The sequence below is a fragment of the Panthera tigris genome, chromosome X, assembly GCF_018350195.1.
Source record: "Panthera tigris isolate Pti1 chromosome X, P.tigris_Pti1_mat1.1, whole genome shotgun sequence".
Lineage (NCBI taxonomy): Eukaryota > Metazoa > Chordata > Mammalia > Carnivora > Felidae > Panthera > Panthera tigris.
In genome coordinates, this window is record NC_056677.1 from 48,317,637 (window position 1) to 48,389,725 (window position 72,089).

Genomic DNA, 72,089 nt, shown 5'->3' on the forward strand with positions numbered 1-72,089 from the left:
ACAACCATCCTCTGTATCAGGCTTCCATTCACTTCCCATTTTTACGCTGTCTGTGACCAAGCCATCAGGCTGCCAGGGGGCAACTCCCTCCTGAGTTTTATCTCAGATGCGGCTGTTTTTCCCAACCCATCACTTGTGAGGTACTGTGGCTTTGACCAATTCTTACCCCCTGGGTGAGGGTCTCACTGGGCAACAGCCAGGTGCGTGCCTGCCCCCAGAAGGTTCGTGGGACCATGCTGCTGCTGATGCCCAGAGACTGTGGCTGGGTGCCAGCCTGCCCCCAGAAAAAGTTCACGTGTAACAGCAGATTTTCCGAGATTATGGAAAAATCACAACACACATCTAACACCAGGTTTCACCCCCAATGACCTTGTTCCAGCACCAGTGAATGTGGTGTTCTCTGGAGTCAGCTGGGACCTTTGCCTGTGGGGTGGTCGCACATCCTCTACCAAATGTCCTCCCAGAAGGGGAACAGCCTCTACCTGTGTGGCCCAAGGTCCTCCCAGATCTCGCTCTGCTCCTGAGGATTTGCCCTTCCCATCAGAGCACCACCAGGTGTCAAGCTGTAGAGTTTCAGACTCTAGCTCCCCCTGTTTATAAAGTCTTAAAGGAATTTAAATACTGTCCTTTCTACCTTTTCCCTTTTTAGTTCAGTCCCTGCAGCTGTTTCCACTTTTCCATTTTCTCTCCAGCTGCTTTTTTGCGGGGAGCTTTTCCTGTACTCTCACCCCCCATTTCCATCCTCTCTCTGCAAACAAAAACATCTCCCTGCCTTCCACAACTTCTTTCTTCCCCAGTTCACTTCTCTGTGCCACATACCTGCTGAGTTCTGTGGTTCAGGTTGTTCAGATTGTTGTGTTAATCCTCAAATAAATTATCTAGGTGTGCAGGGCAATTTATTGTTGATCACTCTGTATTTCATGGATGCAAGACAGAAAAAAATCTTCCATGCTGTTCCACCATCTTGGCCCCTACCTTTATCATGCATATTTTCTGACCACAACAATATAAAACTAGAAACCAATTACAAGAAAAGAAACCTGGAAAAACACAAATGTGTGTGATGAACATGATATGAAACAACCAATGCCTCAATGATGAAATAAAAAAAATAAAAAATACATGAAGACAAATAAAATGAAAACACAAGAGTCTGAAATCTTTGAGACCATTCAAGATCAGTTATAAGAGGGAAATTTATAATGTTACAGGTCTACTTCAAGAAACAATAATCTTCTCAAATAAGCAATCTAATGTTACACCCAAAGGAACTAGAAAATATAAACAATACTCAGAGTTAGTAGAGGGCAGAAAATAGTAAAGAACAGAGCAAAAATGCATGCAATAGAAACTAAACAAAAACAAATAATAGATCAATGAAAGGTTGAGCTGATTCTTTGAAATCAGAAACAAAATTGATAAACTTCTAGCCGAACTCATCAAGAAAAATAAGAGATGACCCAAGTAAATGAAATAAAAAGTGAAAGAGGAGAATAACTGACACCACAGAAATACAAAGGACTATAAAAGACTACTGGAAAGAATTATTTGCTAATGGAACTAAGTCAGTGGTGTAGTAGAAAAGCCCTAGGCTTGCTTAGTCAGAAACAGCTGGATGACTATCAAATCATTCTGAATACTCAAGAAATTGACCTGAGAACTGATAGAACATACTGCATAACTAGAGGGAGAGAAGAGGCCACTTAGAGGAAAGTAAGAAGTGTGGAGAAATGGTTTGAGGGAGAAACAGATCATGGGTGCTGTGGAGGAGAGGAAGCCCTGATCATGGAGAAAAGCAAAAGACAGTGAAGCATACAGAGATATGCACAAAGGGAACGCTTGTCCCAAAGCCATTAGCTTGGAGAATGATGGTCTGAATTTCCTGAGTTTTTACAACCAGTGGGACACAAAGACTGGAATTTTAGAGGTACTGGACTTGGCTGGGATGGAGTCCTAAGGATGCTGTCCTGCTCCTGGAGTGGAGATAGGGAAACGACCCTGGAACATACTCAGTGATCTAAAGATTGCCTAAGAGGCATGAAGTGAGATGGTTTGTACTTTTTGGAGCACATCTGTGAGAGGTGACATTGCCTCTCTGGGGACAAAAGAACTGGCATGTGCCATTTCTCTCCCATGTCCTTCAGCATAGGCACAGAGACACCTGCTGAGGATGGCTAACAAGGACACTGGCTGTTTATCTTTCTTGTTCTAAATCCCATGCCCCTGCACTCTGGGAAAACTGCAATTTTGCTATATATTTTCATTAGTCCCAACATGATGGGACTGTTTCCTAGAGGAGCAGTGTAGATCTCTGCAACATCAGGATCCTGAGGTTTAGAAATTTAAAAGTCAGTAGGCCTGGCTAATGTACAGCCCATGGTGTGCAGTACTGCTCCAGGAATTCAAACAACCCACAGATAGATGGTTTGAAATCAGATATCTAAAAAATCCCTGTGATGCATGAGGGTATAGTATTTGCTCATTTAAAAGTGTTTCTCCAAGAGCAGCAAGCACATATTCCCCTCTCCAGGGGCAAATGAGTGGGATGCTGCAATTTCCTCCCCCCACCCCTCAGCATACACCAACTTCAATAAACAGCACAGTACCAACACTGGTTGCCTAAAGTGTTGTGCCTCTGCACATAGCTGGGAGTGCATTTTTCTGGCGAGTGTTCATAAGGAAAAGCACAACAAACTCCTCCCCCAGAACCAGCAGAAAACCCAGCACGCATCATGAATACTGACCATAAAGTTTGGTACAGCTTTAGTTCTAAAGGAAATAGCATCAGAGCCATTTTAGCAAACAGACCAGAGCACACCAAACAAACAAACAAACAAACATACAAACAAACAAAAAACTCACTACACTCTGGCCAAGGTCAAAACTCTCCCCAACGCAACTAAGGAGAAACTATGTAGATGACTGAACTGAAAGATAGAGGGGCAAAAAATAGCAAAGTGTATGCACTACACACAAGAGACATTACTTGAAGTGCCAGATTCAAGATCGTATATGACCTCTTTTTCAAAACGCCATTGCACTTAGGAGCAAGAAACATAACAGGCTTTCCAAACAAAGACAAGACAGGGACATAGACAAAATGAGAAGACAGAGAAATGCATCCCAAAAGAAAGAACAAGTAAAGGTCATGGCCCAGGACCTAATTGAAACTGATAAAAAGAGATATGCCTGATCCAGAATTTAAAGCAACATTAGGATACTAGCTTAATTTGAGAAAAGCATGGAAGATATCAGGGAGATACTAACCACAGACATTTTAAAAAGCTAAAAACCAATCAAGTCAAAGTAAAAAAATACAATAACTGAAATTTAAAACTGACTGGCTTTAATCATAAAGACTGAAGAAGTAGAGGAAGGAATAAGTGATATACAAGATAGAATAAGGGAAAATACGAAAGCTGAAAAGACAGACAGAAAAATATTGGATCACAAATGTAGATATACAGAACTCAGGGAATCCATAGAGTAATAACATTGCTATCATAGGATTCCAAGAAGAAGAGAAGGAAAAAGGGGCAGAAGGTTTATTTGAGGAAATTATAGCTGAAAACTTCCTAATCTGGGGAAGGAAACAGACATCCAAATCCAGGAGTCACAGAGAACTGTCATAAAAATCAATGAAAATATGCCACACCAAGACATTCTGTAGTTAAATTTGCAAAATATTGGTATAACGAAAAAAATCCTAAAAGCAGCAAGACAAAAGAAGTTCCTACTATATATGGGAAGATTAATTAAGTTAGCAGCAGATATCTATACAGAAACTTGGCAAGCCACAAGACAGTGGCATGATATATTCAACGTGCTGAATGGGAAAAATATTCAGGCAAGAATACACTATCCACCAAGGCTATCATTCAGAATAGGAGAGATAAAGAGTTTCTCTTACAGCCAACAAACTTAAGGAGTTTGTGATCGATAAACAGGCTATGAAACAATTATTAAAGGGGACTCTTTGAGTGGGAAGGAAGCAGCAAAAGTGACAAAGACCAGAAAGGAACAGAGAAGGTCTCCAAAAACAATGACAAAACAAGTAATAAAATGGCACTGAATATATATCTATCAACAATTACTCTGGTTGTATAAACAGACTAAACTGTGCAATCACAGGACATAGGGTGCCAGAATAAGTAAAAAAACCGAGACCATATATATGCTGCCTACAAGAGATGCATTTTAGACCTAAAGACACCTGAAGATTGAAAGCGAGGGGATGGAAATATATTTATCATGCAAATGGACGTCAAAAGAAAACCAGAGTACCACTACCAATATCAGACAAATTAGATTTTAAACAAAAGGCTGTAGCAAGAGATGAAGATATATTTTGATTTATATCAAAATAAAGGGGTCTATTCAATGAAAGGATCTCACATTTGTATTTATGCCCCAACATGAGAGTGCCCAAATATATTAAACATTTAATAACTAACATAAAGTAACTCCATGATAATAATACAATAATAGTAGGGAATTTTAACACCCACTTACATCAATAGACAGATCATCTAAGCAGAAAATCAACAAAGAAACAGTGGTTTTAAATGACACACTGGAACAAATGGACTTAACAGATATATTCAGACTATTTTATCCTAAAGCAGAAGAATACACATTCTTTTCAAGTACACATGAGACACTCTCTAGAATAGATCATATGCTGGATAACAAATCAGGTTTCAACTAGTGCAAAAGGACTGAGATCATACCATATATATTTCCTGACCACAACACTATGAAACATGAAGTAAAACAGAAGAAAAAATTGGAATGACCACAAATACATGGAGTATAAAGAACACTATACTAAAGAAAGAATGAATCAATCAGGAAATTAAAAAAAAATAAGTAAAAAATACATAAAACACAAATGAAAAATGAAAACCAGATGGTTCAAAAGCAGTCAGGATACAGAATACAGCAAAAGCAGTCATAACAGGGAAATTTAAACAACAGAGGCCTACATCAAGAAGCAAGAAAAAATCTTAAATAAACAACCTAAATTTACACTTAAAGGAGGTAGAAAAGAACAACAAATGAAGCCTAAAGACAACAGAAAAAAGGAAATAAGGGGGCACCTGGGTGGCTCAGTCAGCTGAGTGTCCGACTTCGGCTCAGGTCATGATCTCGTGGTCTGTGAGTTCGAGCCCCGCATCGGGCTCTGTGCTGGCAGCTCAGAGCCTGGAGCCTGCTTTCGATTCTGTGTCTCCCTCTCTCTCTGCCCCTCCCCTGCTCATGCTCTATCTCTCTCTCTCTGTCAAAAATAAATAAACATTAAAAAAAAAGGAAATAAGGACTAGAGCAGAAATAAATGATATAGAAACAACAACAAAAACAAAGCAAAACCCAGTAGAACAGATCAATGAAACCAAGAGCTGGTTCTTTGAAAAAATTAATAAAATTGATGAACTTCTAGCAAGATTTATCAAAAAGAAGAGAGAAATGACCCAAAGAATTAAAATCACAAGTGAGAGAAGAGAGACCACAAACAACATCATAGAAATACAAACAATTGTAGGAATATTATGAAAAATTATATTCCCTCGAATTAATCAGGAAGAAATGAATAAATTCCTAGAAACATACATATTGCCAAAACTGAAATAAGAAAAAAACAGGAGACTTGAACAGCCAATATCCAAAACAGAAACTGAATGAGTAATAAAAAATCCCCCCAAAAAGTCCAAGGACAGATGTCTTCACAGGGGAAATCTACCAAACATTTAAAGAAGAGTTAATACCTGTTATTCTCAAAGTATTTCAAACAATAGAAATGGCATGAAAACCTCAAAACTCATTCTATGAGGCCCGCATTACGCAGCATTTGTCAAAAACTGGACAAAGACCCTACAAAAATACAGAACCACAGGCCAAATATCCCTGATGAACATGGATGAAAAAATTCGCAACAATATATAAGCAAATAAAATCCAAAAGTATATTAAAAAGATAATTCACTACAATCAGTTGGAATTTATTCCTTGGATGTAAGTGTAGTTCAATATTCACAAATCAATCAACGTGATATACCATATTAATAAAAGAAATGATAAAAACCATATGATCCTCTCAATAGATGCAGAAAAAGTATTTGATAAAGTACAACATCCATTCATTTAAAAAAACCTTGAAAAAAGAGATAGAGGGCACATACATCAAAATAATAAAAGCCATATATGAAAAACAAACAGCTAATATCCTCAATAGGAAAAACTGGTATATTTTCCTATATGGGCAAGGAACAAGAAAGGGATGTCTACTTTCATCACTGTTACCTAACATAGTACTGGAAGTCCTACTCTCAGCAATCAGAAAATAAAAGGAAATAAACAGCATCCAAATCAGCAAGGAAGAAGTCAAACTTTGGTATTTGCAGATGACATGACATTCTATGTATAAAACCCAAAATATGACACCAAAACATTGCTAGAACTGACACATGAGTTCAGTAAAGTCGCAGGATACAGAATCAGCATACAGAAAATTTGTTGCATTTTTATACACCAATAATGAAGCAGCAAGAAGAGAAATCAAAAATTGATCCCATTTATAATTGTACCAAAAACCGTAAGATAGATACCTAGCTATAATGCTAACCAAAGGTATAAAAGATTTGCACTCAGAAACTATAGAACACTTAAGAAAAAAATTGAAAATGACACAAAGGAATGGAAAAACATTCCATTATCATGGATTGGAAGAACAAATGTTAAAATGTCTATTCTACCCAAAGAAATCTACACATTTAATGCAATTCCTAGCCAAGAATCACCAGCATTTCTCACAGAGATAGAACAAACAATCTTAAAATTGGTATGACACTACAAAAGACCTCTAATAGCCAAAGCAATCTTGATAAAGTAAAGCAAAGGTGGAGGCATCACCATTCCGGACTTCAAGTTCTATTACAAAGCTGTAGTGATCAAAGCAGTATGACACAAAACAGGCACAAAAACAGACACGCAGATCAGTGGAATACAATAGAAACCCCACAAATGAACCCATGACTGTATTGTCAACTAATCTTTGACAATTGCAGAAAAGAATACCCAATGGAAAAAAAGACAATCTCTTCAACAAATGGTGTTGGGGAAACTGGACAGCAACATGCAAAAGAGTGAATATGGATCACTTTCTTATACCATATACAAAAATAAATTCAATATGGATGTGAGACCAGAAACCATCAAAATTCTAGGGACCATAGGCAGTAACATCTTTGACATCTGCCATAGCAACTTCTTACTAGATATGTCTGTGTCCTGAGGCAAGTGAAAGAAAAGCAAAAATGAACTATTGGGACTACATCAAGATATAATGTTTCTGCACAGCAAAGGACACAATTAACAAAACTAAAAGTCAACATTATGAATGGGAGAAGATATTAGCAAATGACATATCTGATAAAGGATAAGTATCCAAAATCAATAAAAAAACTGATACAACTCAACACCCAAAACCAAATAATACAGTAAAGAAATTGGCTGAACACATGAATGCTTTTGCAAAGAAGACATACAGATGGCTAACAGACACAAGAAAAGATGTTCAGCATCACCTAACATCAGGGAAATATAAATCAAAACTACAATGAGATATCATTTCACTCCAGCAAGAATAGCTTAAATTAACAACACAAGAGGCAACAGGTGTTGGTGAGGATGCGGAGAAAGGAGAACTCTCTTACAATGTTGCTGGTCATGGAAACTGGTACAGCCACTGGGGAAAACAGTATGGAGGTTCTTCAAAAAGTTCAAAATAGAAATATCCTACGATACAGCAATTGCACTACTCGTTATGCAAAGGAAACACAAATACCGATTCAAAGGGATACATCTCCCCCATATGTATAGCAGCATTATGCATAATAGCCAAATTATAAAAGGAGCCCAAATATCCATCATCTGAATGTATAAAGAAGTATATTATTCAGTCATAAAAAATAATATTACTCAGTAATTAAAAAATGAATTCTTGCTATTGGTAATGATGTGTATAGAACTATACTGTATTATACTAACCAAAATAAGGCAGTCAGAGAAAAACAAATACCATATGACTTCAATCATAGGTAGAATTTAAGAAACAAAACAGGTGAACATAAGGGAAAGAAGAAAAAAGGGCAAACCAGAAAACAGACTCTTAACTATAGAGAACAAAGTTAGGGTTACTTGAAGGGAGGTGGGCAAAGGGATAGGTTAAATGTGTGATGGGTATTAAGGATGGCACTTGATGTGATGAGCACTGAGTGCTGTATGTAACTGATGAATCACTAAATTCTGCACTTGAAACTAATATTACACTGTATTTTAACTAACTGGGACTTAAATAAAACTTAAAAAAATGCTACTAAAGTGAAGCACTTAGCATCAGTGGATAAATTTCTACAAACATACAGTCTTCTAAAACTGAATCAGGAAGGAATAGAAAATCCCAACAGAACAACTACTAGAACAAAATTCAATGGGTAATTACAATTTTCCAAGAACAAAATGTTCAGGGCCAGAAGGAATCACAGGTGAAATCTATCAAACATTTAAAGAAGAATTAATACCTATTATCTTTAAACTATTCCAAAAATGTTAAAGAGGAATGAAAGGTTTCAAATACCTTTACAGGTGTAGAATTACCCTGATTCCACAACAAAACAAGGACACAATGAAAAAGAAAATTACGGGCTGTTCCTGATCAACAAGTATACAGAAATCTTCAACAAAACATTAACAAATTGCATGCCATACTTAAGCAATAAACAGCATTGAAGTGGATTATTCACCATGATCAAGTTTGATTCATTTATTCTGGGATGCAAGAGTTGAACAACCAGATATCAAAAACTTGATACACCACATTAACAAGAGAAATAATAAAAATTATATAATCATTTCAATACATGAAGATAAATTATTTAACAAAATTAAACACCCATTTATGATAAAAATCCTCAGTATACTCTGTTTAAGGTAACATACCTCTGTATAATGAAGGAAATATACGAAAAACTTACAGCTAGCATCGTACTCAATGGTGAAAAACAGAGAACACTTACTCTAAGATTAAAACCAAAACAACGATGCCCACCTCTCCCACTTTTCAACACAGTAATGGAAGTACCAGTCATACCAATAAAACAAGAAAAGAAATAGAGAGTATCCATATTGGCAAGAAGTATAATTGCCACTGTTTTCAGATAACATGATAATATATGCAAAGAACTCTAAAATGTACTCAAAAACACTACTAGAAATAATAAATGAATCAACAAGTTTGTAGCATATGAAATTAATATACACATTCTATTGCATATCTATACACTAATCACAAATTATCAGAAAATTAAGACAGCAATTCTATTTTTAATTGCCCCTCAAAGAATAAAATACCTAGGAATGAACTTAAGCAAGGAAGTAAAAGACATATACTCTGAAAAGCATAAAAGATTTATGAAAAAAATGGAACACAACAAATACAAACTTATTCCACCCTCATTGATTAGAAAAATTAATATTGTCAAAATGTTCATACTACTCAAAGAAATCTACAGATTCAGTGTAATCCTTATTGATATACCAATAATGTTTATCACAGAACAAGAAGAAATATCCCTAAAATATTTATGGAACCATGAAAGACCCTGAATAGCCAATGCAAACTTGAGAAAGAAGAACGAAGATGGGGGTATCACAATTTCAGGTATCAATATATAATATAAGCTATAATGATTAAACAGTATAATATGGGCATAACAGAATACAGATCCTCAAAATAAATCCACACTTAGTCCACTAATTTATGAGAAAAATACAGGAATGTAAAGAGGAGTAGATAGCCTCCTACATAAATGGTACTGGCAAACCCGGACACCTACATGCAAAAGAATGAAGTTGGAATACTTTCTTTTTTAATTTATTTAAGTTTATTTATTTTGAGAGAGACAGAGAAAGCGAGTGGGGGAGGGGCAGAGAGAGAGGGAGGTAACGAATCTCAAGCAGGCTCCACAATCAGCGTGGAGCCTAATGTGGCAATTGATCTCGTGAAGTGTGAGATCATGACCTGAGCCAAAACCAAGAGTCGGATGCTTAAATGAATGAGTCACCCAGGCACCCTACGTTGAAACACTTTCTTTCAAAATACACAAAAGTAAACTCAAAATGGATGAGCGTCCTAAATGTGAAACATAAAACCATGAAACTTCAAGAAGAAACATAGGCTGTAATCACCTTGACATTGCCCTCAGCAATATTCTTCTATGTTTGTCTCTTCAGGCATCAAAATCAAAAGCAAATATAAACTGTTAGGACTACATCAAAATAAAAATCTTTGGCACAGATAAGTAAACCATCAACAAATCTAAAAGGTAAACTACTTAATTGGAAAATATATCTGAAAATGATATATCTGATAAGGGGTTAATATCCAAATTATATAAAAAATTATACCTCTCAGTTTGTTCTCAGTTTTTAAGAACAAAATGAGTGGTATAGATGGGTATTGAGGAGGGCAACTATTGAGATGAGCACTAGGTGTTGTATGGAAACCAATTAGACAATAAATTTCATATTAACAACTTAAAAAAAGAAATGCATTTTATACAAGGACCCAAGGAAAAAAAATATACCACTCAACACCAAAAAAAAATTATCTGATTAAAAAAAATGGGCAGAGGACCTGAACACATATTTTTTCCAAATACCTACAGAGACTCAACAGACACATGAAAAGATGTTCAACATCATTAATCATCACGGAATATAAATCAAAACCAAAATGGACTATCACCTTACATCTGTTAGAATGGCTACAATCAAAAAGACCAGAAATAACAAGTGTTGGGGAGGTTGTGGAAAAAAAAGGAACCCTGCTACACTATTGGTAGGAGTGTAAATTGATGCACCCACTGTGGAAAAAAACACTCTGGAGGTTCCTGAATTCAAAAACTTTTAAATGCAGAAGATATGACCCAGTAATTCCACTATTTCTTATGTACTCAAAGAAAACAGAAAATTGTAATTTAAAAAGATACATGTTATTTGGAGCATTATATGCAGTAGTCAGAATTTGGAGCAAACCCAAGTGTCCAATAATAGATGAATGGGTAGAGAGGTGGTGGTACACACACACACACACACACACACACACACACACACACGAATAGCAGTCATAAAAAGGGAAGAGATTCTACCATTTGTGACAACATGGATAGGCTTACAAGATATTATAGTGAGTGAGATGCACCAAAGATAAATACCATTTTGTTTCACTATATGTGCAATCTTAAAAAAATACAAATAAAAACCACAAATAGACCCATAAATACATAGAACAAACTGATGGTTACTAGAGGATAGGAGGGGGAGTGGGTGGGAAAAACGTGTCAAGGGGATTGGAAAGTATAGGCATTTAGTTATGTAATGAATAAATCATGGGAATGAAAGGTAGAATATAGGGTATAGAGTAAATCATATTTTTACAGTGTTGTATGGTAACATACAGTAGCTACACTTGTGTTGAGTATACCATAACAAAATTGCCCCATTAGTATTGTATATCTGAAGCTGATGTAACATTGTATGTCAAACATACTTCAACAAAAATATATTTATCTTTCTCTGACTCATTTCAATTAACATTATATGATCTAGATTCATTCATGTTGTTGAAAATGGGAAGAAATCATTCTTTTTTATGGCTGAGTAATATTACATTCTATGTACATACACTACATCTTCTTTATCCATTAATCTGTTGATGGACACTTGGGTTGCATACATATCTTTGCTATTATAAATAATGGTGCAATGAACATAGGAATACATATATCTTTTTGAATTATGTTTTTGATTTCCCACCAACAGTGCGTGAGGATTACTTTATCTCCATATTCATATCAACACTTGCTGTTTCTTGTCTTTTTATTTCATACATTGTGACAGGTGTGAGGTCATATCTCACTGTGGTTTTTATTTGAACTTTACTGATGGTTAGTGTTGAGCATCTTTTCATATGAAGGGATTACAAGTACACTTATCATCAATGAGGGCAAGATGGCAGTGGAGTAGAGGACCATTGGCTGGCCCCATCCTATAAATACAACAAGATATCTATTAAATTATCCTAAATATCCCAGAAATTGACCTGAATACAAGCAGAATAAACGTCACATGTAAAGGTAGAGGAGAGGAGAGGAGCCAAGATGGCAGAACAGCATGGAAGTTTTTCTTGTGTCTCGCATCCATGAAATACAGCCAGATCACCACTAAACCATCCTGCACACCTAGAAAACTGATTTGAGGATTAACACAATCTGCACAACCTGAACCACAGAAATAAGCAGGTAGATGGTGCAGAGAGGTGAACTGGTGGAGAGAGAAGCCACAGAGGGCAGGGAGCTGTTTTTGCTTACAAAGAGAGGATGAAGACGGGGGTAGAGTTTGGGAAAAGCACTCCCCCAAAAGAACTGGAGAGAAAGTGGAAAAGTGGAAACAGCCACAGGGACTGAACTAAAAAAGGAGAAAAGAGAAAGGAGAGGGTTTAAATTCCATTAAGACACTATAAACAGGGGGAACGCAGAGTCTGAAACTCTGCAGCTCAATACCTACCAGTGCTCTGGTGGGAAGGGCAAATCCTCAGGAGCAGCGTGGGTTCTGGGAGGTCACAGGTCACACAGGGAGAAGTGATTCCACTGCCAGAAGGACATTTGGTAGAGGCTGTGTAGCCACACAGACCCAGAAGACCTCAGAGAACAACCACATTCACTGATGCTGGAACAAGGTCATTGGGGGTGAAGCCTGGTGCCAGATGTGTGTTGTGATTTTCAATAATCCCTAAAACTCTGCTGCTACACAATCACATGAACTTTTTATGGAGCAGGCTGGCACCCAGCCACAGTCTGTGGGCATCAGCAGCAGCATGGTCCCATGAACATTCCTGGGTGTGGCTGGCACCTGGCCATTGCTCAATGAGACCCAGAGGATCTGAGTGGGTCACAGCCAAAGTCCCTCAGAAGTGAGTGGTCAGGAAATAGCCACATTTGAGATAAAACTCAGGAGGGAGATGCTGCCTGGCAACCTGATGACTTGGTCATGGACAGTGTAAAAGCCAGGAGTGAACCAAAGTGGGAGTCAAAGGACAGGTGCACGATTGCTGGTTGGGGAGAGCAAAGAGTTCCAATAATAGAGACTGGGTAGCTTGATGACACTATTTTCACCCCTCCCGTGGATGCGCATTCACACCTACAAGCACCACAACAATCCACCCCAGTAAGCTAAGCCACACCATCTAGTGGAGAACAGGGCCATTACACTAAGCATTGCCCAACTGGGCCAACCTCGCTCATCAGAAACACCACAAATCTTTCCACCTGCTTAGTTTATGGCATATAAAGTACGTTATAGTTTGACCTCTAGGGGAAACGGATATAATTTCAACCATATTTCAGTCTGTTCACTGGTCCATCTGTTCAATTTTCCTTTTTATTCTTTTTCATTTCTTTTTCCTGAATACAGAAAGATAAAAAATTTATTTTTATTTTCAATTTTATTAAAAATATTTTTTCTTTATTTTTTTTCTACTATATTTTTTACTTTCTGTAAAATTTTTAAATTCTATTTTAATTCATCTTTTCATTTTATTCTATTTCATTGTATGTATTTTCTCAAATTTTCAAACGTTTTCCTTTTTACCCCCTTTTTTTCTAATCTATCAAGCTCCTTTCAATAACCAGACCAAAACACACTTAGAATCTACTATCATTTATTTGATTTTTTATGTGTGTGCTTTTAATTTTTTAATTTTGATTTCTTTTTAGTTTAACAATTCCTTTTTTCTCCTCAAATTGATGAAATGAAGGAATTCACCCCAAAAGAAAGAGCAGAAAGTAACGACAGCCAGGGACTCAATCAACACAGACATAAGCAAGATGCCTGAACCAGCATTTAGAATCATGATAATAAGAGTACTAGCTGGGGTCGAATATAGATTAGAATAACTCCATGCAGATAATAGAAATAAGAACTAGTCAGGATGAAATAAAAAATGCTATACCTGAGCTGCAATCTTGAATGGATGCTACAGTGGCAAAGGACGGTTGAGGCAGAAGAGCAAATCAGTGATATAGAGGACAAACTTATGGAGAATAAAGAAGCAGAAAAAAAGAAGGATACTAAGGCAAAAGAGTGTGATTTAAGAATTAGAGAAAGCAGTGACTGATTAAAAAGGAACAACATCAGAATCATAGGGGTCCAAAAAGATGAACAGAGAAAAGGGGGAAAAAGAGTATGTGAGCAAATCATAGCAGAAAACTTTCCTAACCTGGAAAAAGACACAGACATCGAAATCCAGGAAGCACAGAGGACTCCCATTAGTTTCAACAAAAACCGACCATCAAAAAGGCATATAATAGTCAAATTGACAATACTCAGGAAAGGAAAGAATGATAAAACAGCAAGGGAGACAAAGCCCTTACCTACAAAGGAAGACAGATCAGGTTTGCAGTAGACCTATCCACAGACACTTGGCAGGCCAGAAAGGAGTGGCAGGATATATTTAATGGGCTGAATCAGAAAAATATGCAACCAAGAATTCTTTATCCAGAAAGGCTGTCATTCACAGTAGAAGGAGAGATAAAACGTTTCCCAGACAAAAATTAAAGGAGGTCGTGACCCCTGAGCAAGCCCTTCAAGAAATTTTAAGAAGTACTCTCTGGAAGAGTATGAAGATGGCGGCATAGGAGGGCACTGAGCTCACATCGTTCTGCTGATCACTTAGATTCCACCCACACCCGCCTAAATAACCCAGAAAACTCCCAGAAGACTAGCAGAATGGACTCTCTGGAGCAAAGCATAGACAAGAGACACACAGAAGAAAGTAGGAAGGGCGGACAGGTGGTGCACACTACACGGACTGACAGGAGGAAGCCAAGGAGGTGGAGGGACAGCCTGTCTGGCAAGGCAGAGCCACTGAAGTATGGCTTGCAAAAGCAGAGGGGGTCAGACTGGGTGAGTTCTGACATCCAGCAGGACTTAACATCTGAAATGTTAAAGGTCAACAGTTCTGCACAGAGAGCAGGAGGGTGAGAGGACACCGGGAGGGAGTTATTGAGCCCTGGAAGACAGAGCTCAGGTCCGCTGGGAACAAAGGTGCTGGCCAGTGCCATCTCCCTCTCTCAGCCCCCAGCCATAATCCCAAAGGGAACCAGTTCCCATCACAGAACTTGCTTGCACCATGGAAACACACAATGCTGTGCTTTTGTGGATCCATCTGTCTGACGGGTCGGCCTCCATCCTGGTGTTGTAGGGCCCCTCCATAAGGGACCACCGACTGCAAAGTGAGCTAAGCCTACCCCTCCTGCCCCTGTGCAGCTTGTGGATCCATCCTGGTTAATATGCCAGATCCTATCAAAGCAGCACCACAAGCTTGGCAGTGTGAAAGTAGCCCAGACAGGGGTCACACGACTCCACAGTGAGTCCTGTCCCTGGGAGAGGGGAAGATAAGGTACACACCACTCTGACTGTGGCCCCAGAGGTGGGCTGAGGGCAGACATCAGATCTGACTGGGGCCCCGACCACCAACACAAGTTACTCCAGACAGCACGGGGAAATATTCTGCAGTTCCACGCCACCACAGCGACTACCCAAAATGATGACACAGAAGAAATCTCCTCAAAAGAAACTCCAGGAAGTAGCAACAGCTAATGAATTGGTCAAAAACGATTTAAGCAATATAATTGAACAATAATTTAGAATAATGGTCATAAAATTAATGGCTGGGCTTGAAAAAAGTATAGAGGACAGCAGAGAATCTATTGCTACAGAGATCAAGGGACTAAGAAACAGTCGGGGGGGGGGACATAAAAAATGGTACAAATGAGCTGCAAAATAAAATGGAGGCGACCACAGCTCAGATTGAAGAGGCAGAGGAGAGAATAGGTGAATTAGAAGATAAAATTATGGAAAAAGAGGAAGCTGAGAAAAGGAGAGATAAAACAATCCAGGAGTATGAGGGGACAATTACAGAACTAAGTGGTACAATAAAACATAATAACATACGCATAATTGGGATTCCAGAGAAGGAAGAGAGAGAGAAAGAGGCTGAAGGGGTACTTTAACAAATCATAGCTGAGAACTTCCCTGAACTGTGGAATGAAAAGGCCTTGAAATCCAAGAGGCACAGAGAACTCCCTTCAGACGTAACTTGAATTGTTCTTCTGCACGACATATCATAGTGAAACTGGCAAAATACAAGAATAAAGAGAAAACTCTGAAAGCAGCTACAGGTAAACACGTTCTAAATTATAAATGGAGACCCATAAGACTGGTGGCAGATCTATCTACTGAAACTTGGCAGGCCAGAAAGGAATGGCCGGAAATCTTCAATGTGACAAACAGAAAAAAAAATATGCAGCCAAGAATCCTTTATACAGCAAGTCTGTCTTTCAGAATAGAAAGAGATAAATGTCTTCCCAAACAAGCAAAAACTGAAGGAATTCATCATCACTAAGCCACCCTTATGAGAGATCCTAAGGGGGATTCTGTGAGTGAAATGTTTCAGGACCAAAAAGTACCAGACACATCACTACAAGCATGAAACCTACAGACATCACAAAGACTCGAAAAACATATCTTTATATAATAACACTGAATGTAAATGGACTGAATGAAGCAAACAAAGACACAGGGTAACAGAACAGATAAAGAAAAAAAACAAGACCCATCTATTTGCTGTCTACAAGAGATTCATGTTAGACCTGAGGACACCTTCAGATTGAACTTAAAGGGATGGAGAACTATCTATTATGCTACTGGAAGTAAAAAGAAACCTGGAGTAGCCATACTTATATCAGACAAACTAGACTTTAAATTAAAGGATGTGACAAGAGATGAAGACGGGCATTATATAATCATTACAGGGTCTATCCATAGAGAATTATTAACAATTATACATGTCCATGCACCGAATATGGGACCACGAATATATAAAAGAATTAATCACAAACATAACCAAACTATTGATAAGAATGTGGTCATTGCAGGGTACTTTAATACTCCACTTACAACAATGGATAGATCATCTAGACACAGGATCAATAAAGAAACAAGGGCCCTGAATGATACATTGGATCAGATGGACTTGACAGATAGATTTAGAACTCTGCATCCCAAAGCAACAGAGTATACTTTCTTCTCGAGTGCACGTGGAACATTCTCCAAGATAGATCACATACTGGGTCACAAAACAGCTCTTCATAAGTATACAAGAATTGAAATCATACCATGCATACTTTGAGACCACAATGCTATGAAGCTTGAAATCAACCACAGGAAAAAGTCTGGAAAACCTCCAAAAGCATGGAGGTTAAGGAATACCCTACTAAAGAATCAATGGATCAACCAGGCAATTGGAGAAGAAATTAAGAAATATATAGAAACAAATGAAAATGAAAAGACAACAATCTGAATGCTTTGTGGTGCAGCGAAGGCAGTCCTGAGAGGAAAATGCATTGCAATCCAGTACTATCTCAAGAAACAAGAAAAATCCCAAATACAAAATCTAACAGCACACCTAAAGGAAATAGAAGCAGAACAGCAAAGACATATCAAATCTAGCAGAAGAGAAATAATAAAGATCAGAGCAGAAATAAACAATATAGAATCTAACAAAACTGTAGAGCAGATCAATGAAACCAAAAGTTGGTCTTTTGAAAAAATAAACAAAATTGACAGACCTCTAGCCAGGCTTCTCAAAAGAAAAGGGAGATGACCCAAATAGATAAAATCATGAATGAAAATGGAATGATTACAACCAATCCCTCAGAGATACAAACAATTATCAGGGAATACTATGAAAAATTATATGCCAACAAATTGGACAACCTGGAAGAAATGGACAAATTCCTAAACACCCACACTCTTCCAAAACTCAATCAGGAGGAAATAGAAAGCTTGAACAGACCCAGAACCAGCGAAGAAATTGAATTGGTTATCAAAAATCTCCCAACAAATAAGAGTCCAGGACCAAATGGCTTCCCAGGGGAGTTCTACCAGACATTTAAAGCAGAGATAATACCTATCCTTCTCAAGCTATTCCAAGAAATAGAAAGGGAAGGAAAACTTCCAGACTCATTCTATGAAGCCAGTATTACTTTGATTCCTAAACCAGACAGATACCCAGTAAGAAAAGAGAACTACAGGCCAATATCCCTGATGAATATGGATGCAAAAATTCTCAATAAGATACTAGCAAATCGAATTCAACGGCATATAAAAAGAATTATTCACCATGATCAAGTGGGATTCATTCCTGGGATGCAGGGCTGGTTCAACATTCACAAATCAATCAACGTGATACATCACATTAATTAAAAAAAAAAGGGAAGAACCATATGATCCCGTCAATCGATGCAGAAAAGGCCTTTGACAAAATCCAGCACCCTTTCTTAATAAAAACCCTTGAGAAAGTCGGGATAGAAGGAACATACTTACACATCATAAAAGCCATTTATGAAAAGCCCACAGCTAACATCATCCTCAATGGGGAAAAACTGAGAGCTTTTTCCCTGAGATCAGGAACACGACAGGGATGCCCACTCTCACTGCTGTTGTTTAACATAGTGCTGGAAGTTCTAGCATCAGCAATCAGACAACAAAAGGAAATCAAAGGCATCAAAATTGGCAAAAATGAAGTCAAGCTTTCGCTTTTTGCAGATGACATGATATTATACATGGAAAATCCTATAGACTCCACCAAAAGTCTGCTAGAACTGATACATGAATTCAGCAAAGTTGCAGGATACAAAATCAATGTACAGAAATCAGTTGCATTCTTATACACGAACAATGAAGCAACAGAAAGACAAATAAAGAAACTGATCCCTTTTCTTCTTTCTTAATACTCAAAGTGTCCCCTCTAATATTTCTTGTAAGACTGGTTTAAATCTCATGAACCACTTTAGTTTTTGTTTGTCTGGGAAACTCTTTGTCTCTCCTTCTATTCTGAAGTATAGCTTCCTGGAGAAAGTATTCTTGGCTGCATATTTTTTCCATTCAGCTCGTGGAATATATCATCTCACTCCCTTTGGTCTTGCCACATTTCTCTGAAGAGATCTGCTGATAACATTATTTGTGTTCCCTTTTAAGTTAAGGATTTGTTCTGTATTGCTACTTTTAATATTCTTTTCTTAACTACTGTATTTTCCCAGTTTATTTTATTTTATTTTTTTCTAAATTTTTTTTAACGTTTATTTATTTTTGGGACAGAGAGAGACAGAGCATGAACTGGGGAGGGGCAGAGAGAGAGGGAGACACAGAATCGGAAGCAGGCTCCAAACTCTGAGCCATCAGCCCAGAGCCTGATGCAGGGCTCGAACTCATGGACCGTGAGATCGTGACCTGAGCTGAAGTCGGACGCTTAACCGACTGAGCCACCCAGGCGCCCCAGGCAGGCATCCCAGTTTAATTACAATATGTCCTGGTGTTGCCCTGCTTTTGTTGATTTTTATATGAATATAATTTACTGTCAAATTGGCTTACATAAAACTCCAAATTCTCATCCCAACAAGTGCCCTGCTTAATGCCCATCACCCATTTTCCCTCTCCCTTACCCCCCATCCACGCTTAGTTTGTTCTCTGCTTTGAAGAGTCTCTTGTGGTTTGTCTCCCTTCTTTTGTGTTTGTAACTAATTTCCCCTTCCCTTCTTCCATGGTCTTCTGTTCAGTTTCTCAAGGTCCACACATGAAGGAAGACATATGATATCTGTCCTTCTCTGACTGACTTATTTCAGCACAATACCTTCCAGTTCCATCCATGTTGCTGCAAATGGCATGAGTTCATTCTTTCTCATCGCCAAGTAGTATTCCATTGACTATATAAACCCACATCTTCTTTATCCATTCATCAGTTGATGGACATTTAGGCTCTCTCCATAATTTGGCTCGTATTGAAAGTGCTGCTATAAACATTGTAGTACATGTGCCCCTATGCATCAGCATTCCTGCATCCCCTGGGTAAATTCCTAGTAGTGCTATTGATGGATCATAGAGAATAGCTCTATTTTTAATTTTTTAAGGAACCTCCACATTGTTTTCCAGAGCGGATACACCAGTTTGCATTCCCACCAACAGTGCAAGAGGGTTCCCGTTTCTCCACATCCTCGCCAACGTCTGTTGTTTCCTGAATTGTTCATTTTAGCCTCTCTGACTGGTGTGAGGTGGTAACTCAGTGTAGCTTTAATTTGTATTTTCCTGATGAGGAGTGACATTGAGCATCTTTTCACGTGTCTGTTGGCCATCTGGATGTCTTCTTTACAAAAGTGTCTATTCATGTCTTCTGCCCATTTCTTCACAAGATTATTTGTTTTTCAGGTGTGGAATTTGGTGAGTTCTTTATAGATTTTGGAACCTAGCCCTTTATCCAATATGTCATTTGCAAATATCTTTTCCAATTCCATTGGTTGCCTTTTAGTTTTGTTGATTTTGTCCTTTGTATTGCAGAAAGTTTTTATCTTGATGAGGTCCCAATAGTTCATTTTTGCTTTTAATTCCCTTGCCTTTGGAGATGGGTCGAAACTATATGTGTTGATTATTCCAGAGAGAGAGAGAGAGAGAGAGAGAGAGAGAGAGAGAAAAGAAGGAGGTGTAGAACATGTATCAAGAAAATATATTAAAAATGTCTGTTTCAACAAAACAATAACCAGAGTAACCAGCCTAGAGGAGGAAAGAGAAAATGAGAAATGGAAGAGAGGATATCTCTATAACAAGAATTGTCCTAGAATTAATCCAGGCAATGCAGCAGTGCTGATCTGGAGGAGGGGTCCGTCTGGTTCCACAGTGTCTATCCCTCTCTACTAGATATGCAGTCACCAGGACAGAGGGGTTTGGTTTGGTGTAGGCCGGTCCTGCCTCCACTGTAGGCCCTGCAGAACAATCCCTGAGGCCCTGCCTTTGTGGTGGTGGGGAGAAAATGGCAACCCTGTAGTCTCTTCTCCATGAACCAGTGTCCCAAATCACTCCTTTGGAGCCATGATCACTGTGCTGCAGGCTCAGAGGAGACTCCTCTGCCCCCACGCTTGGCTGGGATTTAAACTTCCACTCTGTGCACCCAGGTACTGGGGAAGTGCCTCTCCATGCCGCCTGATATGTAGTCCCAGCTGTTTTTGTCCTGTGCGCAGCACTTCAGGGGAGGAAACCAGTTTTTCCTGCTGTGGACTGTACCCATGACCTACCACAGAACCTGGAGGTGGCTCCCCTCCCTACCAGGTCTGCGAACAGGGCAGTCAGCCCCATTCTGAAGAAAGCCCTGCAGTTAGAGATGGGATCTCTCTCCATCCCAGTCCAAAGTTGTTGTTTTTTTCTTTTCCAGATACAGTCCTACGCTTCCCCAGCTGCTCTTTCTCTTCCCTTTGTCTTTCAGCAGAAGAAGATCCCTCCCCTCCATGCCTACACTGCCCGTTTTACCTCCCCCAGTTTGCAATCACCCACCTATGGCCTGTCAGGTTGTCCTGATTTCTCCCTGGTAGACTCAGTCTCTTTTTGTCCCAGACTCTTGGGGGTCAAATCTTTGGGTTCAGCCCTTCTTTATTTGAAAGATGTGGGAAGTACGGATCCCCCTACTTCTCTGCTATGTTGGCCCCTCACAAAAGCTCCTGTCTCACTTTTAGGTCTTTCATTCATTTTGAGTTTATTTTTGTGTATTGTGTAAGAAAGTGGTCCAATTTCATGTTGCTGTCCATTCTCGAATCACCATTTGCTAAAGATACTGTCTTTTTTCCATTAGATACCCTTTCTTGTTGTCAAAGATTAGTTGGTCATACATTTGTGGGTCCAATTCTGGGTTCTTTTTTCTACTCCATTGGTCTATGTATATGTTTTTGTGCTAACACTATACTTTCTTGATGATTACAGCTATGTAATACAGCTTGAAGTCCGGGATTGTCATACTCCTGCTTTGGTTTTCTTTTTCAATATTACTTTGGATATTTGGGGTCTTTTGTGGTTCATACAAATTTTAGGATTGTTTGTTCTAACTTTGAGAAGAAAGCCAGTGCAATTTTTATTGGGATTGCATTGAATGTGTAGATTGCTTTGGGTAGTATTCACATTTTAACAATATTTATTCTTCCAATCCATGAGCATGGGATGTTTTTCCCTTTCTGTGTGTCTTCAATTTCCTTCATAAGCTTTCTATACTTTTCAGCATACAAATTTTAAATCTTTGGTTAGGTTTATTCCTAGGTATTTCATGGTTCTTGATGCATTTGTAAATGGCATTGATTTCTTGATTTTTATTTCTGTTGCTTCATTATTGGTGTATAGAAATGCAACTGATTTCTGTACATTGATTTTGTATCCTGCAACTCTGTTGAATACATGTATCAGTTGTAGCAGCTTTTTGGTGGAATCTTTCAGGTTTTCTATATAGAGGATCATGTCATCTGCAAAAAGTGAATGTTTGACTTCTTTCCCAACTAGGATCCTTCTTATTTCATTTTGTTCTCTGATTACTGATGCTAATAATTCCAAAATTATGTTAAACGACAGTGGTGAGAGTGGACATCCCTGTAGTGTTCCTGACCAGAAGGGGAAAGCTGTCAGTTTTTCCCCACTGGGGATGATACTAGCTGTGGGTTTTTCATATATGGCTTTTATGATGTTTAAATTCTTTCCTTCTATCCTAACTTTCTTGAGGGTTTTTATTAAGAATTGATGCTGTATTTTGTCAAATTCTTTTTCTACATCTATCAACAGGATCGTATGGTTCTTATCCATTCTTTTATTAATGTGATGTATCACACTGATTGATTTGTGAATATTGAACCAGCCCTGCAGCCCGGGAATGAATCCCACGTGATCATGGTGAATAATTGTTTTTATATGCTGTTGAATTCGATTTGCTGGTATCTTGTTGAGAATCCTGCATCCATGTTCACTGGGGATTTTGGCCTGTAATTATCCATTTTCGTGGGGTCACTGTCTGGTTTTAGAATGAAGGTAAGGCTGGATTCATAGAATGAGTCTGGAAGCTTTCCTTCCGTTTCTATTTTTTGGAACAGCTTGAGAAGGATAGGTAATAACTCTGCTTTAAACATCTGGTAGAATTCCCCTAGGAAGCCATCTGGCTCAGGACTCTTATTTGTTAGGAGATTTTTGATAATTGATTCAATTGCTTCACTTGTCATGAGTCTGTTCGAATTTTCTAGTTTTTCCCATTTGAGTTTTGGTAGTGTTTGGATATCTAGCAATTTGTCTATCTTTCAGGTTGTCCTGTCTGATTGCATATAATTTTTCATAGTATTCCCTGATAATTTTTTGTATTTCTGAGGGTTTTTTTTTGTGATATGTCCAATTTCTTTCAAGATTTTATCCATTTGGGTCCTCTCTCTTTTCTTTTTGAGAAATCTGGCTAGGGATTTATCTTTTTTTTCTTCAAAAAATAGCTTTTAGCTACATTGATCTGTTCTATGTGGGTTTTTTGGGGATTCTATATTGTTTATTTCTGCTCTAATCTTTATTATTTCTCTTCTTCTGCTGGCTTTGGGGCTTCTTTGCTGTTGTGCTTCTAGTTACTTTAAGTGTGCTGTTAGATTTTGTACTTGGGATTTTTCTTGTTTCTTGAGATAGGTCTGGATTGCAATGTATTTTCATCTTAGGACTGCCCTTGCTGCATCCCAAAGCGTTTGGACTGTCGTGTTTTCATTTTCATTTGCTTCCACATATTTTTTAATTTCTTCTTTAATTGCCTGTTGACCCATTCATTCTTCAGTAGGTTGTTCTTTAACCTCCATGCATTTGGAGGCTTTCCAAACGTTTTCTTGTGGTTGATTTCAAGTTTCATAGCATTGTGATCTGAAAGTGTGCAAGGCATGATCTTAATTCTTTTGTATTTTTTGAGGGCTGTTTTGTGACCCAGTGTGTGATCTATCTTGGAGAATTTTCCATGTGCACTCGAGAAGAATGTGTATTCTGATACTTTTGGATGAAAATTTCAGAATATATCTGTCAAGTAAATCTGGTCCAATGTATCATTCAAGGCCATTGTTACTTTATTTTCTGACTAGATCATCTATCCATTGCTGTAAGTTCAATATTAAAGTCCCCTGCAATTACCGTATTTTTATCAATAATATTGCTTATATTTCTGATTAATTGATTTATATATTTTGGTTCTCCCAAATTGGTGTATAAACATTTATAGTTTTTAGCTCTTCTTGATGGATATAGCCCATAATTATGATATAATGTCCTTCTTCATCTCTTGTTACAACCTTTAGTTTAAAATCTACTTTGTCTGATATAAGTATGGCTACTCCAGCTTCCTTTTGACTTCCAGTAGCATGAGAGATGGTTCTCCATTCCCTCACTTTCAATCTGAAGGTGTCCTCAGATCAAAAATGGGTCTTTTGTAAACAGCAAATAGATGGATAGTGTTTTCGTTATCCATTCTGATACTCTGTGTCTTTTGATTGGAGTGTTTAGTTCATTTAGATTCCAAGTTATTATTGAAAGATATGGATTTATTGTCTTTGTGTTACTTTTAGGTTTCATGCTTGGTGATATCTCTGGAACTTTGTAGTCTTTGCAGTATTCCACTCACAGATGCCCCCTTAGGATCTCTTGTAGTGGTGGTTTAGTGGTCATGAACTCCTTCAGTTTTTTGTTTTTGGTTTGTTTTTATTTTGTTTTTGTTTTTTGGTCTGGGAAAGCCTTTGTCTCTCCTTCTATTCTGAAGAAAAGCCTTGCTGGATAAAGGGTTTTTGGTTGCATATTTTTTTCTATTCAGCACATTAAATATTTCCTGCAGCTGTCTTCTGGACTGCCAAGTTTCAATGGACAGGACTGCTACTACCATTATGTGTCTACCTTTGTTGGTTAAGGCCCATTTGTCCCTAGCTGCTTTCAGAATTCTCTCTTTATCTTTGTATTTTGCCAGTTTCACTATAATATGTCCTAGAGAAAACCAGTCCCTATTACATCTGAAAAGAGTTATCTGTGCCTCCTGGATTTGGATTTCTGCTTCCTTCCCCAGATGGGGAAGTTCTCTGCTATAATTTGTTTAAGTAAGCCTTCTGCCCCTTTCTGTCTCTTCTTCTTCTTATGGAACTCCTATAATATGGATATTACTATGTTACATTGAATCAGTTAGTTCTATAATTCTCCCCTTGTGGTCTAGTATTTTTTTGTCTCTCTTTTTCTCAGGTTCATCATTTTCCATAATTTTATCTTCTATTTCACTTATTCTCCCATCTGCCTCTTCCATCCTCACTGTCACCCCATCTAGTTCATTTTTCACCTCATTTACAGCATTTTTAAAGTCATCATGACTATTTTTTAGTCCTTTGATCTCTGCAGCAATACATTCTCTGCTGTCTTCTATGCTTTTTTCAAGCACAGTGACTAATCTTATGACTATTATTCTAAATTATTGTTGAGTTTTATTTTTTATATCTGTTTTGAGCAGTTTTTTAACTCTCATTGTTTCATGGAATTTCTTTTGAGGAAAATTCTTCTGTTTCATTATTTTGGCTAGTTTCCGGTTCCTTATATGTTTTAAAAGCTTGTTATGTGTCTTGCACTTGCAAGCACTACTATTAAAGAGTGATCTACACTGTTCAGGACCTTGCCCTTTGGGAGGTATCTTTGGAGTCTGTTACGTGCTCTCTTGTCATCACTCTGGTTTCTGTATCTCCCTAGTCGTCATGGTGGTTTGGACCCTCCAAGTGTGCTTTGATTTGTTCATTGAAGTAAACCTGAAAAAAAATTAAAAATGAGGGGTGGTGTTGGTTGAAGAAGCCTATTCCATGCAAAGAGAGAAATTACAGGGGTGGGGAAAAATATAGAAAATAAAATTGACTAAGCAGAGAAATTATATGGCTTAATCCTGGGAGAGAGGAATATAAAGAAGAAGGAGATACAGAACATATGTAAAGAGAATAGACTATGTCTGCTTAAACAAACCAACAACCAGAATAACTAGACTAGAGAGTGAAGAAAGTGAGACTGAGAAGTTCCACCTGACCACAGGGGTGTGGGGTTTGGTGTAAGTTAAGCAGCCAGTGTCAATGCTTCCCTGCTTCCTGTAGTTGACTCTGTGTTTGTGCTGAGAGGTGGGACCATGAAATGTTGTCAGCTAGATCCTTTGTTATTGGAAAGTTGACTCTTATCATGGTTGCCTATCGAGGACCCACTCTAATAATCTCCCCACTATGTGACACAGCCACTCCCAGATTTCTGGTTTCATGGTGTCTTCCCCTGCATTGTTTGCCTGCCTTCTATCCAGGAACAGAGCAATTTTCTCTGTGCTCTACCACATCCAAGCCTGTTGACCTCTAAAACTCCACGCTTTAAGCCTTATTGTTGGCAAAAACTCATAAAATTTAGTCCCTCTATTTTTGCAAGCCAGTGGCTTTGGGGAAATGTTATGCTTGTGTGTCCCCCTATGTGTTTCTCTTCTTCACCCTTCTCTGCCACCAAAGCTCCCTCCCCTCTGCAGCACAAGGCATCCATTTCCCCTAAACCCAGTTTCCAATTTTCCTACCTTCTTCGAGGTGGCCTCTTCTCTACTTTAATAATGTAGTTTATTCTTTCATTCTTCAGGTCTATTTCTGGGGTATTTAGGATGATTTGATAGTAATCTAGTTGAGTTCATGAGACAAGTGGGCCTAGAGTCCTCCTACTCTGCTGACATCTTCCTCTCCCTTGTTTAGATTTATTTTAACTGATGATTATAAAACTGGACAAAGTTGAGTTCACCATGTTATAATTTATGTTACTAGGTTTATTCCTTGCAATATCTAGAGTATAGATAGATTTATTTGCAAAATTAGGCAGGACATTAGCACAGTAGCACCTTTCAAAATGATATATCACAAATGAAACCCTCAGAACAAGATCATCTTGAGTTTTGTTTTGTTTAACTTTGTTATACTTCCTGAAAATCTGTCATAACAATAATTTTTCGTTGTGGGTACTTGAAAGTTAATGTGCTTTTTAGTCTTCTGAAATTACCTACAAATATTTGTGTGTGTTTGTTCATATAAGAATATGTGCATTTTATAGAGAGATTTTTCACACCTCTCATCAGATTCACTTGGGATCCATGACCCATAAATGATTAAGATCAATTGTGCAGAATACTTATATTTCTGATTACTGCAACTGCTGAGGTTAAGCAACCATGAAAGTTAAAAAAAAAAAAAAAACCTGAACTCAGAGTTTGATTCTATGCCCAACAATTCCACACATAACTTTATCACTTCCAGTCATATCTAAGGTTATTTCCACCATAATTTTGATTAGTGGCATGGTGGGTTTTTTTTTCCTTATACCTACTGGTATAACAAACATTTTTTAAATTTTTTTAATGTTTATTTACCTTTGAGAGAAAGAGTGAGAGACAAAGGCATGAGCAGGGGAGGGGCAGAGAGAGAGAGGGAGACACAGAATCTGAAGCAGGCTCCAGGCTCCGAGCTGTCAACACAGGGCCAGATGCGGGGCTCAAACTCACAGACTGCAAGATCATGACCTGAGCTGAAGTCGGATGCTCAACAGACTGAGCCACCCAGGCACCCCTGGTATAACAAACATTTTTAGCAAAAGGGAAATCACTTACTGATAACAAGATTTAAAACTAAGAAGCTAAGGACATTATATATTCTACAGTATACTGAACTTGTCATTTAGGAAGGAGCAAGAATGAGGAATATGAAAGAAACATTTTTATAATGATATAATGAAATAGACATGGGCAAATTGGTTAAGGCTTTCCTTCTAGTGTGAGAACATGCAAACCATTGTATTCTTCAAGTGTGCTGCATAAGTTTAGTGGATAGATACATTCCTTTTGGATTTTGGTGAGGGAACAGAAAGATAAGAAGGAAATAAGGATGGAAATATCTCTAGGTTGATAAGCCTGGAACAAAGCCATGCATTTTCCAAATCTGATAAAAAGGCTTTGTTCGGTCACTTAATCGGTGTCCCTCTTTGAGACTTTTTTTTGTCATGGAGGAAGTAAAAAAAAAAAAAAAAAACAGAGGGGAGTTTAAAGCTTAAAAGTGAGAGATTTTTAGTTACATACTGTCATCCTACTCCTCTCTCTCTTAGAAAAATAGCCCTAAGACTAGAGTGACAAAACCCGCTTACAACATCATACCTGCCCTTTTCTATGGTTGCAGCTGTTCTGAGCACCATAACATTCTGGTTACCAAATTAGTAAATATAACATATGCCTAACAGTTTGTATTAGAATTGGCTTTCTCATATGAGATTTTGTTTGCATTTTCCAACTCTGAAGCCTTCAACCTGTTGGCCTCTGTAGCAACCAAGGTTGAGGGCAAATGAAAACTACATGGAAACCATCTGAGGAAATAATATTATACTTAAACTCTATGAATTTTGACCATCTAATGAAGAATTTGTATAATCCAGAACCAGGCTGGAATAAATTTAATTGCCATAGTACACATGTTAGAAGTTATCTAAGCAAATTCATGCTATAAACAATTAAGAGTAGGTATTTAAAAAACAATGGAGAGGACACATTTATCAAGCTTTTAGCAGCCGCCATCTAGAAAAACAATTAGTGCACTGGTTATAAATTCTTATATATCAGATCCCAATGTCTTTATAAGCCAACTCTTTGTTATCCAGTTTGGTTATTGAATTTCCTTCAAAAGATTACATTTCCATCTCTTTAAATATCAGATTTGTCATGAGTTCAAACTGCGTTTTTTTTTTCTCTGTTAAAATTAGGAAATTGCGACTATTTCAAGCAATCAAAACGTCTATTTTAGTTTGTTAGAAAAGTCATTGTAAAAGCTTCTTTACCACTTTTCCTGGAACCCATACAACAATTATTATAAGCATACTCCTGAATGACCCCATGCTTTTCATACAGACTAAGAGCATAACTCTGATGGAGTATTGACAAAGATAAAGTAATGGCTGAAATCTCTTTCAAAAACTTCAGTGCCTCTACTCATTATAATTATCCTTGGTCTTTAGTGGCCAGGTGTTCAGGCCTTGAAAAGAGGCTTAGACAGGGATGTCATAAAGCATACTCAGCAGGGTCTCAGCTTCTAGCAGGGAGCATGTTGCCAGGCTGGCTAATAACTATAATTTAACCCTTGAATCATCCTCCTGATTTGGACATTAAGGAGGATTCAAGATAAAATGTCTTAGGTCCCAAGAAAACTTTGATGTTTCCAATTAAGTTAAATGAAAAAATAGGTCATTAATACCACGGAGTGGCACTGGCACTTCTAGTCTAACAACCACGTGCATAACATTAAATCCTTTGTTCTGACAAATCAAAGCCATTCCTTAGATTATTCTACATTTTCCCAGGATTGATTTTTCTCTCTTATTGCTAAATTACCTTAGTTGGGCGCATTTCATATCTTTCCTTTAGTAATACCCCTAAATTTAAAAAGCTGAACACTCTTGCTTAGTGTCGGGTGTAAGAGAGATCCAAAGCTGTTAAACAGGTTAAACTTGTTTAACTTTTCAGTTCATTGGGACATATGGTGGGTAGCAGGCTATGATGACAATTCAAATGACTATCCCTTTTTTCAGGCAATAAACATACCAAAAGAGAGAAAAAGGTAAAAATTTGTTTGAAAAAGAATGTGAGAAACAAGACACTAAAAAACCTAAAATATTCTGGGGCACCTGAGTGGCTCAGTCCGTTAAGCATCCGACTTCAGCTCAGGTCATGATCTCACAGTTTGTGAGTTCGAGCCCCGCACCACAAAGCCTGGAGCCTGCTTTGTATTCTGTGTCTCCCTCTCTCTCTCTGCCCCTCTCCCACTCATGCTCTGTCTCTCTCTCTCTCTCTCTCTGCTCTCAAAAACAAACACTAAAAAATTAAAAAAAAACTAAAATATTCTATTAATGTACAGAAAGCTTTTGTGTTTGTCATAGTAAGATCCAACCCATTTAAAAGAGACTAAGATACAAAAATTTAAAATACCAAAATAATAGAACAAATAATTTTATGATGATTTTTCTGGGGTGACATTGAGCAATTACTAATAATTTGACAGAGAAAAAGCTAACTATTTGGAAGAAAAAACAACTCTTGAAATATTAAAAAAAATGTTTCTAGGTATTATCATTCAGACATATGACATTATCTATTATTTCCTAACTCCAACTATGTGTGAGGATCTATGTGGTGTATTTTACATCTACTATCTCACATTTCAAAAGCAACTGTGGACTCCTATTATGGCTTTTTTAATAAGTGAGGAAACTATGGGTTATAGAAATCAAGTAATTTTGCCAAAGTCACATTGCTAAAGTAGAAACATATTGAAAATGCCAGTCCACAGGGACAGTTAAGATGGCAGAAGAGTAGGGGGACCCAGAGCTTGTCTCATCCTTCAAACACAGCTAGATAGTTATCAAATCATTCTGAACACCCCAAAAAAATGAATTGGAGGTCTGAAAGAACAAAAACTGCAAGTATAAAAGTAAAAAAGTGGCCAAATTCTGGAAGTTGGGAGGTGCAGAATGTTGACATGAGGAAGAGAAAGCTACAGGTACAGTGGCAAGGAGGGATTCCTGCTTATAAGAGACTACCACAAAATAGTATAAGCAGTGGCATGCAAAACCTGAACTTCTAGAAGTCTGATACAGTGGGCAATGTGCCTGGCTTAAAGGTGAACAGGTGGCCGAATAGGGAGGAATCTCATGAGTGATACCATTGTGTCTGAGAATTCCCTGGATCACAAGAAAGACACTTGGTGCCAACATGCTCTGCTGTTTCCAGGAATAGGAGCAAGTTACTGGGACTGAGGATAGCAAGAAAGGGAGGGTGCCAGCTATCTGCTGTTTTGACATAAACTCTGAACTACTGCACAGTCATGTGACCACTTTCCTTGCAAAGGCCAGCAAAACTGCGGCAAGACCCTCTCCCAGAGAAACAAAGTGTTCTGTACCTGGGAATCTCTAAAGTTTGCTTTTTTGAAATTCAGTAATCCACCTAAAATAAAAAGGCTTAGATGCATGCAGAGTGAACGCAGGACTCTGATGGAAACTGGGACACAAGAAGGGTGATTGAATACTCTTCTATGAGGGTTCCCTGAAGAGTAGCAGGTGTGATTTTTCACCTCAAGTGCTGGAGATTGGGGAGTTGCCATATTCACCCTGCCCTTCAACACTGAAAATCTTCAGGGAGCAAAACGATGCCACCTAGTGGAAACTGGAGATGCTTATGGCAGGCCCCGTACCCCTGCACCATGGAAGTGCATTTCTATTGAAATAAATCATCCTGAGAACCACCATAGTAGTCCCATAAACCAGAAGACCAGCACAACCAACTTGCCTATAACAAATCTACTGATCATAGAGTGATACAAAAGCTTCAGGTCTAGGGGAAATAAGATCTAGCTACCTGTTTAACTTTATTATTTATTTTCTAATAGTTTTCATTTATTATATTTTAATTACTTTTTATTATAATCATTGTTTTTTTATTTTTAGTTATATATGTGTGTATATATATATATATATGTATATATATTGTTTGCTTAATTTAATTTAATTTTTATTTTTGGATCTAAGTTGTTTTATCAAGCAGACCAAAACACACCCATGATCTAGTTTCTTGTTTTTGTTTGTTGTTTTTCCTTTCTTGTTTTCTTTTCTGGAAAAAATAACGAGGCAGGGAAATTCACCCAGAAGAAAAAAACAGGAAGTAGAAACCATGGCAAAGGATGTAATCAATATAGATGTAAGTTACATGTCTCAGCTAGAATTTAAAACAATTATAGGAGGAGCCAACATGGCGGAACAGCATGGAAGTTTTTTGTGTGTCTCGCATCCATGAAATACAGCCAGACCAACACTAAACCATCCTGCACACGTACAAAACTGAGTGGAAGATTAACACAACAATCTGCACAACCTGAATCACAGAATTCAGCAGGTATGTGGCACGGAGTAGTGAACTTGGGGAGTGGGAAGGCGCAGGAAGGGAGTTGCTTTTGTGAGCAGAGAGAGGACGTAGACTGGGGGGGTGGGACAGAATATGGGAAAAGCAGCCCTCCCAAAAAGCAGCTGGAGAGAAAGTGGAAAATTGGAAACAGCTGCAGGGAATAAACTAAAAAGGGAGAAAGGAGAAAGGACAGGGTTTAAATTCCATTAAGACTGTAAACAAGGGGAGCGCAAAGGCTGCAACGCCACAGCTCGATATCTGGAGGTGCTCTGGTGGGAAGAGCGAATCCCCAGGAACAGAGTGGGGTCCAAGAGGATCTCAGGCCACATGGGGAAAAGCGGTTCCACTGCTGGAAGGACATTTGGTAGAGACTGCTGAAGCCACATGGTCCCAGCAGACCCAAGAAAATGGCCACATTCTCTGGTGCTGGAACGTCATTAAGGGTGAAACCTGGTGCCAGATGTGTGTTGTAATTTTCCATAATCCCTGAAATTCTGCTGCTACGCCATCTCGTGAAGTTTTTCTGGTGCAGGCTGGCACCTGGCCATAGTCTTGGAGCACCAGCAACAGCAGGGTCTAACAAGCCTTCCTGGGTACAGCCGGCATTTGGCCATTGTTCATTTGGCCATTGCTTGGTGAGACCATTCCCCAGAGGGGCGGAAAAGGTCAAAGCCTCAGTCCTTCAGAAGTAAGGGGCTGGGAAATACAGCCGCATCTGAGACAAAACTCGGGAGAGAGGTACTGCCTAGGGCCTGGTCACAGAGAGTGAAAAAGTGGGGAGTGGACAAAAGCTGAAGACAGAGGAAGGGTGCACGATTGCTGATCTGGGTGAACAGACTGGGTAGCTGGGTTGGCACCATTTTCACCACTCCCATGCATGCACATACTTACCAAGGAGCGCCACAACACTCCACCTCAGCAGGCTAGCAGGGCCATCCACTGGAGAGTGGAGCCATTACACTGAGCCCCACCCAACTGGGCCAACCTTTGAGAATACAAGTCTCACCACCAGCTTAGTTTATGGACTATAAAGCACTACATAGACTGACTTCTAGGGGAAAACGAAGTAATTTCAGTCCTACTTCAGTCTGTTAGCAGGTCCATCTATTCATTTTTTTTCTTTTCTCTTTCACACTTCTTTTTCTTCAATACAGAAAGAGAAAAATTTATTTTTAATTTCAATTTTTATTAAAAATATTTATCTTTAATTTATATTACTATATTTTTTACTTTTGTGTATTTTTTTCAAATTCTATTTTACTTCCATCATTTTATTTTAGTCTACTTCATTGTATTCACCTTTCAAATTTTCAAACGATTTCTTTTTTCCTTTATCTTTTTTTCTCTTTTTCGTTTCTTTTCTTTTTCTTCAACGCAGAAAAACTTCATTTTTACCTTCAATTTCTATTTAAATATTTTTCTTTAATTTTTTACTATATTTTTAGCTTTTATGCAATTTTTTTCAAATTCTATTTACTTCTATCATTTTATTTTAGTCTCCTACAGTGTATTCCCTTTTTCAAATTTTCAAATGATTTCCTTGTTTCCTTTTTTTTCTTATTTCTTTTTTCTCTTTTTTGTTTTTCTTTTTCTTGAATATATAAAAAGAAAAAAATTCTTTTTTGTTTTTAATTTTTAATAAAATATTTTTATCTAATTTTTCTACTATATTCATTACTTCTGTGTATATTTTTTTCAAATTATATTTTAACTCAACCATCTCATTTGAATCTAATTCAGTGTATTCATTTTTTCCAATTCTCAAATGATTTACTTTTTTTTCTGTCCCCCCTTTTTTTCTCTAATCTGTCAAACCACTTTCAACACCCATAACAAAACACACCTAGGATCTAGCATCATTTATTTGATTTTTGTGTGTGTGTTTTTAATTTTTTATTTTAATATTTTCTAAAATTTAATTTCTTCTTAATTTTAATTTTTCTACCTCATTGATTCCTTTTCTCCCTTCAAAATGACAAAACAAAGAAATTCCCCCCAATATAAAGAGCATGAAGAAATGACAGCCAGGGACTTAACCAACACAGATACGAGCAAGATGTCTGAACAAGAATTTAGAGTCACGATAATAAGAATACTAGATGGAGTCGAAAATAGATTAGAATCCCTTTCTGAAGAGATAAAAGAAGAAAAAAAATAGCCAGCATGAAATCAAAAATGTTATAACTGAGCTGCAATCACAGATGGATGCAGCAGTGGCAAGGATGGACCAGGCAGAACAGAGAATCAGCGATATAGAGGACAAACGTATGGAGAATAATGAAGCAGAAAAAAGAGGGAGATTAAGGCAAAAGAGCATGATTTAAGAATTAGAGAAATCAGTGACATTAAAAAGGAATAACATCAGAGTCATAGGGGTCCCAAAAGAGGAAGAGAGAGAAATAAAGGTAGAAGGGTTACGTGAGCAAATCATAGGGGAAAACTTTCCTAACCTGGGGAAAGACACAGACATCAAAATCCAGGAAGCACAGAGGACCCCCATTAGTTTCAACAAAAACCATCAACAAGGCATATCAGAGTCAAATTCACAAAATACTCAGGCAAGGAGGGAATCATGGAAGCAGCAAGGTAAAAAAAAAGTCTGTAACCTACAAGGGAAGACAGACCAGGTTTGCAGCAGACTTATCCACAGAAACTTGGCAGGCCAGAAGTTTGTGGTGGGATATATTCAGTGTGCTGAATCAGAAAAATATTCAGCCAAGAATTCTTTATCCACCAAGGCTGCAATTCAAAATAGAAGGGGAGATAAAAAGTTTCCCAGACAAACAAAAATTAAAGGAGTTTGTGACCACTAAACCAGCCCTGCAAGAAATTTTAAGGGGGACTCTCTGAGGGGAGAAAAGATGAAAATATATGTATACACACACACACACACACACACATATCAAAAGTAACAAAGATTAGAAAGGACCAGAGAACACCACCAGAAACTCCAACTCTACAAGTATCATAATGGCAATAAATTCATATCTTTCAGTACTCACTCTAAACATCAATGCACTCAATGCTCCAATCAAAATACATAGGGTAACAGAATGGGTAAGAAAACAAGATCCTTCTATATGCTGTTTACATGAGACCCACTTTAGACCTAAAGACACCTTCATATTGAAAATAAGGGGATGGAGAACCATCTATCATGCCAATGGTCACCAAAGGAAGCTGGAGTAGCCATACTTATATCAGACAATCTAGACTTTAAAATAAAGACTGTATCAAGTGATACAGAAGGACATTATATTATAATCCAGGGGTCTATCCACCAAGAATACCTAACAATTGTAAAGATTTATGTGCCAAATGTGGTAGCACCTAAATATATAGATCAATTAATCACAAACATAAACAAACTCATCAATAGTAATACCATAGTAGTAGGAGACTTCAACACCTCACTCACAGCAATGGACAGATCATCTAATCAAAAAATCAACAGGGAAACAATGTTTTTGAAAGACACAGTGGACCAGATGGACTTCACAGATATATTCAGAACATTTCATCCTAAAGCAGCAGAATATACATTCTTCTCCAGTGCACATGGAACGTTCTCCAGAATAGACCATATACTGAGACACAAATCAACCCTAAGTAAGTACAAAAAGAATGAGATCATACCGTGCATATTTTCAGACCACAATGCTATGAAACTTGAAAGCAACTGCAAGAAAATTTTGGAAATGTAACAAATACTTGGAGACAGAAGAACATCCTACTAAAGAATGAATGGGTTAACCAAGCAGTTAAAGAGGAAATTAAAAAATATATGGAAGTCAATGAAAATGATAACACCACAACCCAAAACCTCTGGGATGCAGCAAAGTTGGTCATAAAAGGAAAGTATATAGCAATCCAGGCCTTCCTAAAGGAGGAAGAAAGATCTCAGATACACAACCTAACCTTACGCTTTAAGGAGCTGGAAAAAGAACAACAAATAAAACCCAAAACCAGCAGAAGACAGGAAATAATAAAGATTAGAGCAGAAGTTAATGCTATAGAAACCAAAGAAACAGTAGAACAGATAAATGAAACCAGAAGGTGGTTCTTTGAAAGAATTAACAAAATTGATAAACCACTAGCTGGTTTGATTAAGAAGAAAAAGGAAGGGACCCAAATAAGTAAAATGAAGAATGAAAGAAGAGAGATCACAAGCAACACAGCAGAAAAAAAATAATAAGAGAATATTATGAGCAATTATATGCCAATAAAATGGGTAATCTGGAAGAAACGGACAAATTCCTAGCAACATATACACTACCAAAACCGAAACAGGAAGAAATAGAAAATTTGAACAGACCCATAATCAGTAAAGAAATCGAATTAGTAATAAAAAATTTGCCAAAAAACAAGATTCCAGGGCCATATGGCTTTCCAGGGAAATTCTACCATACATTTAAGGAAGAGTTAACACCTATTCTCTTGAAGTTATTCCAAAAAATAGAAACGGAAGGAAAACTTCCAAACTCTTTCTATGAAGCCATCATTACCTTGATTCCAAAACCAGAGACCACACTAAAAAGGAGAACGATAGACCAATTTCCCTCATGAACATGGATTCAAAAATCCTCAACAAGGTATTATCCAACCAGATCCAACAATACTATAAAAAATATATATATATATTCACCACGACCAAGTGAGATTTATACCCGGGATGCAAGGCTGGTTCAATATCCACAAAACAACTAACGTGATTCAACACATCAATCAAAGAAAGGACAAGAACCATATGATCCTCTCAAGAGACGCAGAGAAAGCATTTGACAAAATACAGCATCCTTTCTTGATAAAAACCTTCAAGAAAGTAAGGGTAGAAGGAACATACCTCGAGATTATAAAAGCCATATATGAATGACCCAATGCTAATATAATCCTCAATGGGGAAAAACTGACAGTTTTCCCCATAAAGTGAGGAACAGGACAAATATGACCACTCTCGCCACTGTTATTCAACATAGTATTGGATGTCTTAGTCTCTGCAGAAAACACAAAGAAATAAAATGAATCCAAATCAACCAAGAGGAGGTCAAACTTTCACTCTTCACAGATGAAATGATACTCTGTATGGAAAAACCAAAAGATTCCACCGAAAAACTGCTAGAACTGATTCATGATTTCAGCAAAGTTGCAGGATATGAAATCAACGCACAGAAATAGGTTGCATTCCTATACACCAACAATCAAGCAACAGGAAGACAAATCAAGGAATTGATCCCATTTACAGTTGCACAAAAAAAAAACATAAAATACCTAGGAATAAATCTAACCAAAGAGGTGAAAAATCTATACGCTGAAAACTATAGAAAGTTTATGAAAGAAATTAAAGAAGACACACAAAAAAATGGAAAAAGATTCCATGCTCCTGGATAGTGTTATGCCCAGAATTTGCGATCCCCAAAGACCACTAGGGAGCCAAATCCAATGCAAAAGCAAAGAGCCTTTATTTGAGCTAGCTCGGGCTCAATCCCCTACCTGCACCCACGCAGCGGTGAGATGCTGGAGAGAGCCAGCAAGTTTCAAAAGCACAAAGGTTTTATAGGGGTCTAGGGGCAGTTGGTGAGGTAATGGCTGTGGCCTTAGCCGATTGGCTGAGGAAGGGTTGTGGCCTCAGCCGATTGGCGGGGGAAGGGTTGGAGTCCCGTTACGCAGGTTGCCAGGCATATTTTGATTGGGAAGTTTGAACGGGTGAGCGGGAGGTTACTCAAGGGGAGGAGGCGTGGTCTGTGGTTTCTGTGGTTTTCCCAGAAAGGGGTCCATGTCAGGGACATAGTCACTCAAGATGGAGGACACAGAACATGATGGAGTCGGCTGGCATAGGACCACTCTTTCAGATAGGAAAAAAAAGTATTGTCAAAATGTCAATACTACCCAAAGCAATCTACATATTCAATGCAATCCTTATCAAAATAACACCATCATTCTTCACAGAGCTAGAACGAATAATCCTAAAATTTGTATGGAACCAGAAAAGACCCCGAATAGCAAAGCAGTCTTGAAAAAGAAAACCAAACCAGGAAGCATCACAATCCCAGACTTCAAGCTATACTAAAAAGCTGTAATCATCAAGACAGTATGGTACTTGCACAAGAACAAACACTCAGATCAATGGAACAGAATAGAGAACCCAGAAATGAACCCACAAACGTAGGGCCAACTAATCTTTGACAAAGCAGGAAAGAATATCCAATGGAATAAAGATAGTCTCTTCAGCAAGTGGTGCTGGGAAAACTGGACAGCGACATGCAGAAGAAAGAACCTGGACCACTTTCTTACACCATACACATAAATAAACTCAAAATAGATGAAAGACCTCAATGTAAGACAAGAAGCCATCAAAATCCTTGAGGAGAAAGCAGGAAAAACCTCTTTGATCTTGGCCACAGCAACTTCTTACTCAACATGTCTCCAGAGGCAAGGGAAACAAAAGCAAAAATGAACTACTGGGACCTCATCAAATAAAAAGCTTCTGCACAGTGAAGGAAACAATCAGCAAAACTAAAAGGCAACCCGCAAAAATGGGAGAAGATATTTGCAAATGACATATCAGATAAAGGGTTAGTGTCCAAAATCTATAAAGAACTGATCAAGCTCAACACCCAAAGAACAAAGAATCCAGTGAAAAAGAGGGCAAAAGACATGAATAGATGCTTCTCCCAAGAAGACATCTAGATGGCCAACCAACACATGAAAAAATGCTCAACATCACATATCATCAGGGAAATACAAATCAAAACCACAATGAGATATCACCTGACACCTGTCAGAATGGCTAACATTAACAACTCAGGCAACAACAGATGTTGCCAAGGATGCAGAGAAAGAGAATCTCTTTTGCCTTGTCAGTGGGAATGCAAGCTGGTACAGCCAATCTGGAAAACAGTATGGAGGTTCCACAAAAAACTAAAAATAGTACTACCTTACAACCCAGCAATTTCACTACTAGGCATTTATCCACAGGATACAAGTGTGCTGTTTCGAAGGGACACATGCACCCCCATGTTTATAGCAGCACTATCAACAATAGTCAAAGTATGGAAAGAACCCAAATGTCCATTGATGGGTGAATGGATAAAGAAGATGTGAGATATATATATATATATATATATATATATATATATATATATATATAATGGAGTACTACTCAGCAATCAAAAAGAATGAAATCTTGCCATTTGCAACTTCTTGGATGGAACTATAGGGTATTATGCTAAGTGAAATTAGCCAGAGAAAGACAAAAATCATATGACTTCACTCATATGAGGACTTTAAGATACAAAATATATGAACATAAGGGAAGGGAAACATAAATAATATAAAAAAACAGGGATGGGGACAAAACAGAAGAGATTCATAAATATGGAAAACAAGCTGAGGGTTACTGGAGGGTTTGTGGGAGGGGAAATGGACTAAATGGGTAAGGAGCCCTAAGCAATCTACTCCTGAAATTGTTGCACTATGCTAACTAATTTGGATGTAAATTGTAAAAATAAAAAATAAATTAAAGAAAAAAGAAACCTTGGAATTCTTAGAAAAAAATTAAAAATTTTTAAAAAAATTTTTGATGAATTTGAAATAAAATAAAATAAAATAAAATAAAATAAAACAACAATTATAGGAATACTAGCTGAGCTTGAAAAAAGTATAGAAAATACCAGAGAATCACTTTCTGCAGAAAAAAAAAAAAGAATTGAAATGTATTCAGACTGTAATTAAAAATGCTATACCTGAGATGCAAAGGATGCCATGACAATGAGGATGGATGAGCAGAGGAGTGAACTAGTGATATAAAAGATAAAGTTATGGAAAATAATAAAGCTGAAAAGAAGGAAACAAAAATTGTGTATCACCGAGGCAGGCTTAGGGAACTCAGCAACTTATTAAAACAGAACATTTGTATCATAGAAATATCAGATGATCAGGAGAGAGACAAAGGGGCAGAAGGTTTATGTGAGCAAATTACATCTAGAAACTTCTCTAATCTAGGGAAAGATATAGACATCAAAATCCAAGACAAAAGCTGACCATTGCCAAAGGTTATCATATTCAAATTCAGAAAATGCTCAGAGAAGGAAAGAATCTGGAAAGCAGTAAGGGAAAAAAACGTTTGTCACCTACAAGAGAAGACTGATAAGGGTGTCAGCAGATCTGTTGACAGCAATTTTTCAAGCCAAAAAAGAGGGGAAAATAATATTCAAAGTGAGAGTGGGGAGAATATGCAGCTAAGAAGTCTTTATCCAGAAAAGTTGTTATTAAAAACAGAAGGAGAGATAAAGAGTTTCCCGGACAAAAACTGAAGGAGATTATGACCACTAAAACAGACCTGCGGGAAATTTTATGGGGGACTCTTTTAGTGGAGAAAAAAAAAAAAAAAGACCAAAAGCAACAAATACTAAAAAGTACCAGAGAACATCACCAGAAACACCAACTCTACAGTTAACACGATGGCATGGACCTCATATTATTTTCAATAATCATTCTGAATGTAAATGGACTAAATGCTCCAATCAAAAGACATAGGTATAATAATGAATAAAAAAAATCCATCTATATGTTGTTTACAAAACACTCATTTTAGACATAAAGACACTTGAAGATTGAAGGTGGTGGGGAACCATGTATCATGCTAATGGATGTCAAAAGAAAGCCAGAGTAGCCATACTTATATCAGGCAAACTAGATTTTATTTTTTTAATATATGAAATTTATTGTCAAATTGGTTTCCATACAACACCCAGTGCTCATCCCAAAATGTGCCCTCCTCAATACCCATCCCCCACCCTCCCCTCCCTCCCACCCCCCATCAACCCTCAGTTTGTTCTCAGTTTTTAAGAGTCTCTTATGCTTCAGACAAACTAGATTTTAAAACAAAGACTGTAACAAGAGATGAAGAAGGGGTCATATAATTAAGAGGTCTATCCATCAAGAAGATCTAACAATTGTAAATATATATGCAGCCAAATTGGGAGAACCAAAATATATCAACCAATTAATCACAAACATAAAATCTCGAAAACAATGCAACAATAGTAAGGGACATTAACACCCACTTACAGAAATGTAATCATCTAAGCAATTCATCCAAACTGAAAGTCAACATGGAAACTATTGCTTGGAATGACATACTGGACTGGATGGTCTTAACATATATATTCAGAAATTTCATCCAAAAGCAGCAGAATAAACATTTTTTTTGAGTACCCATAGGATATTCTCCAGAATAGATCATATACTGGATGACAAATTAGGCCTCAACAAGTACAAAAAGATGGAGATCATACCATGCATATTTTCAGATAACAAAACTATCAAACTTAAAATCAACCACAAGAAAATATTTGGAAAGTCCTGAAACACATGGAGGCTAAATAATATCCCACTAAAGAATGAATAGCTTGGGAGTAAAGTTGGTGGAGAAGTAGGGGGACCCTGGGATTTCCTCGTCCCAGCAACACACCTGTATTGAAGTCAGATCACTTGGAACACCCAGGAAATTGAGTGGCAGTTGCAGAAAGATCTCCATAGTTACAGGGGGACATCTTGACAGGTGCAAAGTGCGTAAAAGTGAATTGGGGGAAATAAACATGGCGGTGCCACAGAGTGGAGGGATCCATTTCTATGTAGAGACAAAAGAAAGAGAAAGACAGAGGTTGAGAAAGTGCAGCATCAAGATAGCACAAGAGGAAAACCTTTCTGAACTGCAGACTGGTTTGAGAAGTACTGAGTTTCCCAGGTACTTTTTTGCAAACAGGGTTTGGAGGTTAAACTCTGTGGTTTTGGAAGTGTGCAACTTTTTCCAGAGTGGGGCTGTAGTACACACTCCTGGGAAGAAATTAGCCGGCCCTGAAGTGTATAAGGTGGTGTAGAGATATCCAGGGCACACTGACAGAGAACATTACCTTCCTGGAATACTTTTTGAAGAGGCTTTATTGCCCCCCAAGAACAAAAGACCCTACAGGTGCCAAAGCCTTTCATCAGCAGGGTGGAGAGGCTCTACTCTGGAGGAGGGGAGCATATCAGTGTGGTGCAAGGTCATCTAAGGCTTTGGGCTTTTAATCAGCTGCATACAAAAGATAAAACACAGGAGAACTGTGGCACAGGGCTCGCTTACTGCCCTCACTATTCTGTGAAGGACTCCTAAATAGATGAGGATGTGAGATCCCCGGTCTAGGGATGAGAGGTTGGAGTGGCCCCATTTTCCTCACAACATCCACATGGTGGGACATCAGAGAGTAACACAGCGGCCAGCAGTGGAGGTGGGACCCACTGACAATACCACCCCCTGTCCTCCCTCACCCCCACTGAGCCTGGCAACTGCGTATTTACTGGGGAAAGACTGACTGTGATACAATGCAGTGGACCTCTCCTCAAGAAGACCAGCACAGCCAGCAGCCAACATGCACCAAGTGCAGTGAAAATCAGATGCCTCAAAACAAACACCAATAATTGTTTTTTTTTTCTGCCTTTTCTTTCCTCTTTTTTTTCTTTTGGAATCCGTCACATAGTTCTTGTTCCTTTTTCATTTACTTTTTTTTCTTGGATCAGCATTTTGGATTCCTCTCTTATTCTTTCTTCTTCTTTCTTCTTCTTCTTCTCTCTTCTTCTTCTCCTTCTCCTTCTCCTGCTTCTCCTTCCCCTTCCCCTTTTCCTTCTTCCTTCTTCTTCTTTCTTCTCCTTCCTCTTTCTTCTCCTTCTTTCTTCTCCTTCTTTCTCCTCCTCCTCCTTCTCCTTCCTCCCATTCTCCTCCTCCTCCTCCTCCTCCTCCTTCTTCAGAATCAGCCTTATCATTTTTTGATTCTCTGGTTGGGATTTTTTTGGTGTTTTTCCTAATCTTTTTTTTTGGATCAGGCTCCCCCCATCTTTTTCCCAAGGTTACTTCAACAAAGATATCAAATTCACCTACTGAAAAGTTCCAACATTCCATCACATCATTGCAAGCAAGGAGGAGATCTGCAGAGGACTGACAAGTGGTAAATAGCAGTCAAAACACAAGAGAAGAGTGCACACAACATGCACAAGAAACACTTCCTTAAGTGCCAGGCCCTCGGCAGTGTATGTCCACTTTTTAATATAGCAGTACTCTCAGATAAGAACACAAGTTTTGAAACACGCAAAAGACAGAAACTTAGCCAAAACGATCAGATGGAAGAATTCTTCCCAAAAGAAATATCAATAAAAAAATCAGAGTAAGGGACTTGCTCAAAACAAATATAATCAATATATATGAACAAGAATATAGGACAAGAGTAATAAGACTACTACTACCTGGGCTTGAAAAGAACATAGAAGTCACCATAGAAAACTTTGCTGCAGACTTCAAAGATCTAACAATTAGTCAGGATGAGATACAAAATGACATAACTCACATGCAAAACACACAGGATACAGTGACAGTGAGGATTGAAGAAGCAGAGGATAAAATAGGTGAAATTGAAGATAAAATTATGGAAAATAATGTATTTGAAAAAAGAGGGAAAATTACTACATCACAAAGATGACACTGAGAACTGAGTGATTCCATTAAATCAAATGATATCCATTTCATAGGAATCCCAGAAAGAGAAGAACATGGAAAGGGGGCAGATGGCTTATTTGAACAAATTATAGCTGAGAACTTAATCAGGGGAAGAAAATAGGCATTCAAGTCTAAGAGGCACAGAGAACTCCACTATAAATCAGCAAAACAGGTCAACACCATGACATATCATAGTGATATTTGCAAAATACAAATATAAAGAGAGAATTATGAAAGCAGCTGGCACAAAATGTACTTAACCTACAAGGCTAGACACATAAGGTTAGTAGCAGACCTGTCCACTGAAACTTAGCAGGCCAGAAGGGAATGGTAGGAAATATTCAATACGCTGAGTGGGAAAAATATGCAGTCAAGAATCCTTTATCCAATGAGGCTGTCATTCAGAATAGGAAGAGGGATATAGACTTTCCCAGACAAAAGCTAAAGGAGTTCATAAACAATAAACCAGCACTGCAGGAAATTTTAGGTGGGACTCTCTGAATGGGGAAAGAAAAAAGAACAACAAAGCAACAAAGACTAGAAAGGACCAGAAAACATCACCAGAAACGTGAACTCTACAGGTAATATAATGACACTAAATTAATAACTTTCAATAAGCCCTCTGAATGTAAATGGACTAAATGCTCCAATCAAAAGACATGGGATATCAGAATTGATTAAAAAAAAAAGACCCATCTATATGCTGCCTAAAAGAGACTCATTTTATACATAAAGACACAATGCAGATTGAAAGTGAGGGGATAGAGAGCCATCTATCATGATAATGAAGATCTAAAGAAAGCCAGATTACCCATACTAATATCAGACAATCTAGATGTTAAAACAAAGACTGTAATGATATAATGTAAAGGAGCATTATGTCATAATTAAGGGGTCTATCAAACAAGAAGATATAACAATTGTAAAGGTTTATGCCCCCAACATGTAAAAAACCCAAATAGATAAATTAGTTAATCACAAACATAAAGAAACTCATTGATAATAATACCAGAAGAACAGAGGTTTTAATATCCCACTTACAGCTATGGGCAGATCATCTAAGCAGGAAATCAAAAAGGAAGCAATGGTTTTGAATGACACACTGGACTTGATGGTCATAACAGTTATATTCATCCTAAAGCAGCAGAATATACATTTTTCTCAAGTATACATGGAGCATTGTACATAATAGATCACGTACTATGTCACAAATCAGCCTTCAACAAGTACAAGAAGATATAGATGTTAACATGCATATTTTCAGATCATAACGCTCTGAACCTTGAAGTCCACCACAAGAAAAAAACTTAGAAAGCCCTCAAGTACATGGAGGTTAAATAATATCCTACTAAGGAATGAATTGTGGAGTGCCTGGATGGCTCAATCAGTTAAGTATCCAACTTCAGCTCAGGTCATGATCTCATTGTCCATGGGTTCAAGCCCCACATGAGGCTCTGTGATGACAGCCCAGAGCCAGGAAACTGCTTCAGATTCTGTGTCTCCCTCTCTCTCTGTCCTCCCAAACTCACAATCTGTCTCTATCTCTGTCTCTCTCTCTGTCAAAAATAAACACTAATTTTTTTAAATGAATTTCTTACCCAAGAAATTTAAGAAATAATAAATACATAAAAGTAAATGAAAATGAACACATGACAGTCCAATCCCCTTGGGATGCAGTAAAGGCAGTCCTAAGAAGAAAGTATATTGCAATTCAGACTTATCTCAAGAAGCAAGAAAGGCCCCAAATACACAAGCTAACCTTAACCCAAAGGAGCTTATAAAGGAAAAGCAAATAAAGCCTAAAGCCAGCATAAGAAGGAAAATAATAAACATTAGAGCAGAAATAAGCAATATAGAAACAAAAAATCAGTAGAATATATCAATGAAACTAAAAGTTACTATTAAAGAATAAACAAATTGATAAAACCATAGCCAGATATATAAGAAAGAAAAGACAGAGGAACCAAATAGATAAAATCATGAATGAAAGAGGAGAGATTACAACCAACACCACACAGAAATACCAAAAAAATAAAGTGAATACTATGAAAAAGCATATGCCAGCATACTGGGCAATCTGAAAGAAATGGATAGATTCCTAGAAACTCGCACACTACCAAACTGAAACAGACAGGCACAGAAACTTTGAGTAGGCCCATAACCAAAAAAGAAATTGAATCAACTATCAAAAATCTCCCAAAAAACAAGAGCCCTAGGCAAGATGGCTTCCCAGGGGAATTCTACCAGAAATTTAAAGAGGCAATACCTATTCTTTTCAAAATATACCAAAAAACAAAAAGGAAGTAAACTTTCCAAACTCAGTCAATGAAACCAGCATTACCTTGATTCCAAAACCTTACTAAGACCCCACTAAAAAGGAGAATTACAGGCCAATATCCCTGATGAACCCAGATACAAAAATTCTCAACATGTTATTAGCAAGTCAAATTCAACACTATATTAAAAGAATTATTCACCACAATCAAGTTGGAGTTATTCCTGGGCTATAGGGCTGGTTCAACATTAACAAATCAATCAACATTATACACCACATTAATAAAAGGAAGGACAAGAACCATATGATCCTTTCAATTGATGCAGACAAGTGACTTAACAAAATACAGCATCATTTCCTGATTAAAACAACCCTCAAGTATGGATAGAAGGAACATTATTCAATATCATAAAAGCCATACATGAAATATCATCTTCAATGGGGGAAAAACTGAAAACTTTCCCCATAATGTCAGGAACATGACATGGATGTCCACTCTCACCACTGTTGTTCAGCACAATACTGGAAGTCCTAGCCTTAACAATCAGACAACAAAAAGAAGTAAAATGCATACAAATTGGCAAAGGAGTAAAACTTTAACTCTTCCCAGGAGGCATGATATCATACATGGAAAACCTGAGAGACTCCACCAAAAAATACTAGAACTGATATGTGAATTCAACAAAGACAGTCTATAAAGTCAAAGTACAGAAATTGGTTACATTTCTATACACCAATAATGAAGCAGCAGAAAGAGAAATCAAGGAATCAATCCCATTTACAATTGGAGGAAAAAACATAAGATACTTAGGAGTAAACCTCATCAAAAAGGTTAAAGAGCAGTACAACGAATACTATAGAAAGCTCATGAAAGCAATTGAAGAAGACACAAAGAAATGGAAAAACACTCATCGATTGGAAGAATAAATATTGTTAAAATGTTCATGCTACCCAAAACCTATCAAAACAATGTCAGTATTTCCAGAGTTAGAACAAACAATTCTAAAATTTTTATGGAAACAGAAAAGACCCTGAGTATCAAAGGAATGTTGAGAAAGAAAAACAAAGCTGAAGGCTTTGGACTTCCAGACGTGAAGTTATATTACAAAGCTGTAATAATGAAGAGAGTATGGTAATAGCACAAAAACAGACACATACATCAATCACATAAATCAGTGGAACACAACAGGGCACCCAGAAATGGACCCAGAAATGTATGGCCCGCTAATCTTTCACAAAGCAGGAAAAAGAATCCAATGAAAAAAAGATAGCCTCTACAGCAAATGGTCCTTTGAAAATTGGACAGTGACATGCAGGACACTAAAACTGGGCCACTTTCCAATGAGAAAAAATGAAATATGGCCTTTTGTAGCAACATGGATGGAACTGGAGAGTGTGATGCTAAGTGAAATAAGCCATACAGAGAAAGACAGATACCATATGGTTTCACTCTTATGTGGATCCTGAGAAACATAACAGAAACCCATGGGGGAGGGAAAAAAAAAAAAAGAGGTTAGAGTGGGAGAGAGCCAAAGCATAAGAGACTGTTAAAAACTGAGAACAAACTGAGGTTTGATGGGGGGTGGGAGGGAGGGCAGGGTGGGTGATGGGTATTGAGGAGGGCACCTTTTGGGATGAGCACTGGGTGTTGTATGGAAACCAATTTGACAGTAAATTTCATATATTAAAAAAAAAAAACTGGGCCACTTTCTTACACCATAATCAAAAGTAAATTCAAAATGGATGAAAGACCTAAATGTGAGAAAGGAAAACATCAACATCCTATAGGAGAATACAGGCAACAACCTATTTGAACTTGGCCAGAGCAACTTCTGAATGGACTAGTGATGGAATGCAAGGGAAATAAAATCAAAAATGAATTATTAGAACCTCATCAAGATAAAAAGCTTCTCCAGAGTGAAAGAAAAAATCACTAAAACTAAAAGGCAGTGTACATAATGGGAGAAGATATTTGCAATGACATAATGGGTAAGTGGTTAGTATCCAAAATCCATAAAGAACTTATCAAACTCAAAACCCAAAAAGCAAATAATCCAGTGAAGAAATGGACAGAAGACATGAATAGACACTTCTCCAAAGAAGACATCCAGATGGCCAACAGACACATGAAAAGATGCTCAACATCACTCATAATCAGGGAAATACAAATCAAAACCCTTATGAGATATCACCTCACACCTGTCAGAATGGCTAACATTAACAACTCAGGCAACAACAGATGTTCACATGGATGCAAAGAAAGGGGAACACTTTTGCATTGTTGGTGGGAATGCAAACTGGTGCATCCACTCTGGAAAACAGTATGAAGGTTCCCCCAAAAATAAAAACAGAAGTACTCAATGACCCAGCAATGGTACTATTAGGTATTTATCCAAAGGTTACAAAGATGCTGTTTTGAAAGGGTACATGCACCTGAATGTTTACTGCATTGTTATCAACAATAGCCAAAGTATGGAAAGAGGCCAAATATGCATCCACTAATTAATGGATAAAAAGATGTGATATTTATATACAATGGAATATTACTCAGTGATCAAAAAGAATTAAATCTTGCCATTTGAAGCAGTGCCGATGGAAGTAGAGTGAATTTTGATAAGGGTAACAAGTCAGTTAGAGAAAGACAAATATATGATTTTATACATATGTAGAATTTAAGAAACAAAACAGATGAGTATAGGGGAAAGGAAGGAAAAATAAGATAAAGTCAGAAAAAGAAACAAATCATAAGAGACTCTTAAATACAGAGAGCAAACATACTAAAGCTTGATGGAGGAGAGGTGTGTGGAAGGATGGGTTAAAAGGGTGATGGGCATTAAGAAGGGCATTTGTTGGGATAAGCACTAGGTGTTATATGTGATAAATTACTGGGTTCTACTCCTGAATCTGATACTATACTCCATGTAAACTAACTTAAATTTAAATATATAAATTTTTCAAAAGAATTAATTAGTTAACCTGGAAATTAAAGGTGAAATAAACACATACATGGAATCAAATGACAATGAACAAGATAGTCTAAAACCCTTGGGATGCAGCAAATGCAGACCTCAGAGGAAAGTATATTGCAATTCAGACCTATCTCATAAAGCAAGAAAGTTCCCAGTACACAACAGAATATTGCACCTAAAGGAGGTAGAAAAGGAGTAGCAAATAAAGCCTACATCCTGGAGAAGAAGGAAAAAAAAACATTAGAGAAAAAAATAAATGATATAGAAAAAAAAAGAGTAGAACACATCAAAGAAACTGAGAGGTGGTTCTTTGAAACAATTAACAGAATTGATAAACCTTTAGCCAACCTCATCAAAATGAAAAGAGAAAGGATCCAAATAGATAAAATCATGAATGAAAGAGAAAGTTCACGACCAGCAACAACAACAAAACAACAACAAAAACACGAACATTTATAAGAGAATACTATAAAAACTATATGCCAAAAACTGGGCAATCTGGAAAAAAAATGGACAAATTCCTAGACATTCACAAACTTCCCACTATGAAATGGGACGAAATAAAAAATTTTAACAGTCCCATAACCAGCAAAGAAAAGGAACCAGTAATCAAATATCTCTAAACAAACAACAGCCCATGGCCAGGTGGCTTCCCAGGAGAGTTTTACCAGACATTTAAAAAAGAGTTAATACCTATTCGTCTCTAAGTAATATAAAAAGTAGGACTGGAAGTACAATTCCAAACTCAATCTACAAAGCCAACATTTCCTTCATTCCAAAATCAAAGACCCAATTAAAAAAGAGAATTGCAGGCCAATATTCCGGATGAACATGGATGGAAAAATTCTCAATAAAATTATATCAAATTAAATTCAACAGTACATTAAAAGGATTATTTACCATGATCAAGAGGGATTTATTTCTGGCCTGCAGGGTGGTCCAAAATTTGCAAATCAAATCTGACATGCCACATTAATAAGAACCATATTATCTTTTCCATAGATGTACAAAAAACATTTGACAACATACAACGCCTGTTGTTGAAAAACCCTCAACACAGTAGGGACAAACCTCGACATCATAAAGGCCATATACAAAATACCTACAGCTAATATCAGCCTCAATGGAAAAAAACCTGAGAGCTTTTCTCCTACACTAAGGAACAAGACAAGGATGTCAACTCTCATTATTACTATTTAACATTATAGTGGAAGTTTTGGCCTCAGCAATCAGACAACAAAAGTAATAAAAAGGATATAAATCAGTAAGGCAAAACCAAATTTTCACTAGTTGCAGATGAGATGCAACTCTATGTACAAAACCCAAAAGACTCCACCCAAAAATTGCTAGAACTAACACGTGAATTCGGCAATGTCACAGGGTATAAAATAAATGTGCAGAAATCTGGTGTATTTCTACACACCAATAATGAAGTAGCAGAAAAAGATATCAAGGAATCAATGTCATTTGAAATTGCACCAAAAACAATAAGATACCTCAGAATCAACCTAACCAAAGTGATCAAAGCTCTATACTCTGAAAACTGCAGAACACTTATGAAAGAAATTGAATAGGACACAACAAAATTGAAAAGCATTTCATGCTCACAGATTGGAGGAAAAACATCATTAAAATGTCTATAATACCTAAAGCGTTCTACACATTTAATCAAATTCCTATCAACATACCACCATCAGTGTTTGCAGAGCTAGAACAAACAATCCTAAAACTTGTATGAAACCACAAAATACCTGAATAGCCAAAGCAATCCTGTAGCAGAAAAGCAAAACTAGAGACATCACGATTATGGATTTCAAGCTATATTGCAGAGCTGTAGTCATCAAGACAGTAATGTACTGGCAAAAACAGACACATAGATTAACGGAAGAGTAGAGAACTCAGAAATGGACCCACAACTATATGGTCAACTAATCTTTGACAAAGCAGGAAAGAATATCCAATGGAAAAAAAGACAGTGTCTTCAAAAAATGATGTTGGGAAAACTGGGCAGCACCATGCAGATTAATGAAACTGAACCACATTCTTACACGATACAGAAAAATTAATAAAAATGGGTGAAATACCCAAATGTGAGACAGAAAATCATCAAAATCCTAGAGGAGAAAAGAGGCAGCGACCTCTTTGAACTCAGCTGTAGCAACTTAATAGACATGTCACTGAATGAAAGGGAAACAAACTAAACATGAATAATTGGGATTTCATCAAAATGAAAATCTTCTGCACAGTGAAGGAAACAATTAACAAAACTAAAAGGCAGCCTACAGAATGGGAGAAGATATTTGCAAAGGAAGCATCTGGTGAAAGGTTAGTATCCAAAACCTATAAATAATTTATCAAACTCACTCCAAAAAACAAATAACCCAGTGAAGAAATGGGCAGGAGACGTAAGTAGACACTTTTCCAAAGAAAACATCCAGATGGCTAACAAACACATGAAAGATGCTTCACATCACTTATCATCAGGGAAATACAAATCAGAACCACAATGAAATACCACCTCAAAGCTGTCAGAATGGCTAAAATTAACAATACAAGAAACAACAGGTGTTGACAAGGATATGGAGAAAGGAGAACCATCTTGTACTTTTGGTGGCAATGCAAACTGGTGCAGCCACTCTGGAGAAAAGTATGGATTTTCCTCCAAAAACTGAACATAGAACTACTCTATGACCCAGCAATTGCACTATTAGGTATTTACCCAAAGGATACAAAAATACCATTTTGAAGGGGTACATGGACCCCAATGTTTATAGCAGCATTATCAATCTTAGCCTAACTATGGAGTGAGCCCAAATGTCCACGAATGACAAATGGATATAGAAGATGTTGTGTACATTACAATGGAATATTACTCATCCATTAAACAGAATGTAATCTTTCCATTTGCAAAGAGGTGGATTGAGCTGGAATGCATTTTGCTAAGCAAAATAGTTCAATCAGAGAAATACAAATACCGTAGTATATCACTCATATGTGGAATTTAAGAAACAAATAGTTGAACATATGGGAAGTGCAGGGAAAGAGGAGAGAAAGGGAACATACCCCAAGAGACTCTTAACAATGCAGAATAAACTGAGGGTTGATGGAGTAAGGTGTGTGGGAGATGGGCTAGATGGGTTACTGGTATTAAAGAGGGCACTTGTTGTGATGTGCACTGGGTGTTGTATGCATGTGATTAATCACTGAATTCTACTCTTAAAACCAATTTTGCACTGTATGTTGGCCAACTAAATTTTAAATTAAAAAATATATATTACGTTAGCTGAAATTTTTACATTTATGTCCTTTATTATTGTAAGGTATGTTCCTTTAAAAACACGTTGTTGCAGTGAATAAAACAGAGAAAAGTCTCTGCCCTCATGAAGCTTACATTCTAGTGGGGTAGGGAGATAATTAACAAATTAATCATAAAATCTACTAAATGTCAGATGGTAATAAGAATAATGGAGACAAATGAAGCAGAGAAGAGGGATACAGTGTTGATATGGGGTAGGGGTGTTATTTTAAATAAAGTGGCCAAGGAAGAAAAAAAATAAAAAATAAAAAAATAAATAAAAGATAAAAATAAAAACACTTTGTCAAGAGCTTTAATCATAAATGAATACTGAATATTGTCAAATTCTTTTTTGCCTTTATAAAATAATCATACAAATTTTATCCTTCATTTTGTAAACAGCGTTTATGATGTTGATTGATTTGCATATATTGAACCATCCTTGAATTCCCAGAATAAATCTGACTTCATAGAGGTACATGATCCTATTAAATTATTGTTAAATGTTATTTGCTGATATTTGGTTCAGGATATTTGGAACACTGCTCATTAGGGAAATTGGTTTTTTTCTACTTCTTTTATTTTTTATTTTTCTCTTTCCTGTGTTTTTCCAGTTTTGTAAACAGGTTAATGTTGACCTTATACAATGTATTTGGAAGCTTTCCTTTCTCTTATAAATTTTGGAGTAGTTTGATGGGAATAGGTACTAATTTTTCATTAATTGTTTAGTAGAATTGACTTGCGAGGCCATCTCATCTTGGACTATTTTCCGGGAATTTTTTTTTTAATTTAATTTTTTATTTTTTTTAAATTTACATCCGAATTAGTTAGCATATAGTGAAACAATGATTTCCGGAGTAGATTGCTTAATGCCACTTACCCATTTAGCCCATCCCCCCTCCCACAACCCCTCCAGCAACCCTCAGTTTGTTCTCCATATTTATGAGTCTTTTCTGTTTTGTCCCCCTCCCTGTTTTTATATTATTTTTGTTTCCCTTCCCTTATGCTCATCTGTTTTGTCTCTTAAAGTCCTCATATGAGTGAAATCATTTGCAACTACGTGGATGGAACTGCAGGGCATTATGCTAGGTGAAATTAGTCAGTCAGAGAAAGACAGAATCTTTTTTTATTACTGATTCCATGTAATTGCTTTTTACTTGTTCAAATGTTTTATTTCCCCCTGTTATAGTTTTAGGAGGTTATATATTTCTTTTAAGTTGTCCAATTTATTGGCATGTAATTTTTCATAATATGTGCTTATAAGTCTTTGTATTTCTGTGGTGTTCATTGTTGTTTCTCTTCTAAGAGGGAAATTTATAACAATACCAGATAAAAACACTACAAAAAAAGAACTAAAGGCCAACACCTCTGATTACTATAGACGCAAAATTCCTCGAAATATACTAAAATGGAAACCAACTATACATTAAAAAATCATTCACCATGATGAGGTGGGATTTATCACTTGGATGCAAGGGTGGTTCAATATTCGCATCACAGCAACAAGAGAAAAAGTAAAAACCATATGATCACTTCAATAAATGAAGCAAAAGCATCTGACAAATTCCAACCTCATTTCATGATAAAAGCCCTCAACAAAGTTGGTTTAGAGGTAGCATGACTCAACATATTAAAGGCCTTATCTGAAAAACCCACAGCTGACATCATAATAATAATGGAAAACTGAGAGTTTTTCTCCTAAGGACAAGAAAAAGACAAGGATTCCCACTCTCACCACATTTATTCAACATAGTACTGGAAGTTCTAGTCACACCATAAACAAGAAAAATAAATATAAGTCATCCAAATTTGTAAGTAAAAAGCATAACTTTTACTATTTGCAGATGACATGATACTATGTATAGGAAACCCTGAAGCATATACCAAAAAACTACTAGAACTGATACATAAATTCAGTAATGTCATGGGGTACAAATTCAACATACAGAAATCTGTTGCTTTTCTATAAAAAATAATGAAGTAAGAGAAAGAGAAATTAACAAAACAATCCCATTTTCAATTGCACACAAGTGAATAAGATAACAAGAGTGAACTTAACTAAGGAGGTGAATGACTTGGACTAAATTAGGACATTAGAAAATATTAATGAAAGAAATTGAAGATGATACAAAGAAATGGTAAGATACTACATGGTCATGAATTGGGAGAATAAATATTGTTAAAACATACATACTACCAAAAGTAATCTACAGATTTAATGAAACATATATCAAGAGATCAGCAGCAGTTTTGCATAGAACTACATCAAATAATTGAAAAATTTTATGGGACTTCAGAAGATCCCAAATAACCAAAGCAATTTTAGAAGTACTGTAATATCACAATTCCATATTTAAAGATATCAAAAAAAGCTGTAGTAATCCAAACAGTAGGTACTGGAACAAAAAATGTAAAAATATCCCAATGGAAAAGATTAGAGAGGAAAATATAAACACTTGATTATAGGCCAATTAATCTACAAAAAGTAGGCAAGAATATGCAATAGGAAAAAGACAGTCTTTGAAAATGGTGCTAGGAAAGCTGGTCAGCTAAATGCAAAAGAGTGAAAGTGGAACACTTTCTTATACCATAAACACAAATAAAATCCAAATAGATTAAATACCTAAATGTGACACCTGAAACCATACATTTTTTTTAGAAGAAAACATAGGCAGTAATTTCTCTGACATCAGCCACAGCAATACTTTTTCAAAATATATCCCTAAGGCAACAAAAACAAAAACAAAAATAAACTATTTGGAACACATTGAAATAAAAAACGTTTTCCCTGAGGTTTGAGAAAAAGACTAGGAGGACTCTAGGCTCACTTTCTCCCATGTTTACTACTATGTATCACTCACATCTGAATAAAGAAACAAGATAGCGATTGGTGGACTGGAGGAAAAGAATCCACAACTAAATGTGGAGAAGAAGGTGCATTGAGAGGTTAGGAAGCGCAACAATGGTGGTGAGGAGCTACCTGAAAGAAAGAGAGAGCTGTGATTACAGACACTGGAAAGCACCAGAGAGCCCACACATGGAAAACGAATCCCTATTAAGTCTGGCCTTGAAAAAAAGAGAAATTCAATTCCACAAGTTTGTATAAGCAGTGTTTCTCGGAGACTGGAGTTTTAAGGTCAGCTGACTCATCACTGGGTGAGTCAGGAGGGCCAGTGGTAACTGAAGCCCTACCCATAAAGAGACAACAGCCTGAGGAGAGACAACATAGAAGTGAGAGCTTGCACGATGGGCAGATCTGTTTACTGGTTTCAGAGCATGTTGGGGGAATTCTCTGGGAAGAAAGGAGCTGGTAGGCACCATTTTCCTCCTGTGCCCTCCAGCATAAACACAGGCCATCTGTGAGAGGCAATGCTGCATAGACACTTGCTACCTAACTCACTAGCAATATGTCCAAGGACTTGCCCACTCCAAGTGTGCTGACCTTGGCCCTGGGCTCAGCACAAAGTTTGTTACCTATGGTGCACCCCCTGCAGCCACCAGGTCTAGGACTAGAGGTTCAAAGCAAATTTCACTAACAGGGCCACTCCACACCCAAGGTCATCTGTGGTCATGCTTCCCCAGAGACAGCCTGCCTGGGGCTCACTATCATCTATGAGAGCAAGCACAGCACACAAAAGGAACAGAGTCAATGCAGGTGTCTGGATTGAAAGGAAAAGCAACTCAGACACAATAGTAGGATGCAAGCAACACACATAAGAGATTCTAGTGAAGTGCCAGGTTCTGGTGAACAGGAGACACTGCACTGTAGGGCACTACAGGAACTCTTCTTCATAAAGCCACTGCATTCAAGAGCAGAAGATGTAGCTTAATTTCCTTTTTCTCCCCCTTCAAGGATTAAAAAATAATACATTTAATTATTTTACCTTTAATGTTTATTCATTTTTGAGAGAGAGAGAAGGAGGAAGGACAGAAATAGAGGGAGACACAGAATCTGAATCAGGCTCCAGGCTCTGAGCTGTCAGCACAGAGCCTGATGCAGGGCTCGAAGTCATGAATGGTAAGATCACGACCTGAACCGAAGTTGGATGCTTAACCAAGTGAGCCACCCAGGCACCCCAAATTATTTTATCTTTAAAATCTATACTCAAAGTGTAAATCATTCAACTCCTCTGGTAATATTGAAGCTTTCCTCAGGTATAGCCATAAAAAATTACAGCATTTCTTCAATTTTATCATGTAGGCACAGTATGGAAGATCATTTGTGAAACACAGACATAAGGAATATACTAACAATCTTACAAACATTAGAACCTTTAGTTTCAGAATTGGTTGGATTCTGGGCATCTAGAATCTAATGTGATCCAAATTTTGCAAAAACACATTTTTGTTTTTAACATGTAATTTATAATTTCCTCCAAATTCAAAAATGAAGTAGACAACAATAGAAGTAATATATTGTCATAGGAGGACATATTTATGTCACTGGGGAGAAATTATGCAGATGGCTTTCTTAATTCAGAGAGAAAGGCATAGAGAGAGAGACAAAATGAGTAAACAGAGAAATAGGTCCAAAATCAAAGAAAAGGAAAATTCACAGCAGGAAATAAAAGATAAAAGGAAATAAATAGTAAACTCGATATGGAATTTAAAGTAATGATCATAATGAAACTCATTGGACATCAGAAAAAGGTGCAGGATATCAGTGAGACCCTTGGCAAAGAGATTAAAAATAATATACTGGAGATGAAGAACTCAATAAATGAAATTAAAACTACAGAAAATGGAATAGTAGGAGGCTACAAGAAGAAAAGAAACATAACAGTGACCTGGAAGATAGAGTAATGGAAAGCAATCAAGATAAGTGGGTTGGAGACAAACACTGTTTAATGAAAATAGACTGAGAACTCAGTGACTACAACAAACATAATAACATTTGAATTGTAGGGATCCCAGAAGAATAAGAGAAAGAACTGGAGTCAGAAAGAGGATTTGGGGAAATAATAGGTGAAAACTTCCCTAATGTGGGGAGGGAAACACAGATCCAGATTTAGAAGGCACAGAGATCCTCCAACAAATTCATCCCAAGGAGGTCCACACCAAGACAAATAGAAATTAAAATGCAAAGAATAGTGATAAGAGAAGTAATTTTTAAAGTTTCAACAAAAAAGAAGACAGTTACATCAAAAGGAAACCAAATAAGGCTATCAGCTGATTTTACAGCATAAACTGCACAGGCCAGAAGGGAGTTCACTGACATATTCAAACTGCTGAAAAGGAAAAATCTGCAGCCAACAGTAGTGTACACATCAAGGCTATCATTAAGAATCGAAGGACAGATAAAGAGTTTTGCAGAAAAAAAAAAAAGATAAAAGAATTCATGTCTGCTAAACTAGACCTAAAAAGAAATTAAGGAAGACACTTTAAGTAGAAAACAAAAACCATAACTATGAGTAAGAAAAATAGGAAGCAAAAAATAAAACAATGTTAATGATGATAACAAATATAAGACAAAATTTGGTGACCACCAGCTTAATATAGACTGCTATATGGGATGAGGAGAGAGGGAAAATGGCGGCTTAGGAGGACGCTGGGCTCACCGCGCGTCCTGCTGATCACTTAGATTCCACCTACACCTGCCTAAATAACCCAGAAAACCGCCAGAGGATTAGCAGAACAGAGTCTCCGGAGCGAAGCGCAGACGTGAAGACCATGGAAGAGGGTAGGAAGGGCGGCGAAGCGGTGCACGCTCCATGGACTGGCAGGAGAGAGCTGGGGCGGAGGGGCAGCCTGCCGGCTAAGCAGAGCCACCGAGTCTGGCTGGCAAAAGCGGAGGGGCCGGACGAAGTGTGTTCCCACAGCAAGCGCGACTTAGCGTCTGGGAGGTCATAAGTTAACAGCTCTGCTCAGAAAGCGGGAAGCCTGGAGGACAAAGGGAGGGAGAGCTGCTGAGCCCCCGGACCACAGAGCTCAGTTTGGTGGGGAACAAAGGCGCTCGCCAGCGCCATCTCCCCCGCCCATCCCCCAGCCAAAATCCCAAAGGGAACCAGTTCCTGCCAGGGAACTTGCTCGCTCTGCGCAAACACCCAACTCTGTGTTCCTGCAGAGTCAAACTTCCGGCAACGGATCTGACTCCCTCACTGCCACAGGGCCCCTCCTGAAGTGGATCACCTAAGGAGAAGTGAGCTAAGCCTGCCCTCCTGCCCCCATACACCTTGCCTACCCACCCTAGCTAATACACCAGATCCCCAGCACCACAAGCCTGGCAGTGTGCAAGTAGCCCAGACGAGCCACACCACCCCACAGTGAATCCCGCCCCTAGGAGAGGGGAAGAGAAGGCACACACCAGTCTGACTGTGGCCCCAGCGGTGGGCTGGGGGCAGACATCAGGTCGGACTGCGGCCCCGCCTACCAACTCCAGGTATATACACCACAGCACAGGGGAAGTGCCCTGCAGGTCCTCACCACTCCAAGGACTATCCAAAATGACCAAACGGAAGAATTCCCCTCAGAAGAATCTCCAGGAAATAACAACAGCTAATGAACTGATCAAAAAGGACTTAAATAATATAACAGAAAGTGAATTTAGAATAATAGTCATAAAATTAATCACTGGGCTTGAAAACAGTATAGAGGACAGCAGAGAATCTCTTGCTACAGAGATCAAGGGACTAAGGAACAGTCACGAGGAGCTGAAAAGCGCTTTAAACGAAATGCAAAACAAAATCAAAACGACGACAGCTTGGATTGAAGAGGCAGAGGAGAGAATAGGTGAACTAGAAGATAAAGTTATGGAAAAAGAGGAAGCTGAGAGAAAGAGAGATAAAAAAATCCAAGAGTATGAGGGGAAAATTAGAGAACTAAGTGATACACTAAAAAGAAATAATATACGCATAACTGGTATCCCAGAGGAGGAAGAGAGAGGGAAAGGTGCTGAAGGGGTACTTGAAGAAATTATAGCTGAGAACTTCCCTGACCTGGGGAAGGAAAAAGGCATTGAAATCCAAGAGGCACAGAGAACTCCCTTCAGACGTAACTTGAATCGATCTTCTGCATGACATATCATAGTGAAACTGGCAAAATACAAGGATAAACAGAAAATTCTGAAAGCAGCAAGGGATAAACGTGCCCTCACATATAAAGGGAGACCTATAAGACTCGTGACTGATCTCTCTTTTGAAACTTGGCAGGCCGGAAAGGATTGGCACGAGATCTTCAGTGTGCTAAACAGAAAAAAATATGCAGCCGAGAATCCTTTATCCAGCAAGTCTGTCATTTAGAATAGAAGGAGAGATAAAGTTCTTCCCAAACAAACAAAAAGTGAAGGAATTTGTCACCACTAAACCAGCCCTACAAGAGATCCTAAGGGGGATCCTGTGAGACAAAGTACCAGAGACATCGCTACAAGCATAAAACATACAGACATCACAATGACTCTAAACCCGTATCTTTCTACAATAACACTGAATGTAAATGGATTAAATGTGCCAACCAAAAGACATAGGGTATCCGAATGGATAAAAAAACAAGACCCATCTATTTGCTGTCTACAAGAGACTCATTTTAGATCTGAGGACACTTTTAGATTGAGAGTGAGGGGATGGAGAACTATTTATCATGCTACTGGAAGCCAAAAGAAAGCTGGAGTAGCCATACTTATATCAGACAAACTAGACTTTAAATTAAAGGCTGTAACAAGAGATGAAGAAGGGCATTATATAATAATTACAGGGTCTATCCATCAGGAAGAGCTAACAATTATAAATGTCTGTGCGCCGAATACCGGAGCCCCCAAATATATAAAACAATTACTCATAAACATAAGCAACCTTATTGATAAGAATGTGGTCATTGCAGGGGACTTTAACACCCCACTTACAGAAATGGAAAGATCATCTAGACACACGGTCAATAAAGAAACAAGGGCCCTGAATGATACATTGGATCAGATGGACTTGACAGATATATTTAGAACTCTGCATCCCCAAGCAACAGAATATACTTTCTTCTCGAGTGCACATGGAACATTCTCCAAGATAGATCATATACTGGGTCACAAAACAGCCCTTCATAAGTTTACAAGAATTGAAATTATACCATGCATACTTTCAGACCACAATGCTATGAAGCTTGAAATCAACCACAGGAAAAAGTCTGGAAAACCTCCAAAAGCATGGAGGTTAAAGAACACCTTACTAAAGAATGAGTGGGTCAACCAGGCAATTAGAGAAGAAATTAAAAAATATATGGAAACAAACGAAAATGAAAAGACAACAATCCAAACGCTTTGGGACGCAGCGAAGGCAGTCCTGAGAGGAAAATACATTGCAATCCAGGCCTATCTCAAGAAAGAAGAAAAATCCCAAATACAAAATCTAACAGCACACCTAAAGGAAATAGAAACAGAACAGCAAAGGCAGCCTAAACCCAGCAGAAGAAGAGAAATAATAAAGATCAGAGCAGAAATAAACAATATAGAATCTAAAAACACTGTACAGCAGATCAACGAAACCAAGAGTTGGGTTTTTGAAAAAATAAACAAAATTGACAAACCTCTAGCCAGGCTTCTCAAAAAGAAAAGGGAGATGACCCAAATAGATAAAATCATGAATGAAAATGGAATGATTACAACCAATCCCTCAGAGATACAAACAATTATCAGGGAATGCTATGAAAAATTATATGCCAACAAATTGGACAACCTGGAAGAAATGGACAAATTCCTAAACACCCACACTTTTCCAAAACTCAATCAGGAGGAAATAGAAAGCTTGAACAGACCCATGACCAGCGAAGAAACTGAATTGGTTATCAAAAATCTCCCAAAAAATAAGAGTCCAGGACCAGATGGCTTCCCAGGGGAGTTCTACCAGACGTTTAAAGCAGAGATAATACCTATCCTTCTCAAGCTATTCCAAGAAATAGAAAGGGAAGGTAAACTTCCAGACTCATTCTATGAAGCCAGTATTCCTTTGATTCCTAAACCAGACAGAGACCCAGTAAAAAAAGAGAACTACAGGCCAATATCCCTGATGAATATGGATGCAAAAATTCTCAATAAGATACTAGCAAATCGAATTCAATGGCATATAAAAAGAATTATTCACCATGATCAAGTGGGATTCATTCCTGGGATGCAGGGCTGGTTCAACATTCGCAAATCAATCAACGTGATACATCACATTAACAAAAAAAAAGAGAAGAACCATATGATCCTGTCAATCGATGCAGAAAAGGCCTTTGACAAAATCCAGCACCGTTTCTTAATAAAAACCCTTGAGAAAGTCGGGATAGAAGGAACATACTTAATGATCATAAAAGCCATTTATGAAAAGCCCACCGCTAACATCATCCTCAATGGGGAAAAACTGAGAGCTTTTTCCCTGAGATCAGGAACACGACAGGGATGCCCACTCTCACTGCTGTTGTTTAACATAGTGCTGGAAGTTCTAGCATCAGCAATCAGACAACAAAAGGAAATCAAAGGCATCCAAATTGGCAAAGATGAAGTCAAGCTTTCGCTTTTTGCAGATGACATGATATTATACATGGAAAATCTGATAGACTCCACCAAAAGTCTGCTAGAACTCATACATGAATTCAGCAAAGTTGCAGGATACAAAATCAATGTACAGAAATCAGTTGCATTCTTATACACTAACAATGAAGCAACAGAAAGACAAATAAAGAAACTGATCCCATTCACAATTGCACCAAGAAGCATAAAATACCTAGGAATAAATCTAACCAAAGATGTAAAAGATCTGTATGCTGAAAACTATAGAAAGCTTATGAAGGTAATTGAAGAAGATATAAAGAAATGGAAAGACATTCCCTGCTCATGGATTGGAAGAATAAATATTGTCAAAATGTCAATACTACCCAAAGCTATCTACACATTCAATGCAATCCCAATCAAAATTGCACCAGCATTCTTCTCGAAGCTAGAACAAGCAATCCTAAAATTCATATGGAACCACAAAAAGCCCTGAATAGCCAAAGTAATTTTGAAGAAGAAGACCAAAGCAGGAGGCATCACAATCCCAGACTTTAGCCTCTACTACAAAGCTGTCATCATCAAGACAGCATGGTATTGGCACAAAAACAGACACATAGACCAATGGAATAGAATAGAAACCCCAGAACTAGACCCACAAACGTATGGCCAACTCATCTTTGACAAAGCAGGAAAGAACATCCGATGGCAAAAAGACAGTCTCTTTAACAAATGGTGCTGGGAGAACTGGACAGCAACACGCAGAAGCTTGAAACTAGACCAGTTTCTCACACCATTCACAAAAATAAATTCAAAATGGATAAAGGACCTGAATGTGAGACAGGAAACCATCAAAACCCTAGAGGAGAAAGCAGGAAAAGACCTCTCTGACCTCAGCCTTAGCAATCTCTTACTTGACACATCCCCAAAGGCAAGGGAATTAAAAACAAAAGTGAATTACTGGGACCTTATGAAGATAAAAAGCTTCTGCACAGCAAAAGAAACAACCAACAAAACTAAAAGGCAACCAATGGAATGGGAAAAGATATTTGCAGATGACATATCGGACAAAGGGCTAGTATCCAAAATGTATAAAGAGCTCACCAAACTCCACACCCGAAAAACAAATAACCCAGTGAAGAAATGGGCAGAAAACATGAATAGACACTTCTCTAAAGAAGACATCCGGATGGCCAACAGGCACATGAAAAGATGTTCAACGTCGCTCCTTATCAGGGAAATACAAATCAAAACCACACTCCGATATCACCTCACGCCAGTCAGAGTGGCCAAAATGAACAAATCAGGAGACTATAGATGCTGGAGAGGATGTGGAGGAATGGGAACCCTCTTGCACTGTTGGTGGGAATGCAAATTGGTGCAGCTGCTCTGGAAAGCAGTGTGGAGGTTCCTGAGAAAATTAAAAATAGACCTACCCTATGACCCAGCAATAGCACTGCTAGGAATTTATCCAAGGGATACAGGGGTACTGATGCATAGGGGCACTTGTACCCCAATGTTTATAGCAGCACTCTCAACAATAGCCAAATTATGGAAAGAGCCTAAATGTCCATCAACTGATGAATGGATAAAGAAAGTGTGGTTTATATACACAATGGAATACTACGTGGCAATGAGAAAAAAATGAAATATGGCCTTTTGTAGCAACGTGGATGGAACTGGAGAGTGTGATGCTAAGTGAAATAAGCCATACAGAGAAAGACAGATACCATATGGTTTCACTCTTATGTGGATCCTGAGAAACTAACAGAAGCCCATGGGGGAGGTGAAGGAAAAAATAAAAAAAGAGGTTAGAGTGGGAGAGAGCCAAAGCATAAAAGACTGTTAAAAACTGAGAACAAACTGAGGGTTGATGGGGGGTGGGAGGGAGGTGAAGGTGGGTGATGGGTATTGAGGAGGGCACCTTCTGGGATGAGCACTGGGTGTTGTATGGAAACCAATTTGACAATAAATTTCATATATTAAAAAAAATAGACTGCTATATGCAAAGTATGTTGTATAAAATCTGATGGTAAACCCAAATACAAAAAGAGTAAGGGCGCCTGGGTGGCTCAGTTGGTTAAACATCCAACTTTTCATTTTGGTTCAGGTTATGACCTCATGGTTTGTGAGTTTGAGCCCCACATCGAGATCCACACTGACAGCACAGAGCCTGCCAGAGATTCTCTCATTCCCTCTCTCTCTGCCCCTCCTCTGCTCTCTCTGTGTCTCTGTGGGGAATAAGCTTAGGAATTCCCTGAGCTTGCACGGATGGGTTAGCAAGGCATAAAGAATTAGAAAGCCATAGGATGTACACACCCAAGTTTGGGTAATCAAGATTAGGTAAATCAGATTAGGTATATGGGGCAAATTCTCCCAGTATATGTAAATGGGACAAAGGACCCCAGTGTAGGGTAAGTGGGGCAAGGTCCCAGTATAAACAAAGGTATAGGAATAGGGAATCTCAGAATGAAAACATCCAATATGAGGTAAACAAGATTAGGTATTCAGGGCGAAAACGCCCCCCAACTTAGTAGAATAGCAGAAAGCTGCTTTCACAGGAAGGAAGAACCAAATTAGATAGACAGGTAATAGGACTATAGACTGCTGCATGGTGAAGTTGCCCAGGTCAGAGCTAATTAGCAAAATAAAGGTGCCTTGTTGACCCTGAGGTAACATGCTCTGTACTTCTTGTCCCCTAGACTGGTTTAGGTAAACAGAGCTGGTGCCTCAAATCTGCTTTAAACAACCTTCCACCTGGCACCAGGATTTTGTTTTGTATTAACCAAAGCACCTAACACAGCATATCTTCAAAACCCCCTTTCCCTCATGCCCATGAGTTAATGTTGACTATTTCATTGTCTCTTTGTGCATACCCATTACCATGTTGGTAAACCTTCTGATCCTAATAAAAATGGAGCAAGGACCCTTTCTCAGGGCTATGGCTTCTCCTGGATATTAGCTTCTCTTGCATTTTTTTTTACATTTATTTATTTTTAAGAGACAGAGCATGAGCAGGGGAGCGGCAGAGAGAGAGGGAAACACAGAATCAGCAGCATGCTCCAGGCTCCAAGCTGTCAGCACAGAGCCCAATGTGGGGCTTGAACCTATGAACCATGAGATAATGACCTGAGCTGAAGTTGGATGCTCAACTGACCGAGCCATCCAGGTGCCCCTCACATTTTTAATCCTGCATCCTTCTTTCGTGCTGGACAAGAGACAACTCCAGACACAGAGTCTACAACATCTCTCAAAATAAAGTTTTAAAAAATTTTTAAAAATTCAAATACAAAAAAAAAAACCTAATAGATATCCAAAAATAAACAGTAAGGAACAAAAGTGTATATGACACTGAAAAACTCCAGTAAACCATGAAACAGAGGAAGACAAAAAAGGATCAGGAAAAATATAGAAACAAAACAAAAAAAATAATAAAATAGCTGTAAATACATATCTTTCAATAATTACTTTAAATTAAAATGTACTAAATGCTCCCATCACAAGACATAAGGAGACAGACTGGAATAAAAACAAGACCCATCTAAAAACTGCCAACAAGACATTCATTTTACACCTAAAGACATGCAGTATGAAACTGAGGGGATGGACATTACATTCAAAAATTCCAGCCGTTACCAAGGCATATCATAGTCAAAGTCACAAAATACTCAGACAAGGAAAGAATCCTGTAAGGAACAAGGAAAGAAAAGTCCTTAGCCTATAAGGAAAGAGAGATCATGTTCACATCATATCTGTCCACAGAAACCTGGCAGGCCAGCAGGAAATGGCGGGATATATTCACCATGCTAAATGGGAAAAATGTGTAGTCAAGAATTCTTTATCCAGCAAGGATGTCATTCAGAACAGCAGGAGATATAAAGAGTTTCCCAGACAAACAAAAACTAAAGAAGTTCGTGTCCATTAACCAGACTGGCAAAAATATTAAAGGGACACTATGAGTGAGGAAAAAAGACCAAAAGCAACAAATAATAGAAAGGATCAGAGAACATCACAAGGAACTCCAATTTTACAGGTAACAAAGTGGCACTATACTCCTAACTTTCAATACTCACTGAATGTAAATGGACTAAAGGTCCAATAAAAAGACATAAGGTATCAGAATATATATATATATATATATATATATATATATATATATATAACAAGACCCAGCAATATGGTACTTACAGAAGACTCCTTTTAGACCTAAATACATTGGCATATTGAAAGTGATGTGATGGAAAATCATCTATCATTCTAATGAACTCCAAAAGAAAACCGGAGTAGCCATACTTATACCAGAGAAACTATAATAAACTAAAAATTTCAACAAAAGATGAAAAGGCACATTGTATCATAATTAAGCAGTCAATCCACCAAGCTCTAATAATTGGAAATATTTATGCCCCCAAATAAAAGCACCCACATATATAAAGAAATTAGTAACAAACATAAAAAAGAGTTTTGAAAATAATACAATAATAATATGGGACTTTCACACCCTATTTAAAACAATGGACAGGTCATCTAAGCAAAAAATGAACAAGGAAACAGTGGCTTTAAGTGACACACTAGACCAGGTAGACTTAACAGATATATTCAGAGAATTTCATCATAAAGCATCAGAATACTCATTCTTTTTGAGTGCACATAGAACATTCTCCAGAATAGATCACATACTGGGTTACAAGTAAGCCCTCAACTAGTATAAGAAGATTGAGATCATAGCATGCATATTTTCAGACCACAACACTATGAAACTTGAAGTCAACAACAAGAAAAAAAATTTGGAAAGACCACAAGTACATGGAGGTTAAGGAACATCCTACTGAAGAATGAATGGGTTAACCAGGAAATTAAAGAAGAAATAAAAAAGTACACAGAACTCAATGAAAAATAAAACACAATGATCCAAAACCTTTGGGATGCAACAAAGGCAGTCTTATGAGGGAAGTACATTACAGTATAGGGCTATATTGATAAGCAAGAAAAGTCTCTAATACACGATCTAATCTTACACCTAAAGGAATGAGGAAAGAAACAACAAATAGAGATTAACGCCAACATAGGAGAGAAATAACTAAAGACTAGAGAAGAAAAAAATTTATATAGAAACAAAAAAGTAGAAAAGATTAATAAAACTATTAGTTCAAAAGAATTAATAAAATTGATAACTCCATAGACAGACTTATCAAAAAGAAGAGAGAAAGGACCCAAATAAATGAAATCAAAAATGAAAGGGGATAGGTCACAACCAAGACCACAGAAATAAAATTATAAGAGAATACTGTGAAAAATTATATGCCAAAAAAGTGTGCAATCTGAAGGAAATGGACAAATTCCGAGAAACTCACAAAGTACCAAACCTGAAAAAGAAACAAAATTTGAAAAGACCCATAACCAGCAAAGTAAAGTAATTGCATCAGTAATCAAAAATCTCCTAATAAAAAGAGTACTGGACCAGGTGTCTTGCCAGGGAGAATTCTACCAGATATTTAAAGAACAATTAGTAGTTATTCTTCTCAAACTGGTCCAAAATGTAGAAATGGAAGGACAATTCCAAACTCATTCTACAAAATCAGCATTACTTTGATACCAAAATCAGACAAAGACCCCACTAAAAAGCAGAATTATAGATCAATATCACTGATGAACCTATATGCAAAAAAATCTCAACAAGATTCTAGCAAATGGAACGCAACAGTACACAAAAAGAGTTAGTCACCATGATCCAGAGGAATTTATTCCTGGGCTGCAGAGCTGGTTCAATATTCGCAAATCAAACAACATGATACACCACATTAATAAAAGAAAGGATAAGAACCATATGATCTTGTCAATAGATGCAGAAAAATCATTTGACAGAATACAACATCCATTCTTGATAACAGTCCTCAATAAAGTAGGGATAGATGGAACATACCTCAATATCATAAAGGCAATGTATGAGAGACACACGGCTCATATCATCTTCAGTGCAGAAAAACTGAAACCTTTCCCCTACAGTCAGGAAAAAAACAAGGATGTCCACTCTCACCGTTCCTATTTAATGAGGTACTGGAAGTCTTAATTTCAAAAATAAGACAACAAAAATATCAAAGGCATCAAAATCAGCAAGAAGTCAAACTTTCACCATTTGCAGACAACATAAAACTTGCATTTTCACTATTTGCAGGCGACATGTAGAACACCTGAAAGACTCCACCAAAAAAATTGCTAGAACTAATACACGAATTCAAGAATGTGGCAAGTTATAAGATCAATGTACAGAAAACTGTTGCATTTCTATCTGCCAACAATGAAACAGCATAAAATGAAATCAAGAAATTGATCTCATTTTCACTTGCACCAGAAAAAAAAGTAGATACCTACTAATAAACCTCACCTAAGAGGCAAAAAGATTTGTACTTTGAAAACTATTGAATACTTATGAAATAAATTGAAGAGGACACAAAGAAATAGAAAAGCATTCCATGCTGATGGATTCCAAGAAACATTGTTAAAATGTCTATACTACCCAAAGCAATCTACACACTTAATGAAATCACTATAAAAATACCACTAGCATTTTTCACACAGCTAGAACAAACAATCCTAAAATTTGTATGGAGCAAAAGACCCCAAATAGCCATAGAAGTCTTGAAAAAGAAAAACAAAACTGGAGACATCACGATTCCAGATTTCATAATATAAAACCATAGACACCAAGACAGTACAGGACAGGCAAAAAAACCAACATGTAAATAAATGACAGAATAGAAAACTCAAAAATAGACTCCACAATTATATGGTCAACTAATCTTCGACAAAGCAGGAAAGAGTATCCAATGGAAAAAGTCTCTACAGCAAATAGTGTTAGGAAAACTGGACAGCACCATGCAGATTAATGAAACTGCACCACTTTCTTACACCATACACAGAAATAAATTAAAAATGGATGAAAGAACTAAACGTGAGACAGAAAACCGTAAAAATCCTAGAGAACACAGGCAGCAACCTCTCTGACCTTGACCATAGCAACTTTTTACTACACATGTCTCTGGAGGCAAGGGAAACAAAATCAAAAATGAACTATTGGGACTTCATTAAGATAAAAGCTTCTGCACAGTGAAGTAAACAATCAACAAAACTAAAAGGCAGCCTATGGACTGGGAGAAGATATTTGCAAAGCACACGTCTAATAAAAGGTTAATATTGGGGCGCCTGGGTGGCTCAGTTGGTTAAGCGTCCAACTTTGGCTCAGGTCATGATCTCACAGTTCGTGAGTTCGAGCCCCACGTCGGGCTCTGTGCTGACAGCTCAGAGCCTGCAGCCTGCTTCAGATTCTGTGTCTCCCTCTCTCTCTTCCCCTCCCCACTCATGGTCTGTCCCTCTGTCTTAAAAATAAATAAAACATTTTAAAAAAAGGTTAGTATCCAAAAAGTATAAAGAACTTATCAAACTCAACACACAATAAAACAAATAACCCAGTGAAGAAATGGGCAGAAGACATGAATAGACATTTTTTCAAAGAAGGCATCTAGATGTCTGATACATGAAAACATGCTGGGCATCACTCATCATCATTGAAATGCAAATCAAAACCACAATGAGATACCACGTCACACCTGTCACAGTGGCTAAAATTAACAGCACAAGAAACAACAGGTGTTGGCGAGAATGTGGAGAAAGGGGAACCATCTTGCATTGTTGGTAGGAATGCAAACTGGTGTGGCTAATCTGGAGAGCAGTATGGAGATTTCTCAGAAAGATAAAAATAGAAATACCCTATGATTCAGCAATTGCACTACCAGATATTTACACAAAGGATACAAAAATACAGATTCGAAGAGGTACATGCACCCCAATGTATATAGCATACTTTTCAACAATAGCTAAACTATGGAGAGATCCAAAATGTCCTTCAATTGATGAATGTATAAGGAAGGTGTGATATATAAATTTTTAACATTTATTTATTATTGAAAGACAGAGAGAGTCAGAATGTGAGCAGGGGAGGGGCAGAGGGAGAGGGAGACAGAATCTGAAGTAGGCTCCAGGCTCTGAGCTGTCAGCATAGAGCCCCACATGGGGCTCCAACTCACAAACCACGTGATCATGACCTGAGCCAAAGTCAGACGCTTAACCAACTGAGCCACCCAGGTGCCCCATATATATATCACACCTTCCTTCATATATATATATATATATATATATATACACACACACACACACACACACACACACACACAATTGAATATGGAATATTACTCAGCCATCAAAAACAATGAAATCTTGCAATTCGCTATGACATGGATGGAGCTAGAGTGTATTTTGCTAAGTGAAATAAGTCAGTCAGAGAAAGCCAAATATCATCTGATATCACTCTTATGTGGAATTTAAGAAACAAAACAAATGAACATATGGGGGGGGGAAAGTGAAAGAAGGAAACAAACCATAAGAGACTCTTAAAGAAAAAACTGAGGCTTGATGGAGGGAGGTAGGCAAATTATGGGCTAGAAGGGTGGTGTATATTAAGGATGGCACTTGTGGGGGAAGAGCCAAGATGTTGGAACAGCATGGAAGATTTTTGTGTCTTTCATCCATGAAATACAGCCAGACCAACACTAAAACATCCTGCACACCTAGGACACTGATCTGAGGATTAACACAAGAATTTGCAAAACCTGAACCACAGAATTCAGCAGGTATGAGGTGTGGAGAGGTGAACTTGGGGAGAGAAAAGACGTGGAGGGCAGGGAGCCACTTTTGTGTGTAGAGAGACAGGATGGAGACGGGGATGTAGAATATGGGAAAAACACCCCTCCCCAAAAGCAGCTGGATAGAAAGTGGAAAATTGGAAACAGCCACAGGATTGAAAAAAAAAGGGAGAAAGGAGAAAGGAAAGGGTTTAAATTCCATTAAGAATGTAAACAGGGGGAGCACAGAGTCTGAAACTCTGCAGCTTGATACCTGGCGGTACTCTGGTGAAAAGGGTGAATCCCCAGGAGCAGACTGGGGTCCAGAAGGTTCTCAGGCCACACAGAGAGAAGTGGTTCCACTGCTGGAAGGATATTTGGTAGAGAGTGTGAGGCCACCTGGGCCCAGCAGACCCAAGAGAATGGCCACATTCACTGGTGCTGGAACAAGGTCTTTGGGGGTGAAATCTGGTGCCAGAGTGGGTGTTTTGATTGTCAATCCCTGAGGTGCTGCTGGTACACTGTCTTGTGAACTTTTTCTGGGGTGAACTGGCACCTGGCTGCAGTCTCTGTGCATCAGGAGTAGTATGGTCCCACAAGTGTTCTTGGGTGTGGCCAGCACCTGGCTTTTGCTGGGTGAGACCCTCCACAGATCGGTGGAGCAAGTCAAAGCCTCAGTCCCTCAGAGGTGGGGGGGGGCTGGTGAAGGCAACCATATCTGAGACAAAACTCAGGAGGGAGGTGCTTCCTGGGGCTTGGTCATGGACAGTGTGGGAGCAGGGAGTGGATGGAAGCTGAAGATGAAGGATGGGTGCACGATTGCTGATTGGGGAGAAGAGACTTCCAATACTAGAGACTGGGTAGCTGTGTGACGCTATTTTCACCATTCCTGCACACGCAAACACACACCTAGAAGTGTGATGACACTCCACCCCAGTAGGCTAGCAGCACCATCTAGTGAAGAACTGAGCCATTACACTAAGTCCCGCCCAACCGGGTCAGCCTCACTCTTCAAAAACAGAAGTCTCACTGCCTGCTCAGTTTAGGGACTATAAAGCACTTCATACTTTGACTTCTAGGAGAAAAGGAAGTAATTTCAGTCATATTTTAGTCTGTTAGCTGGTCCAACTATTCAATTTCTTTCTTTTTTTTCTCTTTGTCATTTCTGTTCTTTTTCTTCAATACAGAAAGAGAAAAAATTAATTTTTATTTTTATTACAAATATTTTTCTTTATTTTTTCTACTATATATTTTTTTTCCTTTTTTGTAAATTTGTTCAAATTCTTTTACTTGCATCATTTCATTTTAGCCTACTTCAGTAATTCATTTCTTCAAATTTTCAAATGATTTCCTTTTTTCTTTTTTCCCTTTTTTTTCCTAATCTATCAAGCCATTTTCAACACCCGGAACAAAACACACCTAGGATCTAACATCACTTATTTGAATTTCGTGTGTGTATTCGTTTTTAATTTTTTAATTTTAATATTTTTTTATTTTATTTTTTTAAATTTTAATATTTTCTACCTCATTAATTCCTTTTCTTCCTTCAAAATGACGAAATGAAGGAAGTAACCCCAAAGAAAGATCAGGAAGAAAGGACAGCCAGGGACTTAACCAAGACAGATACAAGCAAGATGTCTGAACCAGAATATAGAATCGCGATAATAAGAATACTAGCTGGAGTTGAAAATCGATTAGAATCCCTTTCTGCGGAGATAAAAGAAGTAAAATCTAGTCAGGATGAAATAAAAAATGCTATAAATGAGCTGTAATCTTGAATGGATGCCGCAGAGGCAAGGATGGATGAGGTAGAACAGAGAATCAGTGATATAGAGGACAAACTTATAGAGAATAATGAAACAGAACAAAAGAGGGAGATTAAGGCAGAAGAGCACGATTTAAGAATTAGAGAAATCAGTGACTCATTAAAAAGGAACAACA